The sequence below is a fragment of the Dysidea avara genome, chromosome 7 (genome assembly GCF_963678975.1).
Source record: "Dysidea avara chromosome 7, odDysAvar1.4, whole genome shotgun sequence".
NCBI classification, from domain to species: Eukaryota; Metazoa; Porifera; class Demospongiae; order Dictyoceratida; family Dysideidae; genus Dysidea; species Dysidea avara.
In genome coordinates, this window is record NC_089278.1 from 30,167,086 (window position 1) to 30,239,174 (window position 72,089).

Genomic DNA, 72,089 nt, shown 5'->3' on the forward strand with positions numbered 1-72,089 from the left:
TCCAATTCGGGTCAGACCCGGATAATTTGTAAACCGGGTCGGACCCGGATGACCCGGAGAAAATGTGACCCGGATGACCCGACCCGGTTTCAGCGCTGATATGAACATAAAGCTGATATTGTTTTAGAATGCAAATCTCACTTAGATGAAACCTCCAACTCCTCTTAATATTGCCATCAACCTACACAATATTTAGAAAACACAGAGCTTAGGTGGTGGAGGTGTATTTATTGGTGTAAAGAATCACCTTAGTTACTGCTGTAATGGAGAACTTGTCATTAATGGTGATGCTGAATTTATTTGGGTGAAACTACTAAAACAGGAATCGCAGAGGAGATTTTAATTTACCTCATACTTCATGGGACAATGGATGTAGTCAGGCTAACCCTAACCAAGGGCGGGTTTAGGGGGTGCTTGGGGTGCTGAAGCACCTGTGGAAGGTCTTTATAGCATTATACTACATAATTGATTTGCTGGATTGATTTGATTTTTGTTTAAACTCATAACATTTGGCATAGTCATTCTCCCACGTCAGAGTACACAGAAACACGTACAGATATACAAGTACATAATTGAATCAATATGTAGTCATTTACAAATAATCTTACGGTAGAATGTTCACTACAGTCAGGTAAATCATTACTGTAAAGTAGAAACAATACCGATAGTCCCAACACAGTAGCTACCCTGACATAACTCTATCAACAACAACTCTCTGTGAGTGGTCTGTTAAGAAAGACTTCAGTGATCCATGCAGTTGTGGATGTTACAATCTATATCATTCCATCTCACTTTGTGAAGTAGGTGTTGGTATGGCACCTTATCGAATTCTTTAGTAAAGTCAGTGAAAACTCTAAAGATTGTATATATCTGTTCGAATGTTATTGTTGTAATTATCCATTAAGTCATGAACTATAAGGTAAGTAGTTGAGTTTCACACAAACAGTTTGTCCTTCACCATGTTGACAGGCTGTAGGACCAGGTGTCCTACAGACCTTCTGCATGCACTTGTGCTGTAAAGCCTTAATAAATAAAAAGTCAGATAGTATTCTAAAATGTTAATGATGCATGCATGATGTGAGCATAATATATTCAAATAGCTAGTTTTCCTATGATTGAGATCATTTATTTAATAAGGCTTTACAGTACAAGTGCTGAAAGTCTGGAAAAAGGAGAAAACTTTATGACTGAGTAGCTATAGCTAGTTTATTACTCACAACATTGATGGAGGTGTTTCGGTACGTAACAGATCCTTTTCTTGCTTTGCCATTGGGTTGCAAGGAAAATCAATGACAAAAGGAAGAAAAGATCTGACACTTTAGTCAGCCACATAGATGCAAGAAATCAAACTAATCTAATAAAACAATCACAAAAGTGGAGGAGATTACAGTACCTATAGACTTACCCACACCAATGTTTCACTACGCTGGCCAACATAACAACACGGTTATGCAAGTCATGAATAGTACTCAGGTGGTAGTCTATACCGTCAAAATTCTGATCTATTTATTTATTTATTTCTGGGCAAGCAGCTATAGCATTTACTGATTATGCCCAGGGGGAAGAAATTTACAAGGGGAAACATAATGTACAATTAGCTATTTACAAATGATTATATATAGTAGCTAATTGTTTCAGTCATTTTGAAGTTGATAATGAGTTCCAATCGATGATAGTTCTTGGGAAGTAGCTCTTTTGCAAGGCTGGAGAAAGCGGTCCGGCCAGTCAGGCCATAGCCTGACCACTTTTTCAGCATTAATTTTTAAAATAATTAGATATATATCCGAGTCGTGACTGGCCGATTATGCTGGCGTGTTTTTCAGAATGACATAGCTAATTGCATATAAAGGATCATGCAAGCATTGTGATATAACAGTGGAATATTTACATCATACTGTTAAATCCTTCCTGTGACAATCACTCGTGGAAAAAATCCAAACACTCTAATAGAACATGCAGTCATCCTAATAGAGCACTCAGGTACTTACTGATTTATTCTGATTTATTAGTAAAACGCTTTGAGTGAAGCTAACAAATACAAAATATAAATTGCTTTGGATGGAAGCATACATAATTGGATGAACATTTGCATAGCATGATAGGGTAAGCATATAGTTTAGAGCCTATAGCTAGCTATTCTGACTTTATCACATTAAAATTATAGTTATCTGTTTCAAATTTTAGACTCGTGCTGCATGCATATAATATGGCTATAAAAAGGGAACAATATTGAATTTTATGTGTTACATATAATGTAAGATATTGATGTGAAAACATGATGTAGCTACAGTACATGCAATGAGTTTAATGCAAGTGTTAGTAAATAATTTGCTAGGGAATTTACAGATGAAAATAGTGTCAGATTTAATTTCCGAGCATGCAATTTAGAAAATTTTCTTGGGGAGCATTCCCCCAAACCACCCTATAGCATTCACACAAGTGCTCAGCATTTCATAGTGCCTACCCCTTGGCCTGACCACTTTAGAATTGCTTCCTCCGGCCCTGTTTTGATATGCTGTGATGTTTGCACTTGCGTGGATAAAGTGAAGTGGATGGTGGTGGCGAGTGGGTATATTAATACTACACTATCTTTGTATACAATATCATCAATTTTACAGCATTCCCTTAGAGTGACCCAATTTAGAGAATCTATAATAATAGTTAAAAGAATCATGGCTCCTCCATAAAGGGGGAAGGGCATTTACCCTAAATTCCCCATCCTATATCTGCAATTGGAGAGTGCAGTAGGTTTCCAGTCCACAGCCCAGTCCAAGTAATAGTGCTTCCCAATTAGGAGTCCTGGCCTCAGCTGAATGCTCACTCTCAGTGGTTCTGAATTAAGCAAAAGGAGGAAAAAGGCTAATAAATCTCCAAAAGTTTTGTGTATGTACTTTCTGTGTAAAAAGCAGTTCAGGAGAATTAGCATCTATATTTCTTTTTATTTTCTGCCAGCACATATGTGTTCTCACCTTGGTAGGTTGCTAGGGCAGCTATAGTTACCCGAGCTCATCATGATCAGAAATTCAATCATATACAATTACTTATCTCTATTCATTCCTACCCAGAACGGTCTATATATCCCTAATCTATCTAACATTGATCTTTAAACATTTAAACAATTAACATCTCCTACTTTGTAATTGTAACTTAGTACTTACTGTAATTTGGAACTCATCTGTCAAAGATGTAGTATATAATGTTGTACATCCCATATATGCTTCTCCATGGTTGTATACAATCACTGGACTGGACTAGTGGACTGGACTGGACTGGTGATTGTACTGGACTGGACTGAAGTTTTGTGTATGTACTTTCTGTGTAAAAAGCAGTTCAGGAGAATTAGCATCTATATTTCTTTTTATTTTCTGCCAGCACATATGTGTTCTCACCTTGGTAGGTTGCTAGGGCAGCTATAGTTACCCGAGCTCATCATGATCAGAAATTCAATCATATACAATTACTTATCTCTATTCATTCCTACCCAGAACGGTCTATATATCCCTAATCTATCTAACATTGATCTTTAAACATTTAAACAATTAACATCTCCTACTTTGTAATTGTAACTTAGTACTTACTGTAATTTGGAACTCATCTGTCAAAGATGTAGTATATAATGTTGTACATCCCATATATGCTTCTCCATGGTTGTATACAATCACTGGACTGGACTAGTGGACTGGACTGGACTGGTGGACTGGACTGGTGGACTGGACTGGTGGACTGGACTGGTGGACTGGACTGGTGGACTGGACTATTGGACTCAGGTGTTTTCCCTTTTTAAACAAATATTTGGACAACTGGTTGTAAGTATGTTAGTTTCATGTAGTTAGACCACTCCTCCACACACAAAGAAACCCACACACAAACAAAAGAAAGGTGTGATCATGCCAGACTTGTCAACATTGCCCAGTTTCAGCTATGTACAGAGGTTCTAATAGCACAGAGGTTCTAATAGCTAGTTATTACACGTCAACAAATCTAAAACAGAAGTCACATGCGGTAATATAATTTAAAGTTCAAAATGAATCAATTTGATTGGTTGAAATCTTGTGCATGTGATTTCGCTTGTTATTGCTGTTGTGCAAAAACTATATAGAACCTTTGTATCAGCTATAGAATAACAAGACAATTAACTGTCACCACTTAATTTAGCTGACTCCATGACTATAACTTGTAGGATACATGGTTACTACAACACTACATACACATGTACTGTATATATGGTTTGTACTTCATGATAAGACAAATGGTAGTCATACAATATAATTATGCCAAGAGAGAGAATTGCACACAATCCTAAGATAACAGACAGTGCCAAGTAGACAGGTTCACCTGCATATTTTACATTCAATGTAGCAATAGCTACAACCAGTTGTCCAAATATGTGCCAAAATGAAAAAAAAACAAAAAAAAAACTGAGTCCAGTAGTCCAGTCCACCAGTCCAGTCCACTAGTCCAGTTCAGTGATTGTATACAACCCTTCTCCATTATGGTACTTACATTCACGGGCTATTTTGTACAGAGCAATTTTGTTTCTACACCCCTGTGTCTGCACCCCTGACAACTTCTTTAATAACAAAAATCATATCCGTGTGAAGTACAAGTTAAACTAGCAATGTTTTATACTCTGAAGGTAGTCATGTCGTATGTGAATTAGCTACATGAACTCTGACATACATGCTTGTAATTTACACACTCACCATATATGTTTGCATGGGTCACCATTTTTGAAGGGGCATTGAGAGGTCACCATCCTCACCTCTCACACTTTATCAGTTGGAATTACAACATTGTACTAAATAATTAGAATAAGCATAATAAATGGGCACAGTAAAGCAAACAAAATTACAGACAAACAAACAAACAACGCAGGACTAGGCATTTCATAAAGAAAAATACATCCCAGACCATCACTATAGCATCTTTATGCCACTGCTAGATGCATACACCGTGCGTGGGCGGGACAATTCGTGATTCTGTTTGTCATTTAAATTTATGACCCACAAAGTAATTCATAGTAGTGGCGATATAATAAAGACGCCTTGCCTTTTTTGTGAAGCTTATTGCCAGCTATTTTACTTTTACATGTTCTTGTGCATGGTCACCCCACCCACCCCTCCCCTCCCACCCCCCACCCCCTTATATGCTACACGTGTAATATTATGGTAGCTTGAAAAACTTGTTAAATTTATAGGTTTTTGTGCATGTATTTAAATACTCTAATACAACAAACAGCACTTATTGACAAATGTGCAGAAATGTAGTTTTTTTTTGTTTTGTTTTTGGTTTTTACTGTGAAAACTTCACAAACAGAAGAATATACACAGATATAATAAATAATGTTAGCTATTGATACACAGGTATCAAGACACACGGTAGTGTGTCGTGCGGCCCAAGAAGCCGGCGCGCCACACCCGTGAGTATATTGACAGGAAGAACGAAAACGTCATTTTCACACCTTTGTATCTCGGTGATCACTTATCTGATTGGAACCAAATTTACTACACAGTTGCCCGCCAGCAAGGGGAGTGTACATTCCAAATTTGAAGGAAATCGCTCCAGCCATTTCCGAGATACGAGCTTTCAAAGTTTCGTTTTTTTTTTCTTCGTCTTTTCGCACAATTGCAAAAATTGCTATAACAAGCAAACGCGTACTCCGATTGCCTTGAAATTTAGCACACAGAAAGGGAGTCCAAAGGCGAATCCTAGCATCAAATTTGGTACAAATCCGATAAATGGTTCAGGAGTTATGACCGATTATTCGCATCAAACAAGATCGATTTGTTGTCACGCCTACAGGGTAAACCGCTCAGAGGCGTAGCTAAGGGGGGGCAGGGGGGGGGCATCACTAAATGATTTTTTTTTAAATCTTCGTCACAAATTTACCAGTATTAAACTGACACGCAATTGTAAATGACTGTAAATTATGTACACTACTAGGTTGGGTCTATTCTACGGAACGGAATGGAACGGAACGGAACGGAATGATGGACTAAACTGCGGAACGGAATGCTATCTCAGATTGAAGCTTGCAGCTTACCATTGCTGTACAAGTTATCAGTGGCACTTCCAGCAGGTAATCAAACGTACCCCCAAGAAAGATAAAACGAATTTAAGGATCGATTGTGGGTTCTTGTTGGTTGTCATTAGTAACGAAGTACTAATTGTGGGAATAGCTGACTCAGTGTGTTCATCTTCGGGTATATCAAGTAGGGAACTTAATGCATGACTTGTTTTTACTAGTATGTGAGTTATTTTTACTTACTTGACTTTAGAATGTACAGTCTGAGGCCCAGCCTTTCTAATCGGCATAAATCAGTATGTGTATAGCTACACTACAAAGGAAACAAGTATGGTGACAAGTTGAATCAACTCAGTCTAAGCAGAATCTAAAGGAATTTTGTGCAGTGTGTGAGGAGCAAACATTCAGATACCTCAAGGAGGCTATATTGTGTGAACATCAATGATTCATTAACAGAGTAGTGGACTATTGTCAGATATCTCAGCCTGAGTACTGAGTTGAATTCTGGATGGGGTCTATTTTACAGAATGGAATGCTTTCTGAATCAACTTGCAGCTTGGCTAACTGCTATCATTGCTGAAATTGCATTTTATCAGTGGAAGCTCCAGGAAAATGGAATAGGATAATTATAAAACATTAATTGATTGTTTAGGTAATCATGACTTTATTCAGTCTAATAAACAGAATATATGGTTGATTGAGTGAGGTATCACTTTCAGAATGTTCAGACGACCAGTGATAAGATGCATGGATTCATCGAATTTTTGTTGTGGTTGGAGACATTAAATATCCAAAAGCAAACTGACTGTATAATATTAATTCACTTTCTTTATATTTTCTCAATTTTGAGCCTGTATACAAATAATTGAATTTTCCTTGTCAATAGAAATCCTAGAAAAGATGGGAGGGAAACTTATCTTTGTTTACCTATACTGTACAACCAAGAGTTCGTAATACTGATTTGTATGGGGGAGAGTGTCTAACTCTCAGTATGGCCTGTACAAACACCCTGCGTAAAGTTCACCTTTCATCAAATCAACACCTTTACTGGGGGATAGAAAACTGTTGATTAGTGTTGCTGAAGAAGGTAACGCCTTTGTTCTGAAATAAGGCCGAGGTGTTACTTTAAGCAGGGTGTTTGGTGAATGCATTCAAGTTAGACACTCTCCACCTTATTATGAACTCTTGGTACAACTTCAAAGGAAAATGAAGAAAACATACAGATGAATCAATAAAATCACTACAGTAAGGTGAATTACAGACTAGTGAGATCTTGGTTAATTAATGACAGTGGTTTGAAATTAAGTGTGGTAGCTTCTTGTTCTTGAATATGTTGCAAAGTGGAAGTACAAATCAAAATGGAATATCAATTTCATTATGAAAAATTTGTATACATAAATAATCTAGCATTACTATTTCATTTGTCCTCCACTTAAACATGCTACAACAGTACTAGTGTCAGTACATTGGCAGTGAGTCTACCTTGAAATTTCAACTCTAGAGTAGATCCAACACAGGACAGCCCGCACTGTAACAAATACATGTGATCTCATTGTAATTTCATGGACCAGCTGGACTGGGAATCACTTGAAAATAGACGAACAAATTTAACCTGTTTTGTTTGAAGTGGAGCATGTGAAATGTTACACTTAAGAAATCCTAGGATTCTTAGGTGGTATGTAATTAATGCGAGTGTTCCATTTCAGGTCTGACTAGATACATTGAAATTACACACACATCCTGGTCCAAATCACGTTTGCCTGGTGGCTACGGGCATGGTTTCACATGCGGCTTATAATAGAGATTTGGCTGATCTTGGAGTTTTGGCATTTAGCCTGATTCAAGGCTAGCAGCCAGACACATCCTTGAATTGTGCAACAGATAAAAATCAGCTCACTATTGAATACGGCATTAGTCCACTGCACCAGCTGTTAATATATAAATAACTCCATGCATACACTTCAGTGATGTTTGCAGAATATACCCTCCTTGCGGTCTGCCAAAATATTTGCTCCTCACACACTGCACAAAATTCTTCAAGCTTTAATTCAGCTGGCTCTTTCCTGTTACCAGTATCTTCCTGCTTGCTTTATTTATACACTGACTTATGACTTGAAAGACTGGTCCAGACTGTTTTCTAAAGTCTAAATAAGAAAAACAGCTCACATAAAGTTCCCTTCCGTATGGATGAACATCACTGATACAGCTCATCCCACAATAAGCATTTGGAGGACCACAATATTCTTTCAGACAACCAGTTTGGATTTAGATCAAAACATTCCTGTGAGACTCAACTACTCATTACTGTTAATGACATTGCAAAAGATATTGACAGGAACCTGCAAGTTGATGCTGCTATATTAGACTTTTCTAAAGCGTTCGACCGAGTAGCTCATTCTAGACTTCTCTACAAATTAAATTACTATGGTATAAGAGGAACTGTCTTACAGTGGCTAGAGTCCTTCCTTCATGGTCGTACCCAACAGGTTGTAGTAGAAGGCTCTAGATCTTCTACATGTCAAGTTACATCTGGTGTTCCACAAGGTTCCGTACTTGGTCCTGTGTTGTTCCTAATTTACATTAACGATATTGTAACAAACATCAAGAGTGAAATTAGATTATTTGCTGACGACATTCTACTCTTTAAAACTATAGCTACGCCCAACGATCACAGAATACTGCAAAATGACTTAGATTCCTTAACACAATGGGCTAGCAACTGGCTGATGGAATTTAACATTCCCAAATGCAATATTTTACAATTTACAACCCACCACAGTAAAAGCACTTTTACATATAAAATGTCTAATATTCCATTGAATATTGTATCAGAGCACACCTATCTTGGTATCCGCCTCCATCATACACTATCATGGGAACCTCATGTTAACTATATTTGTGGAAAGGCAAACTGTCTTCTTGGATTTCTGAAAAGGAATTTATATAATGCCCCAATACAAATCAAAGAACACTTATACAAACAATTATTGTTACCTTCTATTGAATACTGCTCAGCTATCTGGGATCCTTATCACCAAACAACAGTTAGCAAATTAGAAATGATCCAACACCGAGCTGCAAGATTTGTTCTTAATAAACCATGGCACAGATCCAGTCAACAACACAGTATTACAGATATGCTTAATTACCTTCAATGGCCAAGTTTAAAAAGTAGGAGAAGAAATGCTAGACTTATATTATTATTCAAGATTGTAAGAAACTTACTGGTGCTACCAAACCATTGTTTACCCCAGCCAACCCCTGTATCATATACTCGTGCCAATAATCCCCTCAAATTTGCACAGCTGCAATCCAGAATTGATTTATATAAGTATTCTTTTCTGCCAAGAACAATTATTGATTGGAATAACTTGAAAATTGACAACATCAACACAATTAACCTTGACACTTTTAAGAACATTATAGATAAGCTAAACAATTTGTGATTTGTAATGCACATTAGCGTGTTGCCCCTGGTGGGCTTTGCTAATTAATAATAAATTAATAATACTTCGTTACTAATGACAACCAACCAAAACCCACAATCGATCCGTTAACTCTTTTTATCTTATGTTTAATCACCCACTGGAGATGCCACTGCTAACTTATAAGGGAAGTTTCAGCAATGGTAAGTTGCAAGCTTCAATTTGAGAAAGCGTTCCGTTCCGTGGTTTAGTCCATCATTCCGTTCCGTTCCGTTCCGTTCCGTTCCGTTCCATAGAATAGTCCCCACCACACTACTACGCGGTATCACCAGGAGTTGCTATAATCTCGTTCCCAGACCGCTTTTTTTTTCTTTTTGTGTGGGGGCGGAGAAAAAAAGGGTCTGGTGGTCTGATGAATAGCAAAGGCCTGTTAACGAAGCAACAATAGGAAATACGGCGCGCGTACCCAAGGATGCAGCCTTGCCAACAAACGCGCGCCGTATTTCCTATTGTTGCTTCGTTAACAAGCCTTTGCTATTCATCACCACTAATCAACGATCCCCAAAAGTTGTAGATCCGGCTGCACAAAAAATGTATTGGAGATCCACCAGACCCTTTTTTCTCCGCCCCCACACAAAAAGAAAAAAAGCGGTCTGGGCACGAGACTAGAGTTGCTAGTGAATGCGCACACACAACATTCAACTCGTTCGTGAATCCATCGAACGAAAATATTATTATTATTATTATTATTATTAATGCTTTACAATGCAACATACAATTACAATTATACATGTGTAGGTGGGTATAGATGAAGAAAAAGTTGCATTGATGGTCTGCCAGCAACCTGTGCTGGCAGCCGGGAGTTAATTTATTTTATTTTTTATTTTATTTTAACTGCTTTTTAATGCAGGCAAGGCCTGCATTAATGGTCTGTGGGCAACTGGTGCCCACAGCCAGAAAAAGTATACGTACAACTTACATTTACAATTGAATGTATAAAATTACAATGAAATTAAGTTAGCTGGCTAAGGTTATTACATACATTTACATTTGGTATATAGTTGAACTATCCTATAATTTTAAAACTTACATGTGTATTTAATAATAAACTTACTTATATAGCTAAGTACTTATTTTAAGAGAGAGCGAGAAGAAAAAAAAATTAATTACTGCTGAAGTTTGGTGGACGAGGAGACTTGGAGCAGGTACTACAAGGGCAAACAAAGTGCATACTGTGATGATTGTCAGAGTTAAAATTGTTTGTAAAATGCTGCCAAAAGATCTTGAGTAACTGTGATTTAATGGTGGAAAAAGGTTGATTTAAGTCAAGTACTGGTAGACTGTTGTAGGTTCTTGGTAATCTGTTAAAGTAGAAGTTACTTTGTTTGTTGGATGATGTAAAATTGTGTTGAAGCTTGTTACTGGTGGAGGATCTGGTAGGATTGCGGCAAAAGTTGACATAGTTACTGATATTGAAATGATTAGATGGATGCTGGATTGATTTTACGAAGATAATTAAACTCCCGGCTAAATATTAGAGACATACTTCTATATTTAGCCTAGATTACTCGCGTGATAGAACATTTTTGAATATAAAAAGAGTGACCGGCACCCGCTTCTCCGCGGAAAGAGTCACAAGTGACAAAGGAGACCAGATTACGCTACGAACCTACTGCCTACGAGGTGATAAAGTGTTAGCTAAATAAATGTACCAAGTTTATTTTATCGAGTCGATCACACTGGACCTTTGTACGTACGGCAGTGCAGTCTGTTTTTACTTTGTCAGTCAGTCAGTCAGGTGGATCAGTCAAGCTTACAAGTTCTGCTAGCAAGACAGGTGGGATTTCGTGCAATACATGGCATTTCAATTTCGCCGAGTGAAGTGAGTGAATACGTCATCCTGTCAGCAGTGTGCTAGGACTGCAGCACAGGCTGTGGCTAACGTAAAGTAACCTGTATTTGCACTAACATATTAGCTCTACCGGACTGTGGATGAATTTGTTGGAGTACAGTTGTGGCACGTGCGATGATGCTCGACGAATATAGCTACCTCGATTGGAAAGCAGTCAGCACTGAAGTGGTTACGTAGCTAGTTCTTTAAGCTGTAATAATACAACACCGTATGTTGGCTAGCCCACCATTGGGTCAATAGCCTTTTTGCTATCATGAATGATTTTGAGTGTTTCGTGGGGTATGCCTGCCCCTCCATCACCTTCTGGCTAGCTACGCCCCTGAAACCGCTTCATGGAATGAGTTGAAATTGCTATGTAGATGGAGTAACCATCGTAGGAGTGCCTTTTGGTGGTTTGAAAGGAATCGAGATAAAGACCATGGATAGGGTCCGCAATGCGAAAAATCGATATCCTCCAATCAACTACCTAACTATTGTCATGTGCTAGGCTAAGTGTAACTTGAATAACACCAGCGTGGCAGCCAAGTTTGTTACTCTCTTCTGGTAGAAAACGATACAAATGTCTTAAAATCACGTGATTTTTCGCTGCAGCGGTTCGTAGGGTTCTTCGTATGCTACGATATTCACTCTCAACATTGTTCAAGTAGTCTATCATCAACTCAAAGTATTGGTGGTTTGATTTTATTGGTCAGTTTCTGGTGGCAGCACGATCTGTGCAGCTTTTTGACGACAGACAAAATGTTTCTTCCTCTGGAGCACAGGACAAGCAGAGCAGCAACTGCGCCGTGAGTCAGCAATGACCAGTACTAGGTAAAGTACCTGCATGCGGAGTATGGTTATAATCGAAGCTTGTTAGCCATCTGGCTGAGCCATCTATATACTGAAATTCGGCCAAAATGACGCGAATTTTGCGAACAAATACCAGAATGGTTGATACATCAGTGAGACAGTCTCCAACAGCAAGGATACGAAGCTTATAAACACATAACAATACGGCTATCTCGTCCAGTAAATGCATATAGAGCAGTCCAATGCATGAAATAGGCACTCACGTGATTGATATTCAAATCTCCTAAAATACAACTATAATCTATTCCAATGACCTTAAAATCACTTGGAATCAAGTGACAATCAGTTTGTGTTCGTTAGGTTCAGCATCTCGACTAGCCCAGCAGTCCAAGACTCTTCCTACGATACCATCATAGTACAAAACACACCTGCACTGGCCCAGACCACGCCTGAGTGAACAATTAACACAAATATTTACAAAAGGAGCACATTGCATGGTTCCTATTCAGAAATGAAAGCGATTTCATGGGTATTTCTGCAATTTGAATTTCAATCACGTGAGTGCCTATTTCATGCACTGGATTGCTCTATGCGTTTACTGGGCGAGATAGCCGTATTCTTAGATGTTTATAAGCTTCGTATCCTTGCTGTTGGAGACTGTCTCACTGATGTATCAACCATTCTGGTATCTGTTTGCAAAAATCGCGTCATTTTGGCCGAATTTCAGCATAAGGTATATGCTGGTTTTTTGGGTCAGGTTGTATTAAGGGTCGCATAGCTTGAAATGTGTTCAGAGGGTTAAATCCTGCAGATTTAGGAAGAAATGGATGACACTACTTCAGATCAACATAGACAGTGATCATAAGCTAACCACAAAACCAATTAAGAAATAATATAGTTCATTAAGCAGGAGTATTGCTTCAGATTAGCTGCATGTACCTCTCACCATGTATTAAGGAGTATGAAGATATAAAGTGGAAAAACAAAGTCAACTATGTTGTTTTGAATGCCATTGGAGTACCTGTAATATTTCCACAATATTTACCATAATTGGATATAAAATAATGAACTTATGAAGTAATTAATATTGTGACTCATAATACCCCCATATGACTCGTAATATGAGCACTTACAGTGCTTTAAAGAAAAGGTCATTCAGCCCACCGCATGGTAGGATAATTTTTGAAATTTTAGGATAGTGTAGTTTATGGGTACATCTTTACCTACAAGTAGTATGAAAAATTGGGGTCACATTATTAGGTGATAAGAATGGTTTTATCTTAAGTGACTCATAATACCTACATATACCTTATAGGTGGCTCAGCCAGATGGCTAACAAGCTTCAATTATAACCATACTCCGCATGCAGGTACTTTACCTAGTACTGGTCATTGCTGACCCACGGCGCAGTTGCTGCTCTGCTTGTCCTGTGCTCCAGAGGAAGAAACATTTTGTCTGTCGTCAAAAAGCTGCACAGATCGTGCTGCCACCAGAAACTGACCAATAAAATCAAACCACCAATACTTTGAGTTGATGATAGACTACTTGAACAATGTTGAGAGTGAATATCGTAGCATACGAAGAACCCTACGAACCGCTGCAGCGAAAAATCACGTGATTTAAAGACATTTGTATCGTTTTCTACCAGAAGAAAGTGACAAACTTGGCTGCCACGCTGGTGTTATTCAAGTTACACTTAGCCTAACACATGACAATAGTTAGGTAGGTGATTGGAGGATATCGATTTTTCGCGTTGCGGACCCTACCATGGAGATATGACACAAAACCCAACCTGTGTCACAATTGCGCGATCGATTTTTATGAATAAGAAAAGTATTAGTTTTCACGCCTACTAGGCAAACCGCTCAGAGCAATGAGCTGAAAATCGGTGTATAGCTGGAATAATCTTAATAGAAAGTCCTTGCAGTAGTACAGAAGAATCGGATTACAAACCACTGAGTTATGACTCGAAAGCCAACTCCGTGTAGCAAATGCGAGATCGAGATACTCTAATAGAACAGTCACCCTAATAGAGCATTCGGCTAATTTATTTACTCCATTATAGAATTTTATTACATCACAAGGTATTCTGTAGGGAGTTCAGCTGCAAACAGTTAATCTTATAGACAGTTCAGCAAGAAGCAAGTCACCATGTGGAGAGTTAAGCAAATATATCACTATAGAGATTCAGAACATTACAAGTCACACTTAAGAAAGTTCAGCTATAAACAAGTCATGCACCCTGTAGAGAATTCAGCTACAATTAAGTCACTCTCTAGAGAATTCAGCTACACACAAGTCACTGTGGAGAGAGTTCAGCTACAAACAAATTACCCTTTAGAGAGATCAGCTACAAACAAAACACTATGCAGAGTGTTCAGCTACAACAAATCAACCTTTAGAGCGATCAGCAATGAACAAATCAACACAAATCTACCTGTAGAGAGATAAGCTAGAAACAAATCACCCTGTATAGAGTTCAGCTACAAAAATCACCCTGTAGAGACATCAGCTAGAAACTAGACACAATGTAAGGAGTTCAGCTACAAGCAATCACCCTGTAGAGAGTTCAGCTAAAACAAATTACCTTATAGACAGTTCAGCTATAAACAAATTACCTTGTAGAGAGATCGGCTACAAACAAATCGCCCTGCAGAGAGATCAGCTACACACAAATCAACTTGTATAGAGATCAGCTACAAACAAATCACCCTGTAGAGAGATCAGCTACAAACTAGACACAATGTAAGGAGTTCAGCTACAAGCAAATTACCCAGTAGAGAGTTCATCTACAAACAAATCAACCTGTAGAACAATCAGCTAGAAACAAATCACCCTGAAGAGAGGTCAGCTACAAAAAATCACCCTGTAGAGAGATCAGCTAGAAACAAATCACCCTGAAGAGAGGTCAGCTACAAAAAAATCACCCTGTAGAGAGATCAGCTACAAACAAATCAACTTTTAGAGCGATCAGCAACAAACAAATCAACTTGTAGAGAGATCAGCTAGAAACAAATCAACCTGCAGAGAGATCAGCTACAAACAAATCACCTTATAGACAGTTCAGCTACAAACAAATTACCTTGTAGAGAGATCAGCTACAAATTAATCAACCTGCAGAGAGATCAGATACACACAAATCAACTTGTAGAGAGATCAGCTACAAACAAATCACCCTGTAGAGAGATCAGCTAGAAACTAGACACAATGCAAGGAGTTCAGCTACAAGCAAATCACCCTTTAGTGAGTTCAGCTACAAACAAATCAACCTGCAGTGAGATCACCCACAAAAACGCACTTGTACAGAGTTCAGTTACAAACAGATTACCCTGTAGAAAGATCAGCTAGAAGAAGTTACCTTGTAGAGAGTTCAGTTACAAAGAAACCATCATATAGAGAGTTCAGCTACAAAGAAATTACCCCGTAGAGAGTTCAGCTAGAAGAAGTCACCTTGTAAAGAGTTCAGCTACAAAGAAACCATCATGTACAGAGTTCAGCTACAAAGAAACCACCATGTAGAGTGTTTAGCTGCATAAAATCACCTGTAGAGAGTTCAGCTAGAAACAAATCACCCCGTAGAGAGATCAGCTAGAAGAGGTCACCTTGTAGAGAGTTCAGCTACAAAGAAACCACCACATAAAGAGTTCAGCTGCAAATAAATCACTTGTAGAGAGTTCAGCTACAAATAAATCACCTTGTAGAGGGATCAGCTAGAAGAAGTTACCTTGTAGATAGTTCAGCTACAAACAATTCACCCGGTAGAAAGATCAGCTAGAAGAAGTCACCTTGTAGAGTGTTCATTTACAAAGAAACCATCATGTAGAGAGTTCAGCTGCAAACAAATCACTCTGTAGAGAGTTCAGCTACAAAGAAACCACCATGTAGAGAGTTCAGCCTCAAACAAACCACCTTGTAGAGAATTCAACTACAACAAATCACCCTGTAGAGAAGAAGTTACCTTGCAGAGAGTTCAGCTACAAAGAAACCATCATGTAGGGATTTCAGCTACAAAGAAACCACCATGTAGAGAGTTTAGCTGCAAACAAATCACCTGTAGAGAGTTCAGCTAGAAACAAATCACCCCGTAGAGAGATCAGCTGGACGAAGTCACCTTGTAAAGAGTTCAGCTACAAAGAAACCATCATGTAGAGAGTTCAGCTGCAAACAAATCACCCTGTAGAGAGTTCAGCTACAAAAAAATCACCCTGTAGAGAGTTCAGCTAGATGAAATCACCTTATAGAGAGTTCAGCTACAAAGAAACCATCATGTAGAGAGTTCAGCTACAAAGAAACCACCATGTAGAGAGTTTAGCTTCAAACAAATCACCTGTAGAGAGTTCAGCTAGAAACAAATCACCCTGTAGAGAGACCAGCTAGATGAGGTCACCTTGTAGAGAGTTCAGCTACAAAGAAACCATCCTGTATATAGTTCAGCTACATTTCAAGTCACCCAGTAGAGAGATCAGCTGCAAAAAAATATCCTGTGGGGAATAATGGGCATGTAATAAATATATGTATATAATTTGTATAATTACTAATAAAATCAAAAATAATTGAAGTATTAAAAATCTTCTTTAAGTTCTTTTCTTCTTCCTGTGGTAAAGAAAAAAACACATGGGTTAAAAAAGCCCCAAAGCCAGCCATAGGCCGGCTTTGTAGTATACAACTACAAAAAGAAGAATTATATCTAATCAAAAACAGCCAAGCTGTGGCACCAAATTCACCTGAATTGTTGTTATTAAAATGTAACCATTAACCTACCATCACAGCCATTTCTTGGCCGCCACCTTGGATTTCACATCTTTTTTCACCATGGCCTTTTTTGGGGGCCGCACCTTTTTTTACAGCTTGGCTGTTTTTGATTAGATAATAAATAATGTTAGCTATTGATTGCAAAATAATAGTTACGTAGCAGAGATTTGAATATGTCAGTGTTTTCCACTTCAAAGATGTAGCGAGGCAGTACGTTCCATTGCCTTGATGTTGATGGTATAAAGGAGCACTTGTAGGTGTCACTGTTACAAAATGGTTCAATGAGTCTGAACATATGGCATGATCTGGTCTGTACCTGGTACTGTGATGTCTGCAGATGAAACTCGGGTATGTATTCAGGTGCACGTGGTAAATAGACATTTTGTTTAAGAATGTTGTATAGCATAGTTAAGGAGAGCTGTTCTCTTCGAGACTCTAGTGATTCCCACTTAAGTTCGTTAACCATTTGTGTTACACTGGCATGATAGGAGTATATACCTTTGACATATCCAGGGGCGGATCCAGGGTGGGGGGGGGGGGGCTTTGGGGGCTGAAGCCCCCCCCCCCTTCATATTTAGGCTTTACTTGATCAATATGCTGAGTATTATAATGAAATTTTGTCTTAGTATAATTATATGATCACTAATAATACAAATACTCATAAAACCACCTTATAAACATCTTTCCAAGATATTATCAGTGGATTTATGCTAAAGTTTATGCAACAAGGACTCGGATCAGCATTGGAGGTGTACAAGATCGAGGTACTCTAATAGAGCAGTCAGCTAACTACTCTAATAGAACATTCACTGGAAACATGTAGTTGGTTCTGTTATGGAATTTTTCCAAATCTGCCTGCACCTATACATACAATGAAGTGCAGTGGTCTGTTTAAAGGGCTTCATTCATCAACTTGTGTAGTTAATATGTATGGCAATACTTAATTCAGGTACACAATTTCCATTGAAAGTGCTCTCAGATTCAATCTTGTATTGTTCAAATTTCAAAATTTTCCACTTTCAACATTATTATTTTAACATGCACCTATTCAGTGTTGTGCAATTGTGAGAGGGGTGCATCATGTATTTGGTTGTCTGTATCTACCCAAACTTTTCCATTAGCAAAATGCTTCAGAGAGCCATACCTATAATCTAAAGGTAGTATATAAAATATCTACAGGCAAAAAATATTATGAATTTTATGTGGAAATGTCTCCAAATTGCAGTATTTTAGCATCTATTTTTCAAAATTTTCCTGGGGGGGCATGCCCCCAGACCCCCCTAGTTCCAGCATGCTGGGAAGTGTACTTCACACACCTCTACCCAAGAGATTAGTACCTTGAGTTAGCCCCCCCCCCCCCCCCCTTTTATAAATCCTAGATCCGCCCCTGATATCGTGCAGCACGCCTCTGAACCTTTTCTAAAACGATCTTGTCGGTTGTTAAATGAGGGTTCCAGACTGTAGTTGCATATTCAAGTTTAGGGCGTACTAGGCTAAGGTAGGCTCTCTCTCTCTAAGGTGAATAGATGAAGTCCTCAAGTTACGCTTTAGCAGACCAAGCATCTGATTTGCTTTGGAGGTGATAGATTGAATATGTAGGTGCCACTTCAGATCACTCTGAATAATGATGCCTAAATATTTGTAATGTTCAACAGGTGAGAGGAGATGATTGTGTAGTCTGTAGGGAGTAATGATTTTATTTCTTCTAGGATGTAAAACAGTCATGGTAAAGCACTGTGATACATTTGGTCTCATCAGCCATCTCTGCTGCCATTCTTGTAATGCACATAAATCTTCTTGTAACCTCTCAGCATCTTCAGGGGTACAGATAGCCTTATATATTATACAGTCATCAGCGAAAAGTTTAATAGAACTATGTAAAATGGATTCCGGTAGATCATTGATATAGATGGAGAAAAGAGTAGGGCCAAGGACTGTGCCTTAAGGGACAACAGACAGTACTGGGCATCTGGGAGATGAAATACCATCTAGCACAACACACTGCATTCGATGATTTAAAAATGAGGAGATCCAGTTTTTCAAATTTCCTCTAATGCCATACCAGTCTAATTTGTACAGCAGACGTGGTGTGGTACTGTGTCAAAAGCCTTTGCAAAGCCATTGAAGATGATATCTGTCCATTTCTTGTAATGTGCGCTTATTCATCCTTGTCAAATCCCCTACTATGGGGGTGGGGACATAGAGGGGATTTGACAGCCGATTTTGCCCCACTATAGTGGAGAATTTGACACCACAATTTGTCAAATCCTCTGTATCCCCCACCCCGAGGGTGCATGAAATTGACAAGTGCATTACATCACTCCTTCCCTATAGAAGCTTGGACCTCCAAGCTTGACTGTTTCATAGTAACACATGTATCCATCATCACTCTTCTTCTAAGCTCCTCCGCTAACTTCTGCTCCGTTCCAATCTCGGTGGGACCTCCAATGTAACGGGCTGGGGTGCACCGTTACAGCGCAAGAGCTGGAACCTTACACCACACGCAAGGTCGTTACCTACCCCTCGACCACACGGTTCTTCCTTATACTATTCTTATTGACGCGTCCCAAATACACCACACGCATACGTACAAGTACACACTATACACAGCTATGTTACCAGGCGGTTCACGCGTTATCATCAGGTAATTATCTGGCTTTAAAGGTATGCTATATTCAGGTAATACCTGACAACTGGTAGCGCGCCCCAGTATACTCATTGTAGAGGTTATTCGTATACTTTAATACGTAGGATGCTGAAACGTGCATACTAGTAACGGATTGTGGCTGGCTCTTGGCCCAGGCTACTGATCTTTTAAGGATGTGAGACTGATGTCAACACGAATAACTTAATAAATACGTTCCTGGATGGGTAGCTACCAAGTTTCCTGCTTGAGTCCTGGTGAGTGAAATGATTGCCGGCCAGAGTGGCCGGCGTGCATGTGCATGATGTGTCCTATTTTGATGCACTTGACATCCTCATTTTCTGAGGTTTTTCTGAGATTTGTGCATAACTGAATAGCAGTGAGTCAGGACTTGAATAGGCTTTCATTTTGGAGATAATGCACTTATCAATGTTTCCCCACTACTATGAACAAGGGCAGAGGTGGGGATAAGTGGAGATCACATTAAAAGTTCTAATCTCCACTACCTGGTGGTCTTGCTATCCCCTACTATTCCCGTGGTCTTCAGTCTTCATGCTCGGCTTGGAACTACATCACTCAACATATCTTTTAACATACATGATCTAGTAGACAGCACGTGAGCCTTGCATGCAAAAGAGACAGAACTAATGTGAATAAATCTCAGTGTTTGAAAGTAAAGACAGAGCGATAAAGCTCAACAAGATATCACCTGTGGTTAAATGCCCCACTACCTGGGGCAAGGTTGGCGGCTGATTCCCCCACCTCTACTCGTGTTTATAGTACTGGTACAAAGCATTGATAGGTGCATTATTCCTATGTACTGATTCAATCCTCAGTACACCAATTGCAAGGATTAGTCTGCATAAACCTTATCTCCATGACCAGTAAGTTCCCTGCGGTGTTACAATGCTGTGATCAGTATGTGGTTGTGTATTTAAGATACTGTGGAATTACTGACTGTTTGCTATACAAGGGGGTGGTACTCCAAAGTATTGTGTACTATGACTATGCCTATGATCTTCATTCTTGGTCAAAGTGCCAAATAGGCCTTGACATTAAAAGGACGCTTAACTCTTAATTAGTCAAATTCTCATAAAACTCACATTCACATTGTATTTCTAACACATATGTGACTTTATAGTTGTCCTGTGAGCTACTACAAAAATTCCTTTTGACATTGATTTCGACTTAGGATGAAGATCACACTACACAATAGATTGTAGTGTCACTCATCTGTGAGTTGCAGCACTCTTAAATTTGTACATGAGATCAACTGTACCTTGTGCACAAACAAGTATCTTCAATAGCAGGCCTTCATCTAGTCGGGGGGGGGGGCAAAGGAAGGTTTTATGAGAGTGGGGGAGGGCAGTAGTGTAAAGATCCATGTGTGCATTTAGGTCTGGGGACATGCTCACCAGAAATGTTTGTATTTTAGACTCTTGGAATGCTTTTGGTACATCCTCAGGTACCTGAGAATAACATGCCGCTGTGTTTTGTTGCTCCTGGTGCATTCTCAAGTATCTGCGAATAACTTGCCAGTTGATTTTTGCATTTTAGGTGCATTCTCAGGTACATGCTGCTCTAGGAATTTTTTTGTATTTTAGACTTTCTAAGATTGCTTTTGATACATTCTAAGGCACTTTGATTTAAACTATTGAAGGGGGGGTGGGGGATAGTTTGTCAAGGTGGGGGGGGGCAGGGGTGGATCCATGAGTGGCAAGGAGAGGGTCACAAACAAGCTAAGTAAGTAAGATGCTAGGTAACAGTTTTATTTATTTATTGTATATTATCCACCTAATTAAGGACCCACTACTGTAAGCCTGTGTAGCAGCTCATTTGACTTTGATTTAAGGTGAGTTTGTAATAAATGGTCATGGTATGCATACAGTGTACTTCTTGAGTGATCACTTGATTTTGGCCTGAGAAAGTTTAGCAATTCTGAATCAATTAAAAGATATATGACTCCTCCACAAAGGGAAGGAGAAGGGTGCATTTTGTCCCAAATGCCCCATGCATTAGTTGTGGGGATGAGGGTCTCTCTAGTACTAAACTTTCGGACCTTACTAGCTTAAAACCCTTCTATTCAGAATTAGGTACAAGCTACTAAAACCTTATTATTTTGTATGAAATTATAAATTTTCGTTTTCAAAATTAGTCGTTTACATGTAATTCTGTAGTTACATCAATAAACAACAAAACAACCATAGACAACTATATCTATGATTGCAAAGTTGCATAGACTAAAGTGTGTGGTCAAAGTGGATATTAATAGTAAATTTTATCCCCCATATGTAGCATATACCTTTTGAAGATGGTGATGTATGTGAAAACAGGACATGTGAGCACGTATATTGGCCTACATTTTTGTACTTTCATCACTCTTTACATTATACATATTATTCTATTCTAGTAATAAGATATGACCTGTTGTGTGATGGTGTGTAGTTTGTGCCCACGTGCCTTATTTTTGCATCTGGGGTACAGTCACATATACAAATAAAATTACTTGTACAAAAACATAGTAAGTATATATAGTAGCATGTTATTCAATTATGTTATTCAATTTAAGGAGTCCAGGGTGGTGATTTTGAAGTGGTATTGTAGCATGGAAAAGGATTGTTGATAATTTATTATATATTGAAATTTTGTGAGTATTACAGTCCCAGCGCTACATCTGACATTTTCTACAAGTGGAAATTTCCTTCAAAAGTTTCTATACATGCAATAGACCCTGGTAATGAATAGGAGTCGTATTCCTTGCTTGACATAGAGAACTTGTGCCATGTAAATTAATATCCATCACCTTCCAAATTACATGTTAACAGTCCACTGTGCCATGTAATATAAAATTGTACATAATTATATTGATGTGACCTACATTTCTAGCATACTAGATGCACAATGAAATGTCTGCTGATGCTTAAACTTTGAAACATCTTCTTGGAGATCCTTACATCTTGTGAGCTATGTATAATTCTGTAAACTTGATTCCAGTTACGTATAGTTTGGGCCTAAAACTCTGTTTCATTGATCATTGACCCACTATTTTATAGCCTTGACCATTGATGCATTCGCAATGCAAGTGGACAACTTAAAAATATATCATCATTGGGCTGCACAGTTTGTTACTAATAATACGTACATGGTAAAAAGAATAGAACTAATACAGTAGTTAGGCACCAAGACCAAGGGAGAACATAGTCTGGCAGCGCCCTTCCCTTCACTTTTAGAGTAAGGGTCTGGTAACCGTAGTATACGGTATTTGTGCTACCAGAATTCAAATGTGGTTTCAAATTGCGCGTGACGTAATAATTTACCTGTTTTCAGGCTGTTGTAACTCGGCAAAGAAAGCACAAAACTTAATACTTCTCAACGTAGGTCTACAGCGTGTATATCTTGGAGTCTCGCTCGGAGAGTATCAGCTGCTTTCCAACTATCCCGAATTCAGTAACTATGGTTATTGTGTTATTCATGATGCAAACTACACGTTTTATGTCACAAATACTTATTTAAACTGGATATTGCAATTTGATTGGCTCTACCACTATAGTGGTAGTAGCACAGGTACCCTATACTACGGTTACTAGACCCTTACTCTAAAAGCGAAAGGGCGGGCGCTGCCAGACTAGGGAGAACAAAGTAATTTAGTACTATCATAGACTAGAGGCAGTAGCATCCCAAGTGCAGTATAACAGTGCTACTGAAGGACTACTAGATTAGCAGTTTGTCTTTGTGTTGTAATAGTTTATCATGTACAAAATTGCTTGAGGGCATGCATGTGACTAAGTGGGCATGTGAAAGTGATAAGTGATTTAGTAAACCTCTAAATGAATATGATGTTGTCTAAAATAATACTAAACCAGCTTGGCCAGGCGACCTGAAAGGAGGCCTGCATGAGTAATGGTCAGATGACCTGACCAATTCAAATATAACTGACACAACATTGTAACTTATCATAGAAGATGTGCCCAAACACCTTAAAGAGCAGTGATACTGTGTCAAAAATGTGTTCTTGAGTCCTGCTGTGCTAGAAGCAATTTAAAGTTCAGCTCTATTATCTATGGCTGTTCAGTCATTTGTTGTATAATCAGTATAAATAACTGTCTACACTATGTTGCTAGTAAGGAAGCATTATAGTGAGAACAATAATTGTTACTGAACTTATGACACCTGTCACACATGGTACTTCTATCAGCCAGTAGCTGATGATGTTAAACACACTACAGTATGTGCTGCCAATGATTGTGAGCAGCACAGAAGTTATTCAATAAGTAGCAACCACGCAATAATGCTTTAAATACTACCAACAGCAAATATAAAAATATACATGATGCCCTGCAGCTGTGGGATGAATCAAAATTGTTAACATAAATAGGTAAACATGGCTATGATTCTGCATGTGTAAAGTAGCGGCTCCTACACTTTTGTTTTTTTTTTAGTCAACAAAAATAAGTCTGCTTTCAGTGAGTGTGTGCATTCTGCTGAAATCCTTATTGTGGGCCTGATAACACAACATCTGTTGGTGATGTGGCTTCCCTTTGGTGAATTTGTAGACAAGACAAGGTGAGGGGATTTTCTCACCTTGCTTTTGTTGTAATTAATTGTGGTTCCAACAGCTCCAGGTTTGCACACCTGGCCTAAATGACTAAACAGTTGAAGTTAATTTGGTTGTCATCATTTGTGATCATGTGCCATATGCTATACATTTGGGGTTGCATATTGGAGGATGAATTAGCAGAACTGTACATTCCATGGTTACTGTACACATACAAATTTTCAAAGGACATAATTTTCATGGATTTTGCAGTTGCTTTGCTTTCCGCAACATTTTCATCTTTGAAAATTAATGATTATCAAGGTTAGTTCTATGCTTTCTAATAGATAACCTCAGTGAGAAATGACTGATCCTCAAAATAAAACCGCGAAAATCCTGAAATTCATCGACCCCAAAAATTACATACTGTACCTCAAAAATTTGTACATATATGGTGGTATATTATTTGGTCATTCGCTTTAAGAAAAGTGCTGTATCCGAACAATGAAACATCCAGACTCTTTGTCTTAGAACATTTAGAAACCACCTAAAATCAATATACTGTATTATACACAAACAGGTAGAATGTACCCACAAACACGAACCTGTCTTTCATGTCAAATGATACGTACAGTAAATTTAGATCACAGCAGATCATTAGCTAGTTTAAATCAGGTGTTTAAGTAACTTGCCATGCACAAATGCTGTATACATCACTGTCAAAGTAGTACCAGTCTTTAATAAATAGCATGATGGTATAAACTCAGGTTACTACAAAATTATGTTGCCAGATATAAGCATAATGAACAGGAGATGTATGCAAATTGTGTGTAAAATCATCAATTCTAAAAACCAATTTCATAAACATGTTATAGAGAAATCTATTAGATAGCCCCCATGCAGTGTTCATTTATTTATTATGAGCCACTTGATCAGCCCTGCCTCATGGTTTTTCTTGTAAGCTGCTTTTCTCCCCAAGCTCACGAGTGATATAGCACAAATATCCTGATACTTAAACGTACTGATTTTCCAGATCACTTTATGGGTGAAGTTGGGACCTCCCAAATGTCCACATTAAAAGGTTTCCACGTAACAAATCATTTTGTTGTTTGATTATCAACTAGCAGTGGAACCTGTTAATAATGTTAATAATAGACACTTAATCATATGTGGACACCTGTAAAATCCAGAGTCTGGACATTTTGTAATGGTCTCAAAGTATCCCTTAGCATATAAATCGACCATGATAAAGAGGAAGCTTTGAACCATCTTTATTGCAATGTTATACTACACCATATTAATTCTAAAAGAAAGCTAAACTAATATAGCACCATTGCTTACTTTTGCTTAGTGTAAGAAACATGTTTATGTTATAAAATATTTTCCAGTTTTTCTTCCACAACGTACTACAATATTTATACCTTCAATCTTTCTACACAAATTGTAATCATTGATATACCAATAGCCAGTATAATAACACAATATTGTAGTTGTATACAAATGTTGGTATCATGAAAATCATAATAAGTTGTAATTTCAAGCTAAAAAACAAAGAGCATTTTTCAGAAATTTATCAGGTATGGATGGTTTACTGGTACATAGGTAGGTGCAGTCAAGCCCAAATATCCCATCAAAAAGTTTTAATGCACTACGTACAAGTATCTCAAAGACTTTCACAGGACTAGTAACCTGTAGAAGGTTGTACCATGTCTCGCAGGTGAAGGTATGGGCACCTGAAGTCCCATATGGACCTTCACCCACTATGTGATACATGGACAGTTGGCATTTACTTCCCCAGTGACACCAGGCTGCGAGGTCCCCATTGAACAGCTGAATAGACTGGAGTAATGTAAGTGAAGTTTCTTGCTCAAGGAAACACCAAAATATCAATTGGTGTAACCAGACATCGAACCTATAGAACCTTAATTTTCCATTATCAGGCTGATGCTCTAGCCACTTGGCCTGGTATTACACACACGCACGCACGCACGCACACACACACACACACACACACACACACACACACACACACACACACACACACACACACACACACACACTCGCTCACTCTATTTAACAGGCATGCAGGTAAGGCTCTATATATTAGTGAAAAACTACGCACATTTGGTGAGTTTAAACTCTTAATTATGCACTCATACTGTTGAATAGACAAGACTACAGTTTGTATGTGCCTCTAATATGCAAGACCGAGAATGTGGTGTACATGTATATCGCTAATGATGCTTAATGGTTGAAAAGGTACTTGAGCAAACTTAATGTGAGTCCAGTAGTCCATTCTAGTAATCCAGCCCAGTACTCTAGTGCAGTAATCCAAAAGTCCAGTCAAGTGAATGGGTATACATCCATAAACTTTATGTTTGCTTGTTGTAAGATCTACATGACAAGTACTGAGTATCATTACAAATATCAAAAGTAAATGCTGAGTTGGGAGTTGTAGTTAATTGGTGTGACTACAGTTGCACCATATAGGAATTAGACCACAACTCCACAGTAATTTGTGTACACGTGGCCACAATAAACTAGTCATCTTGCTATCCCAAACTCTGTGAGAAATGTATATACTCAAGAATTAAAACATACTATCTTTTGGAGTACCTAGTCTGATGTATATGATATTATCTGCATGGAGGCACTTCTTATATAAACAGACTTTATTTCCATTTTAGGATGTGTAAGACAGTCATCAGCCAGCATATGCCATTTGTTCACCAAGTGAAATTAGCTGGCATACATATAACCTGAAACTTTTGTGAAAATATATTGAAGTAATAGCTTGTGTATAGGGGTAGAAATATTAACTAATCCTTTATATCCCATGCAACTTACTTTTTGTAAAATTAGCTAACTATAAATTAGGTTATAACTGTTAGTTTCATGTCCTTGTTTGACCCAGGGGAAGAATATACTGTATGCAATGGAAATGGAAAACGGAAAAAAGTCAAATCTTCATGACATGTATATTAGGGTAAAACTCTTACTTAGTGGCCACCTCCCAAAAACAGCCTCATTACAAAAACCACTTCTGTACAAGGTCATAAGATGACAAAGGCACACTTATATCCAAGAACATTACAGTGACTACCTCCTTACAATAACCACCTCTTTACAAAGACCACTTCTTAAGATTTCATAGCTAAGCTACAAACATGTATTGTATGTATGACTTATTCACTAACTCACCTAGAAAATGATAGGTACTTATGGTCATCTTTTGAGACTGCATTTTCTTTGATACAGTTATAGTTTACAACACTTTATGAGAATATCCATTACAAACCAACCAACTGATTTATGGTACAGATGGTCTGATCAGACCAAAATATGGAGGATGATATTGACCTTACCATGGGGTCATAAAGAGGAGATACACCATTAATTTTCTGGGGTGTACATATTTTACACATTATAGTATAGGTCCTGGAGTATACCAGGCTATAGTAATGGGTTGGGATTATGATGAATATATGTAATTGTATACAAATTCATTATTACGTTCGGTTTTTGTAAAGAGGTGGTCATTATAGGTCATTAAGTATGCCTTTGGCATCTTCTAGACCTAATTGCAATATGGTCTTTGTAATGAGGTGGTCTTTGTACAGAGATGGTCTTTGTAATGAGGTGGTCTTTGAGAGGTGGTAACTAAGCAAGAGTTTTACCCTAGTGTACACATGTAATGAAGATTTGACCTTTTCCGATTTCTATTTTCTTTTTCCAGTTTCCATTTCCACTGCTTCCAATTCCCCAGGTAGGTGTTTGGTTTTAATGCATGATTACTAGATACTATGTAACCATTGTTGTAACATAGGTACAGTACAGAGAAAAGTAGCTAGTTATCCCAACGGACTGCATATATAGACAACTCATAATTTTAAAATCCTGCGTGATGTTTCTATTCTGAAAGTCAAATGTTACACAAAATGTTCTGTACTGTGCATGTACATCTGTACATGTATTGTGTTCATATGTAGTAACTGCATGTCTATATTCAATTTATTCATGGTGGTAGATGTTAGTGACCCACATGATTTTATTTAATAGATTAAAGTGACATGATGAGATTTCAACAGTTTAGTGATGCAGGCCATTGATGCTTGTTTTACATACATAGGTAAGCTATAGTTTATATACAGTGCAGTTGAGTATGCCATTAAGTATAACTAACAGGTCATTCTAAGGAGACATGGAAAGGAACTCTTACTGCAGCACTGCATCAAACAGCAATACAGCAGTTACGATGTTGCATATTTAAACATTCTGTGTATACATATTCAGTGTACATGTGATAGAAGTGTATTTATATTGATGCAAATTAAACCAATACATGCCGTAGTTGTACTTTTTCAAATATAATAGATCTGCTATGCTGTAATATACTGGCACAACAGTGTGGGCAGATAATATTATGTGTGTTTTATAAGAGTGATTGCAAGTTCAACAGCATGTACTGTGTACAAGTATATCATGCACTGTAAAACATAATATGCAGAGTACTAGTGTATAGTACATATGGTTATAACCTTAGTGTAATCACTTAAGTGTATATAGTATTATTTTATCATAAGGTATTAAGCATCATAATTACTATACATGCATTCTGCAATTGCATCATTGGCAGATCTTTACTGTATTATATTTGTTATCGATCGATGGTGAACTTCATATTAATAATACGTATCTTAAACACAACATTGTAACACTGATGCATGCACAAGTGTGTAATTGTATATTGTAGTAACCATGCATGCATGGGTTTATTGCTGCATATGCATGTGCCTATATAATTATATATATATATAGCTTTATTACCTATATAACTCTTTACATGTACTGTTGCAAGCATGGTTACAGTAGTTGCAAACTATAATGCATTGTTATACGAACTGTAATATTATAATTATGGTCTATATACAATTATTATTATTATATATCTGTTAAAGAAATCAATGGTTATAATTACGAAAGAGTCCATATGTGTCTGGGTATCTGTGCCATTATGTATTTTAGCTTAAACTTTCTAATAAAACAATCGTTTTGTTGATTGCTTGTATCACTTCATGTATGATATTGATGGAGTCTATCCAAGTATGTAAATCAAAACATGCATTTATAGAAAGAGTAAACAAAGTTAAATTAAATATTATACAATTGAAGAAATTTAATGTGCTTGAGTCTATTCTATCGCAATCAGGTTGGTGACATGCATACTTCTGGTCTATATATTATTATCTAGCTATCATATCAGTAAGCCATGTATTACAATGAGTCATTCATCTCTTCAGCCTAAGTATGCAAAGAGTATGCTGCTAGGGGGAGGTGGTTAATTGTATACTTTTAATGAAATAAAAGTAATAACCAAAAATGTAAGATTAAAAAAATGCTTTGGACCAGTTGGTTAATAATCCATACATGCTCCTACATAAACTACTGGCCTTATACTGAAACTGAAAGGCCAGGATACAGATAGTGTATACGTAATTATCTGTATTATAATTTTATATGCATTTAAATGATGATACTTCCCTTGAGATTATCCATACCTAGATCTGTTATTGTTAGCTATAATGTATTTAATTTTAAGAATAGCGTAATTTTCAAGAGTAGTTGTGTGCATAATTGTGACATCTTCAACATTATTTCAGCAATCTTTGTGAAAGAGTTACAAAGAACTACTATTTGTGATTGGATTTATGAAAAAAGGGTCTTCCACACATCCAATTCCATAAACTTGGGAGACCATTCCTTAGTGCTCAAGTAACATAATTATTATCCTGAAACTTTCACCATATATTCAGCTATGTTGGTGCTCATTTCTGACCAAATTTCAAGTCAATAGCTCTTTCCATTCTAAAGATATGAATTGCCAAAAATGGCAAACTGGATGTGTGTGGAAGAGTAGGAAGACCCCCTTTTGCAAATCCGGTCACATATGTACATTTGGTATGTGGTTAGTAGATTGCTTGCAACAATCACATCATTCCACCTTTCCATAGTCACAACAATGCCACATACTACCACTGACTACACATGCATGGCACTTTTATGCTGACACAAGTAGAAAGGTCATCAGTGATATCAGTTGAAATTCATCATACCAGGTCTCCAAACAAGCCTTAGGCCTGGATCTCCAGTAAGCACGTACACTGCCTTTGGATCCTTACTGTGTACACATAAACATAATGTACTGACTTATGACTAATGTGAGGAATAAAACAATCACAATGGAAAATTTAATGTATACATGATGTGTAAACAGTTTACAATAACACAATACAGACACAACATTCACACTGTAAATGTCAAAGTAGCACTATAATTGTTCTCAGATGTATACAGCAACGTTGAATCACCATTTTCTGTTTCTCCTATAAGTAGAAATATACGTATATCTGTAACCACAGCATGTATGTAGCTTACCTAGCTCAATATGTATAAGCATCTTGTCTTTGTAGTCCCATCAGAATAATTTTACGTCTAATGTAGAAACAAACAGATCTTATACACTGTACATGCAAAGTGAAATATGCATGTAGCAAAATACACAGTACCGTTACAGTAAACTTTAAACGTTGAAAATATTAAGTCATCTAAACCTTCAATGAAAAATCCCCTTACTGTTAAATTACTTTGACAAGCAGAGTACTGTAGTAGTAAAAAAAACAATTTCAACGAAAAGTGAACTCATGTTTGCATAGAAGAGCTGTAGCCACCACACATACACCTACTGCCTAATTTTACTTGGCAGCTGCATCTGAGATGTATTGACAGACATTGACATGAATGACTCACTCAGCAGCCATCTCCTTAACAACCTCTCTGTATGTAGTGGCCACCTCCTTAACCACTTCTCTATACTGGCCACCTCAAATAGTTTCCAAACACAGCAATGGTGTACTACATGACATGTTTTCTAAAGCAAATTCTTTAGCCAGTAAACGGTTCATTACAAAGTATTTTTGTGATGGGTGTGTCCACCCACCATTCTAGTTAAAGTGCTTCGCAGCACACAAGGAAAGCCCCATTCATTGCTCTCAGAGATCAGCCATCCTCATTCAAGTTATCATAATGAGAATGAAGGTTGAAACTTTTCACACTTGTTTACAAGCATGATGTGGACAGGCAAACATACAATCATACTACACAGAAACATATGGTTTTCCTATATCCAATTTCAGGAAACCAGGTTCATGCCCACAGCTGGCCTACAGCTTAACAGCGCATCGGGTTAGAGTTACTAAACAAACTTTAAAATATTTTACAGAGGAATTAATTTTATGATAACTGCTTTGTAGAAATCAATGATCGAATTTCATAGCTTGCAGGCAAATGCCAGATAGTGACAGGGGACTGATACACATTGTTAATTTTATATATGTCATACCTGATGAATGATACCTTCATTCATTTTCCTTACTCACACTCACTGAAGTACCACAATCCACCTACATAAACCACAGCATGTTATGAGCTGTAACACACTGACTAGTGTATATATATATATCTGGCTACACTGCCATTAAATAGATTACTGCATGTCAAACAGCTTACCACGCCTTCAGGCACAATATAACATGCTCAAAATCTAGGTTTATCCAATCGCTATGCATTGTTCACGTGCAGTGATTTAACGAGCACGATTATTTTGTCACATGAGGACGCATAGTTGCCATGGCGCCAGTGTTATCGCAAGAAAACCAGACGCTTTTGCCGAACCTACAACAGAAACAGCCGTGAAATGAATAATAGTCTAAATAGAGTTAGAAAAGGCCCTCAGTAGCGCCCTTGCTTCACTCGTGCGCTACACCCCGGGCATTCAGGTTTATAAATTTCATTGACTCCGCATTGTGCCCGTGTAACTGCTTTAGACCCCATTTAACATTACTCAGATTACTTACCTCATCCACAGCTGTTTCTGCTGTAGGCTTGGCAAAAGTGGCTGGTTTTATTGAGATAATACTAGCACCATGGCAACTATGCGTCCTCATGTGACAAAATAATCTATTTAGAGTGTAACGTGAAATAGAGCCTAAAGCAGTTATACGGGCACAATATGGAGTCTATGAAATTTATAAACCCTCAGGCCCATAGTAGCACCCTCGCTTCGCTCGTGCACTACAACCCGGGACTTCGGGTTTATAAATTTCATAGAATCCACATTGTGCCCGTATAACTATTATTTAGGGCCCAACTTAAACAAGTATGACAAAACACCTACAAGGACTTGCAAGTGATTACAGTTCAGTATGGATTATAGGGTAATTGCCCGTGAAATCAGCACCATCATAAAGAATTAATGCTAATTGCATTCTTGAATTTTTAAATTATGGAAAGAATGTTTTAATGGAGTATGAAGGATTATAATTAAGACTCCCTTGGCAGTCTTCACTTTGTTATTAGCAGTGCTGTCTTCTCTGGTGGCTGCTTATCCTCCATTTCATACTTGAAATTATTTATCACATGACAAAGCTTCCAATAGACCCAGCTTTGACAAAAAGTAAAAACTACACTCACACATTCACAGGGAAATATTTTATGGTAATTTTATGCATTGATACTCATATCCTACATGCATTCATGTCAGCAACAATTTATTTGCTGGCAACCAAAAAAAAACAGTTATTGTAATGTACTCAACAAAATAAAGGCTATAGAACTATTATTATATATATATATATATATGCCTGCAAAAGTAGTTTGTTCTTAGCTGTGCTTGTGCTAACACAAATCACACAGCTGTCCCAATCTTCATCCGATTGAAACTATCATCACCATACATACATATGGTAATACCTGGCCTTAAATAAAGGCCAGAGGAAAGCTACGGTCACTCATGAGAATGACAACGAATGAACCGGCTGACCATTAACTTATAAGTGAATGAGCATAATGCATCTCATGGACTAGACCCATGGACTCACTGACGGACAGGGCTTGAAACAGGAAATGTTGGAGACTGTTTTCATGAATACTATATACGCACTAATATTTTCAAAAGATGATGCTAGAAATCTTAGTTAGGGTACACAGTTGCCATCGATTTAAACTACAACCATAACAAATGCACTTGTAGCTAAAAGTACCTACTGCCACGGGCGTAGGCAGGGGAGTTCAGACGAACCCCCCTTTCAGAGGCAGAATTTTTAAAAATCATACCAAGTCTTACAGCCCTGGAGCTCTCTGGTAGCTACTTACCCCACCGGCTCCTCTGTACTACTCTTGAGGGTCACATCACATTAATGCTGAACCATTGCAAATTTTATCTATTACATTACGTGATCAATTGCGCACGTGATGCATGGTTGAAATGGTGTGAGTGAAATAGTGAAGGACTGTGTTGAGACATATTACAAGGCAGCTGCTGCTAAACTTGAGTGGTCGTGTTATACATGTGTCAGGTTAGAACAAACTGTGAATTGTTGATGCATATTTAACTGAAGAATGGTTTGTTTATTTTGTTACTTGTTGTGGGCACGTGATGTCTCGAACATATAGGAGTACAAGCCAAGACCATCAACAGGAGGACTGGCAGAGAATAATGTATGCCTGGAAAGAAATATCGCCAACTGCTAAGGGACTTGAGTGTGGAGGGCTTCCATGTGCTATGAAATTGAAGTTGGCTGTCAGTATGCTGTCTGGAAGTGAAGATTAGTTAGTTTTACAGTTGGTTTATAGTTTCATAAGCTGCATAAACAGCAGTGTGTAGCTTTTAGTTAGTTAGATGCACAAACCACACCTTTCGATGTTACTGCTTAAGGGCACATTTTATGTATACTTCATTTTCGTTCAAACATGGTCTAGGGGAAACACCCAGGCCTTCTCCTTAAGGCATTCCACTTTAACTCCAAACCCCTTCAAAAATATCCTGGCTACGCCCCTAATTGCTCCATCACCAAAGCTAAAAATCTACTATTATACCAAGTGCTGTAGTAATGAAGAAACCAGATATACAAATTTATGAATACTACAGCATTACTGTATTGTCTAATCAAATACTCCATGCATGACTTATTGAAGACTAAATAGCAAAAATTGTGAAACAATAATATGCATTGCAAGAACTATGTAGATACCGTATGGATTATGTGTAAAGCTCAGTCTATGTGTCCTGTCATCCAGTTTGTAAGCAAAATACACCACACCAAGTGAATGAGTGAGTAGGGTGACAACAGCTGATGCATGAGGATTGGGGTCACCAGTGTACCCCTCAGCTGAGCACCTTATCGTGGTTTGATTTGAAAATTATATTGGGCTTACTCCATTGCTAGGAATCCTACCCAAACACAAAAGAAAAATATAGCCACTACATATATAAACAACCCATAGCAGAAAAATCTCAAAATGTAACGAATAATTATTCTATGGCAGAACTATTGTTATGCATATCAGACAAGCAATGGACTGGACCTAATGGGGATAATGTGTACTTTGTGGATAGTGAGTATAGGGTTGGGAGGTTTTTAGGTATTAGTAGTTAAAAAGGTATTTTTCAGATACCAAAGTGATTTTCTAAAAATACCGAATACCGAATTTGATGTAGTAATTAATTTTTGGTGGTTTAGTGATGACCATACGTACATGAAGTCAAGCCTCATACAACCATAATTACGCTGTGGACAAGCACAGAGCTGTGAGTGCATGTTGAAGTATTCACAATGGTTTTTACTTTTTGGGATACTTCAAAACTTACTTTGCGGCACAATATTATTGTTGTTTCATTTGTTTCTTTTAAAAAAATGTGGGTATAAGTGCAAATCATAGCTTACCCAAGTTTAAAGGTATTTAGTGATACCGAAGTATTTCTCCTAATACCGTACCGTTCTTCAAAAATGCAATACCTCCCATCCCTAGGTGAGTATATACAATGCACAAATTGTTTTGATTATTCTAATTACTTACTTCAAATACACACACACACACACACACACTACAGAAAAAAAAAGAAGGTCACCAGCAGCTAAGCAAAACACAGCAGCCAAGTGAAACACAGCTGTTGCTCCCCAGCGAATTAGCACTGGGAAGCCTCAGTTACTTGAGTTTGGTGCAGGAAAATCCTCTTGGTGCAGTACTCGTAAGCCACACAAGGATTGCCCAAGTCTCACAGAGAGAAGTCACAGAACCTGAAGTTCCACAATGACCCCTACACCCCTAAGAGAGACAACGACAGTTGGGTATTAGCTTCCCCAGAAAACACCAGGTACCCATTAATGTTAGAGCTGCTTCCCCAGTTGACACAAGGTCACCAGGTCTTCATTTTACAGCCGAGTATTCAGGAGCAATATGGATAAAGATTTTTGTTTAAGAAAGCAACAACAACAACAACAACAACAACAACAACAACAACTTAGCATAACCGGGCATGACCCTTTTGATTAACAGGATGATGTTCTAGCCACTTGGCTGTTCTGCCTCTCTCTCTCTCTCTAATGCACACACATACACACACATGCACGCAGTGAACCAGCACTGGAACACCTGTACATTACCCAGGTGATATGAGTCAACACCAGCAAATATCCTGAGACAGGACCAGTTACTCACAGGAGACTGTATCATGTCTCACAGGTGAAGGTATGGACACCCAAAGTCCCATTCACTCACTCTGCGATACATGGACAGCTGGCATTTACAGCTGGCATTTACAGCTGGCATTTACGTATACCTCCCTGGTTTATACCAGGTGGCCATTGATGTAACAGCTGGGTGGACACTAGACACACAGACACACTACACACCTGTACTATCTGCTTTGTCAGTAGATAAGGTTGGGTTCAAAGGCTAACCTGTGCCAATAGTAGCAAATACAATGAATAACACATTATAATCTCACTTGAAATTATATATTATTCATGTAAGCATGGATGCAGTTGTGCACTCTGTAAGTACCATATTAAAGTTTAAAATTTCTGAAATGAATTTTAATGAATTGAGGTAATGCCAGGGTCTACTGTTACTCTCCAATACAAGGCAAACTGAGAGGCTACATTTTTTCTTGATGTGTGCCAGACACATGACAATAAATGATGCTCTGCCTAAAATAGTGGTATACCAAGCAGAAAGTTACATAGCTGCATTACACAGCTACGAATATATATTTCAAAACCGTATGCATGGTGTAGTCCTTGTAAAAGTGAACTCTAGTGGCTAACACTTTGCATATTGAGTTTGTGTGTGCATGTGTGTGTGTGGTTGGCGCATGCAGTGTGAAAGGTGGTCATTGGGTTGAGTCAGTTTTGTCTAACACGTACAATATCTCTTTTTTGTGATCAAAAAGTATCTGCTATACACTCTATTGCCTATTGTACCTGTAGTACCATGAAATTGCTCTGCTAAAAGGATAAATTAATATGCATGAATTTCTTGCCTACGTCATGATATACAGCAATAGAGGAAGCACTAAAATAGTTCTGGAAATGTGGCTTGTGATTTAACATTGAACGATCAAGGTGATTTAAACATTATTAATGAAAAGCAGCCTTCAGATGCTAGCGAACCCAACTCAGTAGTTGAAATAAAAAATGAGTAACAATTCAAGAGTCAATAGTTTACTACAGTATCACGATGGGACACAACCACAACATTTTCTACAGGCCTGAACATTTACATCAATAATAATGTGGTGTTTCCATAATGTTTTAATGAAATCATGACTGCTGCATTGCATGGTGTTGCACAGGCATGGACTGCAGGCGGAGCTGCGACTGTAGTTAACGTCTAGTGCCTTTCCCATGGTCAGAGTTTAAGTGGTGACTGTACAAGTCACTCCTTGCATCTGTGGTATCACAACATGTTTGCTAGTTCATGCAAGTACGGTGGGACAGGAAAATCCAAGGGAACATCATGAGACCTAGTCTCGTGCGTGTGACACCTATCTATGATCAAGCATATTGCAGGGTATGGATACAGTCGAGGATACAGCGTAGAGCATAGATAGTATCTATGCGTAGAGTAAGATGACACACTGCCTTAGGCCATTTACAACACACAAGCACTTTGAATTCACACTAAACTCACAATAAACTTCCAATCTCACTAAACTCCAATACACCCGGAGAGACAGTCAAGGCGCTACTCCTGACACCCGCATCCTTCAATATGGTAATAATAGCAGCGCTACCCAAACGTGCGACTATACACGGTGATACTATTCAGGTATTACCTGATATAACACGTGACTTTTCCTCAGATAACTACCTGAATATAGTACGAGAATCGGGTGATGTTACCGGTATTTTTGTGGTTTCTACAGCTGTGCTACATCATTTAACCACAAATTGATTTAGTTTGTCCCGAAACATTATTATGATATCGGCAACCACACCCTGGCCAAGGACCTTGGTATAGCCACGGAGAGTAAGTGGCGGCAGGAAGTGCTCGACAAAACGAGGAATTGGCTAACGCACTAGGGCTGAGCGAGACTACGGAGATCTGTTGTAGTGCATGTTCTAGAGATGACCCTTTGTGCCACAGTTGAGTCAATAAAATCTACACTGACGTGACTCTTCTCACTCACTCAGTGCCATAACTGGGCATGGCGGATCGAAATAATTTCGGCGCAGGACTAAGCCAATTTACAACACCCGAGAAGGGTAAGTACTGTAAGTATCCTAATATCAGCTATAACTATACCCACCGGGCTAATTTTTTGGGCACACTTTCGTATTTTATACAAGTAGCTAATGCATTTACACTTTTCAAGGGGGTATCCGTGACTCCAATATAAGGTAGGGGTGGGCGTTTCCGGACAAAGTTTGAACATGTATTAGAAATTTGTTCAGTTCTATGGGGTGCCGTTTGTACCAAAATTGTGCAAAAATGCCTTATTTATAAACTATAACCATACTTTATAAATCAATGCACTACTTTATAAATCATGGACATATACTTTATAAATCATATGCATGATTTATAAACCATATACCTGATTTATAAACCATATACCTGATTTATAAATCATTGACGTACTTTATAAACTATAACATTGATTTATATAAATTATACATGTGATTTGTAAACTCTAACACTTATTTGTAAAGTATAAATACTGATTAATAAATTATAATATTAATTTATATATCAATGCACTACTTTATAAATCATGTGTATAGTTTATAAATCATACACATGATTTATAAATCAATAACATACTTTATGAACCGTACATGCATAATTTATAAATCATCATTATGATTTATAAATTGCACACGTCAGATTAATAAATCATAAGTATAGTTTACAAACCATCATCACGAGCGACTTCGTTTGGTTATTGTTGTATTTTATAAATCATTGTCGTACTTTATAAATTCAAAACATACTTTACAAATCACATGTACAATTTACTTTTGTAAACTAGCACTGTGATATATAAATGAATAGTGTAATTTAGTAGCCATACATTGTTGTTTAGTATCGATAGTCAGAATTCATATCAATATTACTTAGATGTGCATCAAATGGAAAGCATTTATGGCATGTGATCCAGCTCAGTAGCACAGGATTCAGTACAAACTTTGGCAGTTATTGTGAGCACTTGCACTAATGAGACCAACCCGGCAAAGTGGAGTATCACTATTACCAATGTCCCTGTCATCATTTTGGGTAACTCCCCTGCCAGTAATTCCACTAATTATGCCACTCTTGTTGGCTACTCTTACACGGTGTAGGATTTGGGCTCAATCCAGCCAGTGACAACAGTGGCATAATTGGTGGAACCACTGGCAAGGGCATTGGTAATGGTGATACTCCACTTTGCCGGGTTGCTCTCATTAGTGCAAGTGCTCACAATAGCTGCCAAAGCTTGTACTAAATCCTGTGCTAGCTGGATCATGTGTCACAAATGCTTTCCATTTGATGCATATCCAAGTAATATTGATATGAATTCTGACTATCGATACTAAACAACAATGTATGGCTACTAAATTACACTATTCATTTATATATCATAGTGCTAGTTTACAAAAGTAAATTGTACATGTGATTTGTAAAGTATGTTTTGAATTTATAAAGTACGACAATGATTTATAAAATACAACAATAACCAAACTAAGTCGCTCTTGATGATGGTTTGTAAACTATACTTCTGATTTATTAATCTGATGTGTGCAATTTATAAATCATAATGATGATTTATAAATTATGCATGTACAGTTCATAAAGTATGTTATTGATTTATAAATCATGTGTATGATTTATAAACTATACGCATGATTTATAAACTATACACATGATTCATAAACTATACACATGATTTATAAAGTAGTGCATTGATATATAAATTAATATTATAATTTATAAATCAGTATTTATGCTTTACAAATTAATGTTAGAGTTTACAAATCACATGTATAATTTATATAAATCAATGTTATAGTTTATAAAGTACGTCAATGATTTATAAATCAGGTATATGGTTTATAAATCATACATATGATTTATAAAGTATATGTCTATGATTTATAAAGTAGTGCATTGATTTATAAAGTATGGTTATAGTTTATAAATAAAGCATTTTTGCACAATTTTGGTACAAACGGCACCCCATACAGTTCTCCTCGAGAGAAAAACAGATTCTAAAATGCTTAGTGCCGAATTGTAGCTAATGAGCTAGGCTATTGGTGGTATAAATTGTGGATGGTAAAATATAGGGTGCTAGGGGAAAGAGCAGTTTAAATTTGCAGTTTGAGAAAATGCCAAAAATTTATGTGGCTGGGGTTTCCGGGCACGTACCACTTTAAAAAGGCGTACCTGCCATTGTTATGGGAAATGCTGCACTCTATTGAGTGTCATGGCTCAGCAGAGACTCAAAGCATTCTATTTGTCTGGTTACTTTGTTGGTGACAGCGATTTTTAAGAAGAAGAACTGCTACCAGCCTTGCTCCGACCATGCAAGTGTCTTGCAGCGCTTTCGAAGATGCGACATTTAATCTACTGCCTGGAAATCTGTATCAGTCCTTGCCTTAACACTGAAACAGCATAGTTAAGTAGTGTGGCCCCACAGATCCTTACTTGGGGCTTCTCTGGGATGCTGGTTGTGTTGATTGCGCGTGCCAGTTAACATGTCGCAGGTAATGGGCTTGGATTCCAGTTGTACTATCTCTAAATCATATATCCGTTCACTGAGTAGTGTGACTGATCATTTGTGATGCCTATGGTGGCTTAGAATTACAAATGGTGCCCTCAATCTCCTGTTAACATGCGTAGTGAAAGTTTTTACACAAAAATATTTTACACATGCAAGCAAATTGTGATGTATCTCGGTAATTCTTAAAGCTATCGAAACAAAACTTTAGTATTTTATAGCACACAAGTAGGGAACTTAGGTACTTAAACTATAGCCTGATCGATTTCTATTCCATCCTTCAGTAGCGGATTAAAAATGAAGTGTCCGGAATACCCAGCTGTCCGGAAACCCCCATACTTACCTTATCCTGTACTCTGATCTTTGTGCTCAGTCAAAACGGAAGTCAAAAGTCAAGCAAGAAATTTGCAGTAGGTCAAATGACAAGTTTGTTTTATAAAGTGAATTCCACAAATGATACTTTTAGAATTAAAACATAACCGTAATTTTACGAAAATGTACAAAAATTTGGTCAAAAAGTCAAGCATGGATTTTAGCGTAATTCAACGGTAAAGGCTTGTTTTTTTTTTTTAGTTTGATCACTTTGACTGAGGATGAAGATTGGAGTACGGGTTATTTTGGAGTGACACCCCCTTGCTTTTATTGTATATAGATGTATGCACACTGATTCTCGTTATTTCAATGATGGAATTGATTCTGTAGCTAGATAGTATCCTCTACTATTTATGGAACCATTTCAAAGTTAGAGTTTGGGTTTAGCTTAGTCTACTAATCCAAGTTAGGGTTAGGGATTGGGTTCAGCTTTAATATAGACTTGATCATTGTTTTATGTTGTCTTGCATTAATTTAAATGGTTAAAAATTCAGGGAGCTTGCAGCTAGCAGTGGTAGCACAGCAGGTAGCACTCTGATGATTTGTGAAAAGTAGTAAGATTGAGCTCAGAACACATGGTTTTTAAAATTTTTCATGTTTTTAGTTAAGGTCAAAAGTGTGCCCAAAAAATATGCACTGGCCAGATCACAGACTCCATTCTGCATACTTTGTTAATGCAGCTATCAATACTCCACTACTGAAGGATCTTCACAACTACATTACTCCAAACTATGCTGCTCATTGGAGAGTTATCGGAGCACTACTGGGTCTATCCAGTGGAACACTAGACATCATCAAATACGATAACCATGATAAAGCGGAGTCTTCTTGTGATGCCATGTTGGAGAAGTGGCTTGAAGTGGACCCTTCTGCTAGTTGGGAAAATTTGCTTAAGGTGATTGAGTCACCTGCAGTGTCCCATGATTCATCTTCTGATAAACAAGGTAAAGTGGAAATATTGTGCATTCCACATTATCTGTCACTGTCATAGAAGTCTCTGTCTTCTCCAACATCATGAGTAAGCGTAATGTACAAGGACGGTTTAGGGTTGATGATGATGCTTGGCCACCGGATCAGCCAAAGAATTTCACACCTCTATTACTGATTCACTACAAAGGACATCACAACTTACAACAAGCCTTGGCCATCACCAAACTGGCACAAACAGGTGATATTGCTTCACTTGTTATCAGTCAGTCTATCCCTAAACGTCTCAAGCTTGACCATGATCAGCCATTACAAGAGGTCCTTGCTACTAGTACTGTTACTGAAGAGATAGAGCAAGTCTTAGCCCTACTAGAAAAGAATGATGAACCACAATTTATCTTGGTCGAAGGCCCTCCTGGTATTGGAAAGTCTGTGTTACTGAAAGAAATTGCGTATCGTTGGGGTGATAAACAGGTATTAAAAGTATTCAAGTTTGTTCTTCTTCTCTGTCTTCGTGATCCTATTGTACAGCAAAGTACATCAGTCCATGAACTCCTCCAATTGTTCTGTGTTGGACATAAAAGGGCACCTGAAATTATAGATGTATGTAATGATTACCTTTTTGAAAATGGTGGCAAAGATATTATTCTTCTTTTGGATGGGTTTGATGAATTTCCAGCAGATCTACAAAAGAACAGTTTAATTTCCAACATTCTTAAACGCCATGTACTTCCTGAGTGTGGCTTAATTGTTTCATCTCGTCCTCATGCATCAGAGAATCTTCACAAGCAGGCAACGCTAAGAATAGACATATTGGGCTTCACTGAAAGTGAAAGAATGAACTACATAAAACAAGCATTGCCACATGCAATCAAAGAACTTACTGAATATCTGGAAAGTAATCACACTATAAATGGTCTGTGTCTTGTGCCCTTCAACATGGTAATTTTGATATATCTATACAAACAGGGAATTCCTCTTCCCAGCAATTCTACACAGCTTTATCATTACTTTATCTGTCTTACTATTTGTCGGCACCTTTCCAGATCTGGTCATTTACTTGAAAAAAACATCACTCATCTAACAGACTTACCGGAGCCCTGCAATACAGTAATTCATCAGCTGTCTAAGCTATCACTGGAGGGTCTTAGTAATAACAAGCTAATCTTTACCTTGGAAGAGGTAACAAAAACATATCCAGATATTTTAGCTGTTCCAGGTGCTATCAATGGCTTTGGTCTTCTGCAGGCTGTTAAACATTTTACTTTGACTGGAAAAACTATGACATTTAACTTCATTCACTTTTCAGTTCAAGAATTCTTAGCTGCCTACCATGTCAGTCTGCTTTCACCACATGAAGAGCTGCAAGTGCTTAAAGAAAAGTTCTGGAGTGATCTTCATTCTAACATGTTTGCAATGTATACTTCACTTACTAAAGGACAACGATTTGCTTTTAAACAATTTCTGTCATGTGGAAATGACACGATTACTGTTTCAGAAATATTCTTACAGGATCAATTAAAATGTCTTCAGCTATTCTACTGCTTCCATGGGGCTGAAGACAAAACAATGTGTGAGCCTATACAAAAGGCAAAGACCTTTGAAACTAAAATAATTGATCTAAGCCATACTAGCCTATCCCCTTATGATGTTGATTGCATTGCAACCTTCCTGACCTGTTCACTCCACAAGGGGTGGAAGACGCTTAGCTTGTATTTTTGTCATATCCAAGATTATCATCTCCGTGTATTGCATCGCGGTCTGACAAAAAGTGATGTCACTATTACTAAGCTTGACTTGTCATGGAATGATCTCAGTCATTCATCCTCCTCCTCTATCAAAGACCTCACCATCCACTGTAAGGTAGAGGAGTTGTTAATTAGAGGTAATGATTACATTGGTGAGGACCATGCTCTTTACAGCATGTTAGCCCATCCATCCTCCAGGCTATTGAAACTGGACATGAACTATACTCGGTTATCATCCACCTCAGCCTTCGTTCTCTTTACTGAGCTAGCATTGGGTAACAAGCTACAGCATCTTGACATTAATGACAATGACATTACAGATGAAATTTGTGATGCCATTGCTACTTTGCTTAACAAAAACACTTCTCTTGTTAGGCTATCAATGAGTGGTAACCAGATAAGTGTAGAAGCTGCTCAACGTCTTGCACAAGCAGTTCATTTACGCAACAGAAAGCTAAGCATTAATTTTTGGTAGCCACTTTTAATTTCATTAGATTTTTTATTTTGTATACTTCTGCATTATAAAGCTGTATAATGACCATGCCAAGTGAATCACTTTTGTGCTGATTTTAATAGCTTATAAATTGTGGTAAATATTGTGGCTTGTAAATTGTAAATGTCTTGATAATGAATTCCCAGCCTTGTATATACATATGTAATAGTTGTACCACAGGCACGAGTGCTTTGCCTGATATATATATATATATTAATACAACATCAATATCGTGTCCTGTACAAAAACTCCAATAGCAGCTTGTGGTATATTTTTGATATACTACAGCAAACTAGCCAATAGAATCAGTATATCACTTGTACATTTGATATATGAATCCGATTGGCTAAAAATTTTTGATAGTGTTTAGTTGTTCTACCAGTTAGGCATGTCCGACTTGACAACTACTGGTACCATAGTAACCAATAGCTGATACCTAGCAACAACATCGTTGCCTAGCAACCATTGCTAGTTGCTAGGTAACCACTACTGATTTTAGAAATGATTTTGACACCATAGCAACGGTTGCTAAGCAACCACCAAAATCATGTAACTAGGTCAGGTTTACATTTTGTTACCTAGCAACAGTTGCTATGGATTGTTGGACCGATTTCAAGAAGACTGCAGGCTGCAACACATGTGCATACTCCTTGAGCATGCTAATCACAAGGAATTACTTACCAGTACTAATAATGGTGTAAAAACATTAGAAATTGCTGTTACTGCTTCGAAGTGGGAGACGAGATGTTTTATTAACATATTATACGAAGCCTCGCACTATAACATCTTTTCTAAGTTTGTATATCTTTTGGTATATATTTCGAATACCATGATATCTGTAGTATAACATATACATATATATGTGTATGAGCACGTTGCCTGATATATATGCACGAGTACGAGGGCATTAGCCTGAGTGCTAGTGCATATATATTAGGCAAAGCTCAAGTTCCCGTGGTATAACTAATATGTGCCGCATGGGTTAATCACTTACACGTGTGAGAAACTGCTTGCATGCTTCACGAGTGCAATTTATATTGGGCTTTGTGAATTTTGATAGTGGACACTGGAAACGACATAAGAATAACAACAAGACGTTGCTGTGCTAAGACTTAAAACGTACGTGCAACGAAATGAGCATATATATAAAAAGTTCAATTGTGGGTTATAATGGTCCTCAGACACTGTGCTCTCTGTTTGGAGGAAACAATAGATTTTGATTAGGTTTTGTAATGTAGCTAATTGTTATATGTAGTTTAGTTTCTTGTAATTAGTTTGGTAGCTTGTAATTAGTCTTTGTATTCTTTTGTGTTGTTGCCACTAATGTTTCGTTTATATTTGGATGCATGCATATGTACACTGACAGAGTACTGAAGTTTATTAATTTTGTGACCAGGCCTGCGAAAACAGGGCATGTGGGCACAAACTACATCCCGTCATTCTACAGGTCATATCTCAGTACTGGAATAGTATTTTTGCATTCTGTAACCTGCATCATGATGCCAATGAAATGCTTACTAAGAGCTGAAAATTGCAAAACCATAGCATAATGGTACAAAACGTTATGAATGATGAAAGTATGAAAAATTAGGCAAAAATCATGTGCCCACATGCCCTATTATTGCAGGCCCGGTCACATTTATAGATACACTTGCATCTGTGATTTGGTGTACAGCCAGCATGCCATTTTTGTGTGTCATGTAGGCACCGGCTGATTATGCCGGCATACTTTAAAGCATAATAGGTGACCAAAAGCATCAAGCATAATGCCAGCATAATAGGGACGATATTTGAAAATTTAATTAAAATGCGCAATACGCGCACCTGAAAGAAAGCAAATAATCACTGCCAATAGTATTATTAGTGCATTTCATATTTACAAACACGTAATATAACATATTAAACTGTTTCTTTGTTGGTTATTCACACTTTGCAGAAATAAGATTAAGATACTCTAATAGAGCAGTCACTTACTCTAATATACAGCATGCAGTCAGGAAAGGCTGATATACTCTAATAAAACAGTCAGTTCTAGAGCATAATCTTGATTTTGAAGGCATAATTTTGAGCATAATAGGCTTAATTTTTGAGCAATGCTCAAAAGCATAATAGGTAAAATTTTGGGCATAATAGGCCGGAGCCTAGCCTAGTGTCATGATTGCATGTCCTCATAATAGGACCTCATTTGTTGAAGGTATACATTCCTTAAAATGGTGAATCCATCTTTTTTTGCTATAGGCTAATTGTCCAGAGCCTGATGCCACTTGGCTGATAGAACATTGTAAAATAAATTTTACTGAATTTCAAGATTGTGCATTAAATTCTACAGCTATGTTAGGTCTACACTCAATTTACCTTTTAGGGTTATTATTAAACAGTGCTGGTTCACAATGTAGCAAAAATGATGCTTTATCATTTTTCTGCGATGCAACACTTCTATTGTGTAATGGTAATAGTTCTTCAGTAGACCTGACTGAAGAGTGTGAAGAAGTTTGAGATAACAAATGTGCTTCTGAATGGAGAACAGTGTAGAGTATTTGTAACAGATCTGTCCCATATTGAGTGAGTTATGCCAAAGATGGTAATTTGACATTTTCAAAAGCTCCAAAGCTTCCTTGTCCAACTGGTTTTTGACCGTTTTTGTGGCTCAACATGTTTACCGGTGTGTGGTGGAACTTTCTTGTCAACAGCATGCAGATACCTCCATTTATTATTTCCACTTTTTGGCAGGCACAAGTGGGATATTTGGCTTAATTGTAGGAGCTATCTAGGGACCCGCTGATTATGCTGGCATAATTATGAGCATAATAGGTGCCTGAAAGCATTGAGCATAATGCTAGCATAATAAGTAGAATATTTGTGTAATAGTATGAATTCTTGCTTATAAAAATAGGTATCACAGAAAGATCGATATACTCTAATAGAACAGTCAGTAACTCTAATAGAACAATCACGTAGCTGACTGTTCTATTAGAGCATATCGATCTTTTCTGTGATATGCATTTTGATAAGTAAATTTGTGCTTCAGCCACTTATTATTGATCCATAAACTGGAAATTATAGAGCATGAGAACTGAGGTATAAATAATTGGGAATAATTTGAGCATAATAGGTAAGTATTGAGCATAACTTTAAGCATAATAGGTAAATGTTTGAGCAGTGCAGCATAGCATAATAGGTAAAATTATGAGCATAATAGGCGGGTCCCTAGAGCTATCACTATGATTGTTTGTTACTACAATTGCCAAAAGTTGTAAGTGTGTGTGTACATTATGCTGATGTACTGTAAGTGTTGCTCTAATAGAAAGGCTTCAATATTCCTTTGCAGTGGAAATAGAAGTCTGTGGCTAAGAAGATGAGTATTAGTTGAGCCAATAGTTTAAAGCATATATAGCTAAAGCAGTTTAGTTTAATGTAAAAATGATAGGACAATTTACTACTACTGGATATTTGGACATAAATGATTGGAAGTTGTAATTGATCCCTATAGGAAATGAATACAGTACAAATATAAGGTAACATTAGGATTTTAATAGGGATCATTCCAACAAAAATTGCTGAGAATGGGGGATTATTGTTTGAACTGCAAATGATCTCCCTTAATGACCTTTTTGTAGCATATTTCTTTCATCATTAGTAAACTTGCAGATCAAAGGAAATAATGGCATTGGATATCAACTATAAATGTACTCCCTATACTATCTACCACAAAGTAAAAATTACTTTGCATGGGATTTGTTTTCGTGTTACAAGTCCTAGCAACATAATTATTATGAAAATATGCGAAGCTTATGTCAACTAAATATATCCACGATTTTATGGTTACGTGATAAGAAGGTAATAGACAAAGCCATTATTGTTTATCTGTGAACTTTGCATAAAGTAGTGGGATACAAAGGAGGACACAGGTTAGTGTATGATTATTGTACCTATATCTAAGGGCACTTGTCTGGCTGAAATCACGTCCAACAGTGAAAATTCAAGCCTGTAAATTTTGAAGTATACTTGTCTGACAGCATCAGTCAGTCAGGCAGTTAATTAGTTAGCGAAAAATAGAAAAATTCACTAAATAAAAATTGAACTTTCACAGCACATTTGACTTTTATCTGTACATGACATATGCCAACCAACCTGGACGCATTGTTGTGTAGAGATTTTAAGGTGAGTCAACAGAACCGTTGTCAGATATCACATCATGATCACTGGTCTCAGTCAAGTCAGTCAAATCTACATACATGTAGCTTTAGTAGGAAAAATAATAATGTGTATTGCAACATAAACTTAAATGTATCTTGCATATCTATAACTCTGAGAAAGTAATGGTTCAGTCACCTGTTGGCCATGAAGTGACATCAATGTGATGGGAATGTGTACAGGAGGTTGTTGCGAACATGAAGAAGGCAATGAGCTTAATATTGGTAGAGGTGGTGGAAGTGGTGCTGGTGAAAGAGATGCTAATGGTGATAGAAGTGTTGGTATTGGAAATCACAGTGATGATTCCAAGAAGTCAGTCTATAAATTAAATTACAGATTTGCACCACCTCTACCTCATCGCTGTCCTTTTCAGTAGTATAGTGAAGGTGTACCTGTGCCAGTTGTGCCCGATTGGCTAGAAAGGTGGGCCACTTGCTATGGAGTCTGTTTAAAAGATGAGCTTTGTGACTGTACAGTTAATGACTTGCTTGGAGGTACGGAAATAGAAAATTGGATCATTTTACATTGGTCTTTGAAGGATTGACTGAATTTCACCTTCCTGTCATCTCTGATTCATGAAAGTAAAAACAGCTAGCAACTGACAGAGCTGATATCTGGAGTGGCCAAATTATATCTGATAAACAAAGTTTTGACATTGGACCTTTATCATTGACTCATGTTTTGTTGCATTCCTAACTAATTTCTTTTTAATTATAATTGGCTAGTACGTGACTTGGCTACCTTTTTTGCCTACACTGCATGACTATTAAAATGAAAGACCAAATTACAAGCCAGTTGGATGTATATGGAATTTTTATTAGTAATGTAGCAAGGCATAAGTTAGTGGTACAAAACTTTGTTTATTTTACATAGTTACTATAGCATTAATATTTATTCTAGTTGTTACAAATCTCTGCTCTGTTGATTGCCACTTACTTTTATGGATCTGCCCTTGTTTTTAGCCAAGTTGCTTTTGCAGGGAGATTTAAAATGCACACAACTTTTAGTATTTATGATATGCATGTTTGCTAGCAGTTTATATTATACTGAATGCATTTTTTACTGTAGTGGTTTTTATAACATTTCCACTTGTGTCACGTATTTTTGGAAGTTCTTTGTTGTGTTCAGATTGCAACTACCTAAAAAGCACAACACAGCGTGCATACTTTTGCGATATTCAAGGTGAGTTCTATGAAGAAGAATTTACAGATAAATACACATGCACAGTAGTTATATATTTCCAAAATCCACACACACAATATTGTACATATGTACAGTACCACTCAAATGTAACATCGTCTTGCGAGAGTGTGAGTGATTAAAAGACTTGCTAATTAAAGGGTGTGACACCTATTGCACTCGCACGTATTCATCCCGTTTCATTTCGGATAAATACTCACAAGTGAAATGGGTGCTAAGCCCTTTAATTAGCAAGTTTTTTAATTGGTCACACTCTCATGAGATGACATAAGCGGTATCGTATGCTGTGTATAAAGTAACTGAAAACACTAAAGTGAAATTCCTAGAAGGGACTTAATGTTGTGCTACTTCTAAAAGCCAGGCGCGGGTAACTATCTATGTACACTGGTGTGCACTTGTACACCTTGAAAACTGTGAAGTTGTATACTGTCTCGGCTTGTGATAGGGTAGGGAAGCGGACAACGAACTCAAGTGACACGTACTCACACTATTCTGATTCTAATTGAACAACACTACACACAGCTCCAATTACAGCACACCAATAATTACCTAATTACAAGCGCTAATTCTAAATACAATACTATATAAGCTAGTCAGTCCTCGACATCCTCCGGGGCCGGCGAAAGTAGCAACCTTGTCCACTTGTCTATGTTCTGCCGTGCTTTAGCAGCAGAGTTCCTTGTAGGTCGTACCGGTATGTCTCCAGGAAGCTGACTAACACTGCTGGTGGCTGTATCTGTGGTAGTATCCTGTACATGATCACTGTTGATGGAGGATACTTCCAAAGGGTAAAGTTTTGCAATTGGTCTATTAGTCTTTCCTCCACTATATCTGATGTTTGCTGCTCTAGTATAGCCATCTTTTCCCTGTAATAGTTGTTCGACTACTGCCATCTTCCACTTGGCTCTAGGGATATCGTCATGTACAAGGACAATGTCTCCAACTTTGACTGACTGTTCATTGTGTCCAGAACTTGTATGGCGTTCTCGAATAGATGTCAAATATTCTTGTTTCCAACGCTGTTGAAAGTGTTGGAGTACTTGTGCATGCCGAGCAACTCGTGTTCTTAGGTCCATGCCAGTGGATGTACTACCATAGTCCGGATCATCAATTTCACTGCCATCTGTTGATGGATAAGGTAAAGTAACAATTCGGCATCCATACAAGAGATGTGCTGGGGTGAGTGGTTCTGGATCACTAATATCAGAAGATATGTACGTGATAGGACGGTCATTAAGAACAGCTTCAATTTCAGTGGTCATAGTCTGTAAGCCAGTAAGAGAAATAAATGTCCTTCCAAGCACCTTCTTTAGTGTCATCTTGGTCAGGCCTATGAGGCGCTTCCAGAACCCCCCATACCAGGGGGCTCTCTTTGGTATAAACCGCCATGTTGTCCCTCTGTTCTTCAATGTGTCTTGAAGCGTTGGCGAACTAATCAACTGTTCTATTTCAGTCGCTGCTGACAGGTAAGTAGACGCATTGTCAGAGATCATTGTTTCTGGGAGAGACCTACGGCTGACGAATTTGCGGAAGGCTTGCAAGAAGCTGTCTTCTGTCAAGTCACTGACTACCTCGAGATGGATCGCTCTAGTGCTGGCACAAGTGAACAGACATATATAAGCCTTCACTTCTCCACTTCTACTTCGCACATAAAGGGCACCCGTAAAGTCTACCCCAGTGGCAGTAAAAGGTGGGGCAAGCTTTGTTCGCAACTCAGGTAATGGGGGAGAATCTGGTATCAAGTAGGGGTTTCCACACGTCTTCCTGCATGGTACACAGGCTTTGAGAATACTCCTGACACATCTGCGTGCTGATAGAATTCAGAACTTCTGCCTCAGGGTGGTTACAGTGTGATTTACTCCGCCATGTATTTGAGTGATATGGGCAGCCTGTAGAATCAAGTTTGTCATTGTATGTCGTGGTGGCAGCAAATATGGGAACTTGGTTGTTCTGCTGACAGGCGCATTGTGGATCCTCCCACCACAGCGGAGGTATCCCTCATCATCGAGAAATAGTTGCAATTGGCGTACCAGTACAGGACATTTCTTGTTGTTGTGTACACCAGACTTCAGGTATTGTATTTCGCTTGGGAATTGCAGCTGTTGACAGTTCAGTATCCATTTGAACTCCGCTGTACTCAGTTCACTCACACTCAAAGTTCCTGCTTGTTTATCTGTGGGGTTTCTCAGGTTGGTAATAAACCTCAAAACATAACTAGTGATGCGTAACAGCTTAGTTAAACTACTATACCTGGAAATCTCAATGATCTTGTGGATCTCTGTAGTGAGTTCTGGAGGCTCTGTTGGTACAAGGTGATCAGTTTCTTCTTCAATGTCAGTTTGTAAATGTAGTGTCAAAGCTGATGGATTCCATTGTGGCCACTTAGACTCATCTGTTAGCCAAGATGGACCATTTGTCCAAAGAGAAGATGACAATGCTGCACTGGTTGTTCCTCTGGTTACAAGATCAGCAGGATTGTCTCCTGTAGGGAAGTAATGCCACAACGTAGCAGTATAGGTAAGAGAAATTTCCTGTATACGGTGGGCAACAAATTGTTTTAGCTTCTTTCCACTATTGAGCCAGTGGAGAACAATCTGGCTGTCTGACCATAGGTGTAATGAAATGTTGTAGTGATTGCCAAGTGAGTCCAGAACAAACTTGCCCAATCTTGCAGCAACAAGAGCTGCCATTAACTCAAGTAGAGGAAGAGTAAGTGGCTTGATTGGGGCTACACGAGTTTTTGCGATAACAAATGATGCATTGTTGTCGTCACAAATGTAGACTACTGCCCCATAGGCTTTCATACTTGCATCTGCAAAAATGTGAAGGTGTGTGGTGTGGTCATCACTATTGCTCTCACTAGGAAAATAGCGTCGGGTCAAGGTGGTTACTGTAGCATTCTGAAGGTCTGTCGCAATGTCTCTCCACTTGTCTCTCATCTGCTGTTCCAGAGGTTCATCCCAGTCGACAGATTGCTGCCATAATTCTTGCATAAGTAGTTTGGCACGGATGGTAACAGGGGATAGGATTCCAAGTGGGTCATACACTCTAGAAGAATCTTGTAGAATGCTTCGCTTAGTGACAACAGAACTGGTAATTGAATCAAGCAACTTTGGGATAAAACATATTCAGTCCGCCGTGGTATCCCAATGTAATCCAAGTACATTTACCACCTGGTTCTCATCAATGACTTGGCTATCTCGTGCGATGGCTTGTAGTTGTTGGCTGTTAGATTCCCAGCTTCTAAGATTGAAGTTGGCCTCAGACATGATTTTCCTTGCTTCATGGAAATAACTGACAGCTGATTCTTCACTTGGGCTTCCTGATATCACGTTGTCTACGTACAAGTTCTCTTGCATGTCATGAGCAATCTCAGAATCATGTTTGTTGAGGTGAAGGCGTAATGTTGCTCCAAGCATAAAGGGAGAGCTCGCAGATCCGAATAGGACTACCTTAAAACGATAAGTGTCGAGATCACTCTCAGGATTTTGTGGATTCGACAACCACAAAAAACGAGTAAAGTCTTGGTCACTGGCATTAAGTTTGACATGCAGGAAAGCCTTTTCAATGTCAGTTGACAGCCCGAACTTGTGAACACGGAAACGTAGTAATATGGAACACAGATCATTTACTAATGATGGTCCGATCTCTAAACAATCATTAAGACTCGGATGATTTGCAGATAACCGACAGCTACAGTCGTATACTATTCTGATGGGCGTTGTCTTTGACTCCTTGCTCATGTGATGGTGTGGAATGTAATGTACTGGACTATTAGATGGTGAGGAATCAATCTTCTCAATAAAGCCTCTTCTTTCTTGCTCCTTGATGATGTTGTTGTACATTTGTAATAGATCAGGCGTGTTGGTGAGGCGGCGTGCTAATGCTCTTGTTCTGCGTGCACATACTTTAAAGTTGGTTGGTAAGGGGGCGTGGTCATTCTTCCATGGATATTTGACGACATAAGAGCCGCTTTCATCTTGAACAATTGATTTGAGGTAGTTATCTGTGAACTGGTTGCATGACTGTGGTTGAGCTGGAAGTGTTCCAGCAGACTCAATACTCCAAAACTTCTCTATTGTTTGCTCTATACTAGGACTAACACTGACATGGAAGGTGCTGACAATCTCTGTTCTATGATTTGAGAGGTGTAGTGGGCCAGATAAAAAATATCCGAGTTTTGATTTAACGGCAGTGGGACCATCTCCCCTTATAGTGTGATCACCAACAAGTTTCCAGTAATGGTCAACACCAATCAGCAAAGATATTTCAAAGTGTTTGTCGCCTGTTATAGGGTGTGCCAAGGTCAAACCGTGTAAATAAGGAAGACTGGTTAGTTTAGCATGTGAGACAGTTTGAAGTGGTGCTGCAATTCTTGGCACTACTAAGACTGATAGAGGTATTAACTCGCCTGTCTTTGCAACAATGTTGATCAAAGCCACACTTAAATCTTGTGGAGTCATGGAATCAGAGCCGAATGGTGCCAAAGTGATACTCTCTTGTCGCAATGGTGTTAAATTTAGAGTATTGGCCAGCTGTTGTGAAATAAACGATCGTTGAGCTCCCTCGTCAAATAAAATATTGGCAACAGCACGAACCTTGTCGGACACCACTTCTGTTACTGCTGTTTTCAACAGACAAATTGAGTCACCTTGGTTAAACAGTACTGATGATTGTGGGTTGGAAGCTAGTGTTGTGGTGACAGGGGTAGTTACATTGGAAGCTGGTGGTGTGCTAACTGGGGGAGCAGTTTGCTTGGCTTCTATTTCATTGGGTCTGGTGTGTTGGATTGGTGGGTTACTGGATTGGTTGCCAATTAATGGTTGTCTATTGGCGTATGCCTTACAGACACTTGTATGGTGTTTATGAGAACACTGTTTACAATGGTTGCGAGATGTACACTGTGCCACCCTGTGCTTTGCAAGGTAGTTAAAGCAGAGCCCTTCCTTCTTAATGTACTCTAAACCTTTATGGTGTTCAACAATAACATTGCAATTGGTGGCAGAGTGAGCACCCCTACAGTAAACACACATACGGTCCTTACCCCCAATGTTGGTCTTGTGACGTTGTACTTGAGCACCAGTATGAAAGGAAGCTGTCATTGATGACGAATCAGGTGATTGATAAGAACTGTAGAGACCCGCTTCAAACACTCTTATTTCTTTAAGAATAGCCTTTCTAAGGGAGTCAATGGACCATTCAAACGTTGGGTGATCTCTGGCCAGGTTTCGTCTGGTCTCAACTGATAATTTCCCCAAGTATGATTGGAACAAGTAAGGCACCATAGGAGTCCTTTGATTGTCCAAGAGCTGCTAGACCACGAATGTGGCTTTCTATCGAGTCATAGAATGTACGGAGACTTGTGATGTTGTTCGATGGATTTGGTAATGCTAACAAGGCCTGCATATGAGAGTTTACTATCTTATCCGTCTGTCCAAAGCGTTCCTTTAGTAACTTGATTGAATGTTGGTAATTATCATTGGTCAAAGGGAGTCCAGCAATAGCTCTAGCAGCCTCATCCATCAGCTGGGCTCTAAGATAATTAAATTTTTGGACTCCAGTGAGTGCTTCATTACAATGAACAGCTGCCGAAAATGAGTCCCAAAAGGTCTGCCACATCAACGGATTTCCAGAAAATGTGGGTAATGTTAATTTGGGCAGACGTGTGGTGAATTGGGGAGTGACATTGACTAGTGGAGTAGTGGCTTCTCGATCTGTTACACCAGACTGTTGAGTGTTCTCAAGTGAGTCGGTGTTCTCAAGTGTGTCAGTGTTCTCAGTATCAGAATGAGTCAGGGTAGTTGATGTGTTGGTGACTTGGGTTTCTTTTGCTGTGCCCGTGGTGTTTACACTAGGAGGTTGATATGGAGGGGCATTCACATTCAGTGGTGCAGCAGTGGGAACTTGAGGTTGATGCTCCGAACGGTCAATAACTCTTTTTGTAAGATGAGTGTACTCTGAAATAGTGTCCTGTATTTCCACTGCTTTGAAAATTTCAGTCTCCAGTTCATCTGGCTCAGTAATAGAGTCGGCGATCTTTGCGTCCAACTCCGCTAAAGTAGTGCGCTTACTCTCCAACTGCTCGACTGTGGTAATTAAAGCAGTGAGGTTAGGTTCCTCGACGGTGGTGAGCGTTCCATTGCCGGTGAGCTCTTCAACCTTCTTCAGTAAACGTGTCACGTGGGAACGATAGGCCTTTCGTGACGAGGCGGATCGGCGTGCTTCGTCCATCCTGTTATTCCCTACTGAAATAGAACACCAAACAAATGACCTTTCTGAAAAAATCGCTTGCCTTGCAGGGTACCGTTATCGAACAGATTGCCACGGTACCACGACTTCTAAATGTTGGGTTACAATAAACGCCAGTAGACTCAGCAAGGCTAAGCGATCCTGGTCACAGCACCAATGTCTCGGCTTGTGATAGGGTAGGGAAGCGGACGACGAACTCAAGTGACACGTGCTCACACTATTCTGATTCTAATTGAACAACACTACACACAGCTCCAATTACAGCACACCAATAATTACCTAATTACAAGCGCTAATTCTAAATACAATACTAATAAGCTAGTCAGTCCTCGACATATACAGACTTTTATTACGGTGCCTAAAAATGTTAATAATTAATTGAATAGTTTGTGGCAACTTGACATGATGCTGGTTTAAATGTAATTTATTGCAACACAATAAATTGAAGTTAACATGCCTTGGTGTGGGCGTAGAATGGATACAGTGCAAACCTACATACCATACCATAGTAAATGAAGCCAGCATCCTTTAGTGATAAACTAGCCTTTCGAGTAAAGTAATTAAATTCAGCAACACAGAATCCCTGAGTTGACTGTAAGATCCATTAGAGAGGCATTGTATATTAGCAGTGCTAGCATCACAAACTGAAATCAGCACCGGTAAAAGTTGAACCAATCTTGTAGGATACATGAGACGTAATGACATCATAATGATTCATTGTAATAAACTGGTTTGACAGGTTTGAGATCACGAGATCATGCCATAGTGCATGGCATGTTCGGGGACAAAAACTTTTTTCCCTCCCTCCCACCCAAAACCATGCATTAAGTATAAGTGCCAGTGCATATGTTGTTGTATGCACTTTGTACGGTTGTCCATATAATGTATTATATAAAGTAATAATACAATAAAAATTGAACCTTTGTATATATCACTTAGTTACATTGTTTGCTTGGTTGTTGTGCATCCAATTACTGATATTGAACTTAGATACCCATATATAGTTAAACGGCAACTGAGGACCAAGGGCAGGTGGATGAAGTGCTAATTATCTGTGCATGGCCAAACCAAACCAATTACGCTAAATTTAACTTGTATGATTATTCATTGATTGCTGCTATCACGTTGTGTTGCTATGCATATATGATGCGTTGCTGCAATCTTGTGGAACACATATTTGCTTTGTGGTCAACTGTAAATCCAGTTATTCCATATCCACAATGCTTGTCTGCATGGCTTGTGCAAAAGTTATTACACCCTACTCCAACAATTTCCTCAGTTGCCCTTTCCCCAAAGTACTTGTGTATAGATATCTGTATGAATGTTATTTGTGTTTTGCGCTGTTATGTATATTTATGGCAATGGTGATGTGGTAGATATTTGCATGAGTGTTTGTTTGTTTGGTGTTGTTGCGTACACTTTATGGCTTTGTGGAAAAATTAATGCATGTGATTAGAACTAGGAAAAAGTAGGCAATAGAGCTAGAAGCGGTGGAAGGGTGGTGTGTATAGCTAGGAAAACATTATATAGTTGTGTCTATTTTGTATGCACACATACTAAATACATGGTAAGTGGTGATTTCACCCCAGGGGTGTGCACTGCTCGAATATGCCGAGTGCACACTGCCCCGGGGTGTTTCCACACCAATCAGCATGTTAACTGCAATTTGTCAGTAGCTACAGGGTGTCTTTGTATGCTGTGCACACATAAAGCACAGTATACGGATGATTCTCGTTTACAAATGTAGGGAAGCAATTGAGCTATCATGAATTGACGTAAAAATAATGTGTCCAATGTAAATTAAAGCCAATCTTAAAAGATTGGCTTTAGTCATATATCCAAGAGTACTGGTGCCATTTATTATACAACAATTAATGTCCATTAGGGATTGTAGAACCATAGTTTGACATGGTAGATGTTCATTGCGTATTTTAGCAGGTTTTGGTCACATCCTACAATTGATTCTTTTGTGACACATGGTGAAGTATTTCCGTGATATCTCCAGGACTTGTCCATTTACATCAGCAAACGTAACAGCAACGTTACCTTCTCCCACCCATCATCGAAGCATTTAGGTATGTCCATAAAAACATTCCAGTGGTAGCACTTGTGTTGGCTGGGGTGATTGACTACTCAGCGCGGTGAGGACTATCAGCCTTCACCGGCTTGGGTGATTAGTCATACTGGTGTGAGCGTCACAGGCTATTAGCCTGCACTAGAGTACATGGGCAACTGTGCTTTATTACCAACAAAGAGTGCTTTATTGCACTGCAGAGTGCTTTATAATCAAACTAACACCACCAGCGGATAGCTACACTATCATACTACAAGTTTTGACCCTCAGCATTATTCAAACTATTTAAGGCTGCTTTTAAGAGACGCCTTTTTGGCCTTGTGAAGGACCTAGCTTGGCAAGAATCAGTGGTGTACTGCTGGATGGCCTGATATGGTTGGCCAAATGTTTTTGCTGTTGATTTTGTTGCATATATCACTCACTAAGAAGCTAGCACTGCCCTGTAGTCTCATGTCTGGACTTCAATTGTCCAGCTCTCTCAGGTTTGTCAATATTTTTTCTCACACAGAAGAAATGTACATAGCCAGCCAACCATAATCTAGTTTTAGTAGTCTTTATACAGCAAGAATTATAGTATTATGAACGTTATAAAGACAGGTAGCCAAAGAATTGTTTCTCATTATTCAACAGACAGACAGGTACATATAAGGCTACATACATTTGTGAAAAGCTGTGTTCACACTGATATATAATATAGTGCAATTATAAAACTGAAGAGTTTGCCAAGGAACATATATACAGGGCCGCCCACAGGGGGGGGGGGGGGGGCAACTGGGGCATTTTTCCCCGGGGACCCAGCCTGAAAGGGGCCCCAGGAGGCCCCATGAAGGGCCCCCTGAATACCTGTTTAAAAGATCGATATACTCTAATAGAACAGTCAGATCTAAATACTCTAATAGAGCAGTCACAGTATTCTTCAGAGGAGCAGTGTAGCAAGCTTATAGATAAGGAGATATGGTTGGTGATGGGTAGTTATTGTCATTGCCAGCAGGTTGTGACCTTTTTTTTTGTTTTTTTTTTTTTGGTCTTCAACTTACAGCTTGGGTGAAGGGCCCCACTTTAACTCTTTGCCCTGGGCCCCTTAATTTCTCTGGGCGGCCCTGAATATATATCAAGACACACGGTAGTGTGTCGTGCGGCCCAAGAAGCCGGCACGCCATACCGTGAGTATATTTACAGGAAGTAAGAAAACGTCATTTTCACACCTTTGTATCTCGGTGATCCCTTCTCCGATTGGAACCAAACTTGCTACAGAGTTGCCCGCCAGCAATGGGAGTCTACATTCCAAATTAGAAGGAAATGGCTCCAACAGTTTCCGAGATATGAGCTGCCAAAGTTTCGATTTTTTCTTCCTTTTTTTTTCTTCTTAATCAAGACACACGATAGTGTGTCGTGCGGCCCAAGAAGCCGGCGCGCCACACCGTGAGTATATTACAGACGATTGCGCGATCTTTGCAACAAAAACCGTCAAGCGAAAACCGAAAACGTGATCCATTTGCTTTGAAAAGGTACCGAATTACGTAACAAGCTCACGTTTCCATTGACTTCCTGTGTTGCATAGATTCCGCAATCGTCTGTAACAGGAAGAAAGAAAACGAAACTTTCACACCTATGTAGCTCTTAGTCTGGCGCCGCCCGCCCCTTCGCAAAAAGTAAGGGTCTGGTGAAATACAAATACCTAATCATTTCAAAAGGAATTCAATTAGACAGCGTACGTAATGCTTGTTACATCAGATGATTGCACTTCAATTCGAACAAAAGCATTGTGTTGCCAAGGCGATTTCTGTGTGAACGTCATTGGCATGCACTAATTGGCTAGCGCCGAATCTGGGCGCTAGAAATGATTTAGTATCTGTATTTCACCAGACCCTTACTTTATGCGAAGGGGCGGGCGGCGCCTGACTATGTAGCTCTGTGATCCCTTATCCGATTGGAACCAAATTTGCTAGAGACGTGCTGCCCAGTTAGGGGAGTCTACATACCAAATTTGAAGAAAATCGGTCCAGCCATTTCCGAGATACGAGCGAACAAAATTTCGTTTTAATTTCTTCGTTTTTTTCTTCTTCATTTCGCACACTTCGCAAAATTCGCCATAAAACACGAATGCATGCTCGGATTGGGCTGAAATTTGGCACACTTAAAGGGCTCATTAAGGCGGATCTCCGTACCAACTTTAGTAGGAATCCGATGAACATTCACGGAGTTATTACCGATTATTTGCGTAAAATAAGGTCGAAGGTCTGTCACGCCTACAGGGTAAACCCCTTAGAGGAATCAGTTGAAAATTGATATGTAGATGGAGCAACCATCGTAGGAGTGCCTTTTTGTGGTTTGAAAGGAATCGGGATAAAGACCATGGAGATATGACACAAAATCCAACCTGTGTCAAAATTACGCGATCGATTTTTATGAATAAAAAAACTATTAGTTTTCGTGTCTACCAGGCAAACCGCTTAGAGCAATGAACTGAAAATCAGTATGTATCTGGAATAATCATCATAGAAAGTTCTTGCAGTAGTACAGAAGAATCGGATTACAAATCACTGAGTTATGATTCGAAAGGCAACTACGTGCAGCAAATGCGAGATCGAGATACTCTAATAGAACAGTCACCCTAATAAAGCATTCAGCTGCATGTATAATTTACACAGTTATATTACATTGCAAGTTATTCTGTAGGGAATTCAGCTACAAACAAGTCACCCTGTAGTCAGATCAGCTAGAAGAAGATACCTAATAGAGAGTTCAGCTACAAAGAAGCCATCATGTAGAGAGTTCAGCTCAAATAAATCACCCTGTAGAGAATTCAGCTACAAATAAATTGCCCTGTAGAGAGATCAGCTAGAAGAAGTTACCTTGTAGAGAGTTCAGTTACAAAGAAACAATCATGCAAAGAGTTTAGCTGCAAACAAATCACCCAGTAGAAAGTTCCGCTATGAACAGATCACACTATAGACAGTTCAGTTAGAAACAAGTCATCCTGTAGAGAGATCAGCTAACATTGTAGAGAGTTCAGTTACAAAGAAACAATCATGCAAAGAGTTCAGCTACAAACAAATCACCCTGTAGAGAGTTCAGCTAGAAACAAGTCACCCTGTAGAGAGATCAGCTAGAAACAAGTCACCCTGTAGAGAGTTCAGCTAGAAGAAGTTACATTGTAGAGAGTTCAGCTACAAAGAAACTACCATGTAGAGAGTTCAGCTGCAAACAAATTGCCCTGTAGAGAATTCAGCTACAAACAAATCACCCTGTAGAAAGATCAGCTAGAAGAAGTTACCTTGTAGAGAGTTCAGCTACAAACAAATCACCCTGTAGAGAGTTCAGCTAGAAGAAAGTTACCCTATAGAGAGTTCAGCTAGAAGAAGTTACATTGTAGAGAGTTCAGCTACAAAGAAACTACCATGTAGAGAGTTCAGCTGCAAACAAATTGCCCTGTAGAGAATTCAGCTACAAACAAATCACCCTGTAGAAAGATCAGCTAGAAGAAGTTACCTTGTAGAGAGTTCAGCTACAAAGAAACTACCATGTAGAGAGTTCAGCTGCAAACAAATTGCCCTGTAGAGAATTCAGCTACAAACAAATCACACTGTAGAAAGATCAGCTAGAAGAAGTTACATTGTAGAGAGTTCAGCTACAAAGAAACTACCATGTAGAGAGTTCAGCTGCAAACAAATTGCCCTGTAGAGAATTCAGCTACAAACAAATCACCCTGTAGAAAGATCAGCTAGAAGAAGTTACCTTGTAGAGAGTTCAGCTACAAACAAATCACCCTGTAGAGAGTTCAGCTAGAAACAAGTTACCCTGTAGAGAGTTCAGCTAGAAGAAGTTACATTGTAGAGAGTTCAGCTACAAAGAAACTACCATGTAGAGAGTTCAGCTGCAAACATATTGCCCTGTAGAGACAAACACATCACCCTGTAGAAAGATCATCTAGAAGAAGTTACCTTGTAGAGAGTTCAGCTACAAACAAATCACCCTGTAGAGGGTTCAACTACAAACAAGTCACCCTGTAGAGAGTTCAGCTAGAAGAAGGTACATTGTGGAGAGTTCAGCTACAAAGAAACTACCATGTAGAGAGTTCAGCTGCAAACAAATTGCCCTGTAGAGAATTCAGCTACAAACAAATCACCCTGTAGAAAGATCAGCTAGAAGAAGTTACCTTGTAGAGAGTTCAGCTACAAACAAATCACCCTGTAGAGAGTTCAGCTAGAAACAAGTTACCCTGTAGAGAGTTCAGCTAGAAGAAGTTACATTGTAGAGAGTTCAGCTACAAAGAAACTACCATGTAGAGAGTTCAGCTGCAAACATATTGCCCTGTAGAGACAAACAAATCACCCTGTAGAAAGATCATCTAGAAGAAGTTACCTTGTAGAGAGTTCAGCTACAAACAAATCACCCTGTAGAGGGTTCAACTACAAACAAGTCACCCTGTAGAGAGTTCAGCTAGAAGAAGGTACATTGTAGAGAGTTCAGCTACAAAGAAACTACCATGTAGAGAGTTCAGCTGCAAACAAATTGCCCTGTAGAGAATTCAGCTACAAACAAATCACCCTGTAGAAAGATCAGCTAGAAGAAGTTACCTTGTAGAGAATTCAGCTACAAAAAAATCAACCTGTAGAGAGTTCAGCTAGAAACAAGTTACACTGTAGAGAGATCAGCTAGAAACAAGTTACCCTGTAGAGAGTTCAGCTAGAAGAAGTCACATTGTAGAGAGTTCAGCTACAAAGAAACTACCATGTAGAGAGTTCAGCTGCAAACAAATTGCCCTGTAGAGAATTCAGCTACAAACAAATCACCCTGTAGAAAGATCAGCTAGAAGAAGTTACCTTGTAGAGAATTCAGCTACAAACAAATCACCCTGTAGAGAGTTCAGCTAGAAACAAGTTACCCTGTAGAGAGTTCAGCTAGAAGAAGTTACATTGTAGAGAGTTCAGCTACAAAGAAACTACCATGTAGAGAGTTCGGCTGCAAACAAATTGCCCTGTGGAGACAAACAAATCACCCTGTAGAGAGTTTAGCTAGGAACAAGTTACACTGTAGAGAGATCAGCTAGAAACAAGTCACCCTGTAGAGAGTTCAGCTAGAAGAAGTTACAGTGTAGAGAGTTCAGCTACAAAGAAACTACCATGTAGAGAGTTCAGCTGCAAACAAATTGCCCTGTAGAGAATTCAGCTACAAACAAATCACCCTGTAGAAAGATCAGCTAGAAGTTACCTTCTAGAGAGTCCAGCTAAAAACAAATCACCCTGTAGAGAGTTCAGCTAGAAACAAGTTACCCTGTAGAGAGTTCAGCTAGAAGAAATAACATTGTAGAGAGTTCAGCTACAAAGAAACTACCATGTAGAGAGTTCAGCTGCAAACAAATTGCCCTGTAGAGACAAACAAATCACCCTGTAGAGAGTTTAGCTAGAAACAAGTTACACTGTAGAGAGATCAGCTAGAAACAAGTCACCCTGTAAAGAGTTCAGCTAGAAGAAGTTACATTGTAGAGAGTTCAGCTGCAAACAAATTGCCCTGTAGAGAATTCAGCTACAAACAAATCACCCTGTAGAAAGATCATCTAGAAGAAGTTACCTTGTAGATAGTTCAGCTACAAACAAATCACCCTGTAGAGAGTTCAGCTAGAAACAAGTTACCCTGTAGAGAGTTCAGCTAGAAGAAGTTACATTCTAGAGAGTTCAGCTACAAAGAAACTACCATGGAGAGAATTCAGCTGCAAACAAATTGCCCTGCAGAGACAAACAAATCACCCTGTAGAAAGATCAGCTAGAAGAAGTTACCTTGTAGAGAGTTCAGTTACAAACAAATCACCCTGTAGAGAGTTCAGCTAGAAACAAGTCACCCTGTAGAGAGTTCAGCTAGAAACAAGTTACCCTGTAGAGAGTTCAGCTAGAAGAAGTTACATTGTAGAGAGTTCAGCTACAAAGAAACTACCATGTAGAGAGTTCAGCTACAAACAAATGGCCCTGTAGAGACAAACAAATCACCCTGTAGAAAGATCAGCTAGAAGAAGTTACCTTGTAGAGAGTTCAGCTACAAACAAATCACCCTGTAGAGGGTTCAACTACAAACAAGTCACCCTGTAGAGAGTTCAGCTAGAAGAAGGTACATCGTAGAGAGATCGGCTACAAACAAATCAACCTGCAGAGAGATCAGCTACACACAAATCAACTTGTAGAGAGATCAGCTACAAACAAATCATCCTGTAGAGAGATCAGCTAGAAACTAGACACAATGTAAGGAGTTCAGCTACAAGCAAATCACCGTGTAGAGAGTTCAGCTACAAAGAAATCAACCTGTAAAGCGATCAGCTAGAAACAAATCACCCTGAAGAGAGGTCAGCTACAAAAAATCACCCTGTAGAGAGATCAGCTACTAACAAATCACCCTGAAGAGAGGTCAGCTACAAAAAAAATCACCTTGTAGAGAGATCAGTTACACACAAATCAACCTGTAGAGAGATAAGCTAGAAACAAATAACCCTGTAGAGAGTTCAGCTACAAAAGAATCACCCTGTAGAGACATCAGCTAGAAACTAAACACAATGTAAGGAGTTCAGCTACAAGCAAATCACCCTGTAGAAAGTTCAGCTAAAACAAATCAACCTGCAGAGAGATCAGCTACAAACAAATCACTTTATAGAGAGTTCAGCTACAAACAAATTACCATGTAGAGAGATCGGCTACAAACAAATCAACCTGCAGAAAGATCAGCTACACACAAATCAACTTGTAGAGAGATCAGCTACAAACAAATCACCCTGTAGAGAGATCAGCTAGAAACTAGACACAATGCAAGGAGTTCAGCTACAACCAAATCACCCTTTAGTGAGTTCAGCTACATACAAATCAACCTGCAGTGAGATCACCTACAAAAACGTACCTTGTACAGAGTTCAGTTACAAACAAATTACCCTGTAGAGCAGTGGCTAAAAAGACTATTTTTTACAACTAGCCCAAACCCCAAACCTGCAGCCGAGACCGGGGGGGTAGTATTGTTGTGTAGCAAAATGTCAGTGAAGAGAATGATTGAAGGGATTTTAGGGGAGTGTGCAAACATATTTACTTAGTTGAAACACATAATTGTGGCAAGATAGAATCTGGAAGCAATTTGAGATAAGTGACTGAGACCTGGAACTAGGAAATAGCAAACAAATTACAGTGACATACAAGCCAATTCTTTAGATCAAACTATTGTATAAGATTTTAAGGCAATTATTAGTGGACTGTGAAAATGACCATAACTATCAAGTTGCAATTTTTAATTAGTGGACCACAGTGGAAATTTTTTGAAAATGGCAATCTCAATACTGGATCTTGAGGTACACTTTTAGTCAAATCCCTGTAAACATGCACAGCACATGTATGTAGTTTCTTTCTGTGGTGCAGCTTGCTATTTAGTCTGACTGTTACAACTAGCCAAATCACCATTTACAACTAGCCAAAAGTCAGTTACAACTAGCTTTATGGCCACAACTAGCCCCTTTCTTTAGCCCCTGCTGTAGAGAGATCAGGTAGAAGAATTCACCTTGTAGAGAGTTCAACAACAAAGAAACCACCATTTAGAGAGTTCAGCTGCAAACAAATCACCCTGTAGAAAATTCAGTTACAAACAAATCACCCAGTAGAAAGATCAGCTAGAAGAAGTTACCTTGTAGAGAGTTCAGCTACAAAGAAACCATCATGTAGAGAGTTCAGCTACAAAGAAATTACCCTGTAGAGAGTTCAGCTAGAAGAAGTCACCTTGTAAAGAGTTCAGCTACAAAGAAACCATCATGTAGAGAGTTCAGCTACAAAGAAACCACCATGTAGAGTGTTTAGCTGCAAAAAATCACCTGTAGAGAATTCAGCTAGAAACAAATCACCCTGTAGAGAGATCAGCTAGAAGAGGTCACCTTGTAGAGAGTTCAGCTACAAAGAAACCACCACATAAAGAGTTCAGCTGCAAATAAATCACTTGTAGAGAGTTCAGCTACAAACAAATCCCCATGTAGAGGGATCAGCTAGAAGAAGTCACCTTGTAGAGAGTTCAGCTACAAACAAATCACCCTGTAGAGAGATCAGCTATAGAAGAAGTTACCTTGCAGATAGTTCAGCTACAAACAATTCACCCTGTAGAAAGATCAGCTAGAAGAAGTCACCTTGTAGAGTGTTCAGTTACAAGAAACCATCATGTAGAGAGTTCAGCTGCAAACAAATCACTCTGTAGAGAGTTCAGCTACAAAGAAACCACCATGTAGAGAGTTCAGCCTCAAACAAACCACCCTGTAGAGAATTCAACTACAACAAATCACCCTGTAGAGAAGAAGTTACCTTGTAGAGAGTTCAGCTACAAAGAAGCCATCATGTAGAGAGTTCAGCTACAAAGAAACCACCATGTAGAGAGTTTAGCTGCAAATAAATCACCTGTAGAGAGTTCAGCTAGAAACAAATCACCCCGTAGAGAGATCAGCTGGAAGAAGTCACCTTGTAGAGAGTTCAGCTACAATAAAACCATCATGTAGAGAGTTCAGCTGCAAACAAATCACCTGAAGAGAGTTCAGCTACAAACAAATCACCCTGTAGAGTAGGGCTGGGCGGTTTCTCGGTATTATAGTAATACCGCGGTATTGCAATGAAACGATATCTGTATCGCGTAGATTTCGGTGAAACGATAATATCACGATATCGCAGGGGGTCAGCAACAAGCTGAAAATCTCGTAGGAGCTGCCGAAAATCTGAACGAAAATCTTAAAATCTTCACCTATTTTTCCGTATTTTATCCGTAAATGTTTGTTTACTATGTATCACGTGATGTTTAATCGTGGTGACATGTGCGGGACCACGTGTTTCACCTCGTGCTAATCTCGTTATCGAGTTCATTCCGGAGTTCATTAGCTATCAACGGGGCTATCAATTTCCCTTAAGATCGGGGTTAGATGGATATAAATTCAACATCGTCAAGCTTCCCTTCTGAACACGAGGAGGAGCGTGATATCAGCAGTAAGCCAATTAGCACCCCAGGACCCACTACTACTCAGCGTGGAGCTGCAGTCAGTGAAGCCGGGCCGAATGAAGCAACAATCCAATCAGGACTAATAACTGAACAAAGGTGAGTACGCATGCCATCACTGAGTCGAGCATGCCGCTGTCTTGACTGTGAGGTTGCAACTCAATTATCCGCGGAATTATCTGTTTGTAGCTCATCAATTATTCAGTTGAATCCGAGGCTGAATCAAGTCCTGACTCAAAAATGTACTGCAAGTTCGAATAGAGATCACTTGGTACCCCATGAAGCCCCATGTGAAGCTGAATTAAATTCGGAAGCTAATGAATCTTTATCTCAAAAGTAAGAGCACAATAGCTAATTTCAAGCTGTAATAATTACATTTTTTGTTGGTTAGACATCAACAAACTAGTAAGCTTTCAACGAACTCCATTTCCTCCAAGATTTCTCATCAAAGACCAAGTGACTCGCAAAGTGAAGTACCTGATTGTGATATACTTGATGACTCGTCCTCCAACTCGTCAGATGAGGTGCAGAGAAATAAAATGAATTTAAGAGTGATGAGACTAATGAAACAGAAGCTTCCACCATACATCGTAAACTGTGTTGTGTCAGCAGGGTTTGATGAAATAGAAGTTCTCTCTTCAATGGATACTACTGAAAACCCAGGTAATTCTATTGAGAAGATTGAGAAATACATAGAGCGAAAATTTGCTTCCTCTCCAAACCACAATCCATATTCTTCTAGTCCATTTGAATTTTCACCTGGGCACAGAATCAGGCTTTGCCATTTTATCAGAGAAGTGAAAACATTATGCCGAAATAAGAGTGATGTCAACGTTTACTCAAAAAGAAAAATGGATTCCCAGTTTGCTAAGGTAAACAAGAAAAGGAAAATAACAGAAAAGCAGACTACTTCTGATGACTCAACTGTTACAGTTCCTACACTTGTTGATGTTTCTAAGCAGGTGAGGCATAATTTACGCACATGGACAAAAAGACAAGAAAAGAGCTACTTGCAGGAAATGCAAGAAGGTGAACATTATTCACTGCATATTGTACCACCAAAAGGTTGCCCTGGAGATTTTGAAGTATCTATTAGGTGTCTCAATTGTGGAAAGTCCATTTTGCTGCAAAAAACCTATCAGTCATTTTCCAATTCCAATTTTTACCGGCATGTCGATTCGTGCATGGATAAAAATAAAGACTAAAGCGAGAAAAAGTTCAGTCAAACTTCCTTAGGGGGCTATTTTACAGAGTCTTCAGCTAGCGATGGCAATGGTACTTCTAGCAGTAGAGTAAGCACACATTCAAGTAATGCTGATAATAGCTTAATTGATTTGACAGCTGTAAGTGCCTTGAAAAATAATTATTCTCAAGCTTTAGCCAGCAGTGATCAGTCAGAGAACCAGGTTTTTTAGGTAGCCCCTCTTTCCATACGGAAAGAGGGGCTGAAAAAAACCATACCCCCCAGAATGGTCATGGTCTTCTAGAAAGAAAAGGCATCTTGAAGCAGCTGCTTCTGATCCATCACAATCTCTTATAACAGGCTACTGGAAAATCATGAGTACCATAGAGCAATTAGAGCACAAAAATGACACACTGACTGCATTGCTACAACAGGTACGATCTTCGGAGACAACTCCTTATGTGAATTCAGCTAACACAATCACAATATCATTTTCCAATATCTTACAAGAGTTGATAAAGAATGCAGAGCGCAATCATTATAAATACCCCACACATGGAAGGCATTCAGAAATTATGAGAAAGTTTGCAACTGCACTGTTTCTTTTTGCTGGACCTTTGTCATATGAATTTATTCATCAAAACATTCCACAGGCATTACCATGTGTTCGAACTATTCAAACTGCCATTTATTCTGAGTACCAAGTTATTGATGAAGGCTTTTTTAGATCTGATCAACTGAAGGAGCACATTGACCGCTACAAAGCACCCCCATTTGTTTCAATAGGTGAAGATGCCACAAGAGTGGTAGGAAGGGTGGAATATGACTGCGCAACTGACAGATGTGTAGGATTTGTGCTACCACTGAATAGTGATGGTTTGCCAGTAATAGATGCTTTTGTGGCAGTGTCATTTCCTGCTATGGAAAACATGTTTCGCAAAGTTTCAGTGGCAAAATATGCTTATGTCTATATGGCACAACCATTGTGGCAAAATGTGCCACCATTTTGCCTAGTGTGGTTTGGTACTGATAATAAGTTTTGTGCAGAAGATCTGCTGCCAAGGTGGACATACATCACAAATGAATGTTCCAAGCGTGGCATTACGGTATTAAGCTTTGGGGCTGATGGTGATAGCAGGTTAATGAAATGTATGAAGATATCCTCCTCGTTTGTACCATCATCTCATTCACTGCCAACCAATAACTTATCTTCAACTATACCCACCGCCTGGGAGAATTGGTTTCATATTCAGCCAATAAATATAGCATTTGTTCAAGACACTGTCCACCTTGCTGTCAAGTTGAAGAGCCGTTTACTGAAGCCAAATATTGCTTTACGGATGGGAGATTATACAGCAACGGGAAGTCACCTACAAGCCTTGACAAGAAAATTCCAGAAAGATCAGCATGGATTGCAATTGAGAGACATTAATCATAAAGACAAGCAGAACTTTCAGGCTGTTATAAACATTACAGCAGCTTCACATTTGTTGTCTGAGGTACCACAGAGTGATGCCACAAAATGCTACGTTGAGCTTATGAGATGTGCCACAAATAGCTTTTTAGATCAGCAGCTGGGCCCACTTGAACGAATCGAAGATCTGTGGTATGTTGTATTTTTTATGAGATATTGGCGAAAGTGGTTGATATTAAATAAATTATTTACTCTTCGAGATAATTTTATTACATCAAATGCATATATGTGCATCGAGCTGAATGCTCATGCATTGATTGTTTTCCTGATTACCATTCGAGATCATGTCAATAACAGCAAATGTCTTTTACCTTGGCTTCTTGGATCACAATCCTGTGAAGCTACTTTCAGAGCTGCAAGACGTATGAGTAGCATATTTTCAACGATGATCAATTTCGGTATGCTCGGATTGCTACAAAGGTTACATCGTTTGCATATTCAGTTAGCCCTTCAGGCTAATTCAGATAAAGAAATAATCTTCCCAAGAGTGATTAAGCAACAACGTAAAGCTCAAAGGCTCTCTCATAGTCTTGATTTCACCAATGATGAAATAGATAAAGCAATCGGCAAGGCCAAGGACAAAGCAAAATTAATGGTTGAAAAGCTTGGCATGGCTGAGCTGTTTGAGAAGCATACTTTGTGGGGGTCCGATAAAACTATTGTTGGAATAGATGGTGGCAAGGAAAATGTTTTGTGCAGTGTTGATGATGATGGTGATGATAGCGATGCTGAAAATGACGATGTTAATGACAACAGAGCAGAAGAGGAGACTGTTGATGACTCTACTAGTGAGGAGTCTATACACATATCAGATGATATAGGAGCATTTATTGAAAGTGGGTGTATTGATAGCACCCTTCAGGAAAGGCTTGAGCAGAAGAAGAAAAGATTAGCATTTCAGCGCCTGCCTTCTTCAACAATACCAATGTATCAATGTGTTGAAGTACAGAATGACAATCAAAAGAAATCTGTGCGTGCAGGTCAGAGCAACTTTAATCCTTTTGTTGAAGTACTGACTCATAATCACAAATCTGTTTTAATTCGAAAAACTACTGCCCTTTGGTTGCTCCAAGAAGGGGAGCGACTATCCCCTGATAGAATATTCAGAGTTAGAAGTAAGCAACCTTATTCAGAGAGTTTACCTGGAACTAAAATGGTTGAGCCTTTTGTTATAGGTGATAATGATGTTACCAAAACTCTGGATGTAGTTGTCATAGACCATGAAGGTGAAGATGAAGATAGCAATGTCTCAAATGCATGGCTCAAAATCAAAGGAATGTGTCTGTACAATTCCGACAGAAGAATACTTGCAGATGGCAAATGGCTCTATGGAACACACTTAAGTGCAATGCAGTTTTTTCTGAAAGAGCAGTTTCCGCTAGTCAATGGATTAGAGGACACTGCTTTAGTCTTGAAAAAAGGCAATAAAATTTTACCAGGAAGTGTTCAGGTCTTACATGTGAATGGCAACCATTGGGTTACGGTTTCCACACTTGACTCCAGTGTTGATGTCACCATTTATGATTCCCTACATTTCACCATCTCTGAGGACACTAAAGCTCAGCTAGCCAAACTGCTGAAATCACAAAAGAAAACCATCACTGCCATGTCAAATTTGCTAGTACAAACAAGCAGGCTGGTACTGATGACTGCGGATTATTTGCAGCTGCTTACTCCACATCTCTGGTTTATGGACAGGATCCAAGCTGCTATGTTTATAACCAAGGAGTGATGAGAAAACACCTAATCAAATGCTTTGACGAACGAATGGTTCAACCCTTTCCAGGTATTAGAGCAAGAAGAGCTGGAAGTTCTAGTCTCATCAACATCAACGTCAAAATTGATCGATGGGGTATTTATATAGCTAATAATGTACACTAATTTCTGTCAACAAGACTGTATTTTTGAACTATATGCTGTAGCATGCAGAGGCTATATAGCCTCAAGTTTAATGATCACATCACTTATTCATTTGTTACTTTATTTAACCTCACGGTCACAGTAATCGGCATAGCCGTTCTTATCGGAGCAGTAATGTTATTAAAACAGCTATCATGCATTAATGTTAATCCATGCACAAGTTAAAAATTGTGCTGAATAGCTAGCTACAATCACCTCTAGCTCTATACGGGTAGCTCTACTTAGAGTTAATATTTATACAGTGGCATGCAAATAGCTATAATAATTATACAACTCAATAGCACAGAATAAGCATGAAGATTTAATTATTACTTAGTCACCAAACCATCGAAACAGTCTCGGTCTCGCCGGGTCCGCGGACCGGCACAGTCACGGTCCTCCATGGCTTTTCTCGCGGCTTTGGATGTATATAGCTACAGTAGATAGTTAATGATTGATCATTCCAAGCATCAGTTCACTAGCTGGCTTTGTAGTTAGCGTCGGTGATCTACAACCAGCTGTACAGCTCAGCTTCAGTTTTCATCATAACCGTTGATCACTAGGCTGAGTATACTGAATAGCTTCTCTCGCCTCCTGGACCTCGCCCTGTGGCATTAAACAAATATTTAACAATATTGAACAAGATCTTACATACAAGGAGACTTACTGAACATCGCCTCACGCTGAAACAACGAAAAAATCTCGAGAGAAAATCTTAGAAAATCTCCACAAAATCTCGGAATCTATCAAAATCTCAAAATCTCCTTAAAATCTCAAAATCTCCTTAAAATCTCAAAATCTCCTTAAAATCTCAAAATCTCCATAGAATCTCAAAATCTTTAAAAATCTCAAGATTTTAAAATCTCGTAGGCGATTTTACTTTGTTGCTGACCCCTCGCGATATCGATATTATTACGATTTTTAGTGCTTGTGACAGCTTATTAAGTCCTTAAGGTTGTTATAATGCACCTCAAATAATCACGTGATACTACTGCAAACAAGGACCTAGTACTAGCTAGTCAATTTTTTTTACAAAGATCGAGATACTCTAATAGAACAGTCAGCTAGGATCGAGATACCCTAATAAAGCAGTCAGCTACTCTAATAT

General features: G+C 38.7%; 2 protein-coding genes and 2 long non-coding RNA genes across 6 annotated transcripts; 2 read left to right on the top strand and 2 right to left on the bottom strand.

Annotated features, from left to right (window-relative positions):
- Positions 1–19,633: 19,633 nt before the first annotated feature.
- LOC136261742 (uncharacterized) lies at positions 19,634–21,970 on the top strand. The gene is made up of 3 exons (XR_010704004.1): positions 19,634–19,804; positions 21,351–21,399; positions 21,843–21,970. It is a non-coding gene; the product is annotated as an uncharacterized lncRNA (long non-coding RNA).
- An 8,330-nt stretch (positions 21,971–30,300) lies between these two features.
- On the bottom strand, positions 30,301–37,311 carry LOC136261552 (uncharacterized). Of its 2 annotated transcripts, XR_010703943.1 has the most exons (6): positions 37,111–37,311; positions 35,832–35,879; positions 32,486–32,581; positions 31,481–31,541; positions 30,517–30,573; positions 30,301–30,464 (listed from the first exon to the last, which is right to left on the bottom strand). It is a non-coding gene; the product is annotated as an uncharacterized lncRNA (long non-coding RNA). The 2 variants fall into 2 exon arrangements; XR_010703942.1 differs by lacking the exon at positions 35,832–35,879.
- A 121-nt stretch (positions 37,312–37,432) lies between these two features.
- Positions 37,433–43,883, top strand: LOC136261366 (protein NLRC3-like). 2 transcript variants are annotated; one of them, XM_066055359.1, is made up of 3 exons: positions 37,433–37,694; positions 41,230–41,493; positions 41,541–43,883. In XM_066055359.1, the coding sequence occupies exons 1-3, from the start codon at positions 37,628–37,630 to the stop codon at positions 43,697–43,699; spliced, it is 2,490 nt and encodes an 829-aa protein (XP_065911431.1). In that variant the 5' UTR covers positions 37,433–37,627; the 3' UTR covers positions 43,700–43,883. The 2 variants fall into 2 exon arrangements, with proteins under 2 accessions (XP_065911431.1, XP_065911432.1); XM_066055360.1 differs by having other exon boundaries at positions 37,433–37,685.
- A 5,821-nt stretch (positions 43,884–49,704) lies between these two features.
- Positions 49,705–54,213, bottom strand: LOC136261158 (uncharacterized). Its single transcript, XM_066055130.1, has 3 exons — positions 52,282–54,213; positions 50,939–52,221; positions 49,705–50,875 (listed from the first exon to the last, which is right to left on the bottom strand). Exons 1-3 carry the CDS (start codon positions 54,211–54,213, stop codon positions 49,705–49,707), a joined length of 4,386 nt encoding a protein of 1,461 aa, XP_065911202.1.
- Positions 54,214–72,089: the final 17,876 nt, after the last annotated feature.

Bases quoted from the DNA above. Each gene is read 5' to 3' on its own strand.
- LOC136261366 (XM_066055359.1), top strand. From the start codon at position 37,628: ATGGCGGATCGAAATAATTTCGGCGCAGGACTAAGCCAATTTACAACA. The intron at 37,695-41,229 runs GTAAGTATCCTA...TTGTTAATGCAG, and splicing joins ACCCGAGAAGGGTAAGTACT to CTATCAATACTCCACTACTG. The intron at 41,494-41,540 runs GTAAAGTGGAAA...TCACTGTCATAG, and splicing joins TTCATCTTCTGATAAACAAG to AAGTCTCTGTCTTCTCCAAC.
- LOC136261158 (XM_066055130.1), bottom strand. From the start codon at position 54,213: ATGACAGCTTCCTTTCATACTGGTGCTCAAGTACAACGTCACAAGACC. The intron at 52,222-52,281 runs GTAAATGTACTT...TTTATCCCAAAG, and splicing joins TCATTGATGAGAACCAGGTG to TTGCTTGATTCAATTACCAG. The intron at 50,876-50,938 runs GTTCTGAATTCT...TGTACCATGCAG, and splicing joins GTAACCACCCTGAGGCAGAA to GAAGACGTGTGGAAACCCCT.